General features: G+C 40.3%; 1 protein-coding gene and 1 long non-coding RNA gene across 7 annotated transcripts; both read right to left on the reverse strand.

Moving 5' to 3' along the window:
• Positions 1-4,836: 4,836 nt before the first annotated feature.
• Positions 4,837-35,432, reverse strand: LOC131232697 (uncharacterized). 6 transcript variants are annotated; one of them, XR_009164912.1, is made up of 7 exons: positions 34,293-35,432; positions 33,621-34,172; positions 32,777-33,157; positions 5,973-6,739; positions 5,377-5,537; positions 5,108-5,297; positions 4,837-5,077 (listed from the first exon to the last, which is right to left on the reverse strand). XR_009164912.1 is itself a non-coding variant. In XM_058229118.1 (3 exons), exons 1-3 carry the CDS (start codon positions 35,223-35,225, stop codon positions 33,047-33,049), a joined length of 1,596 nt encoding a protein of 531 aa, XP_058085101.1. In that variant the 5' UTR covers positions 35,226-35,432; the 3' UTR covers positions 32,515-33,046. The 6 variants fall into 6 exon arrangements, 1 of the variants encoding a protein (XP_058085101.1); XR_009164913.1 differs by having other exon boundaries at positions 5,636-6,739; XR_009164914.1 differs by lacking the exon at positions 5,973-6,739.
• Positions 35,433-46,696: 11,264 nt separating this feature from the next.
• LOC131233127 (uncharacterized) lies at positions 46,697-48,084 on the reverse strand. The gene is made up of 3 exons (XR_009165097.1): positions 47,866-48,084; positions 47,217-47,823; positions 46,697-47,089 (listed from the first exon to the last, which is right to left on the reverse strand). It is a non-coding gene; the product is annotated as an uncharacterized LOC131233127 (long non-coding RNA).
• Between the last annotated feature and the right edge of the window lie 8,447 nt (positions 48,085-56,531).

Below are 56,531 nucleotides of genomic sequence, written 5' to 3' on the forward strand. Positions count from 1 at the left end.
ACACCTAATAGGACCCGGTCTCTAACTTACCGATGTAACATTTCTGATCGAAATTATGAATAGAACGAGTAACCGAATCACTGGGTTTAAACCTTCCACACCGACCGCACCACCTCCGATCGATGACGTGTAGGTTCAAGTGACCCCCAAAGGCGAGTTTAACGTTTTTCGATCAAAATGGTCGAGTTCGACTAAGATGACCATTTCTTCTTAAGAGATAATAATCGCACTCTGAGATGTACAACTAAGTATCCAACATGTTCAAGGATACGAAAGGACATAGGTCGAGTAATTTCCTATTCAAATTGAAAACACTAACAGGAACATGACTAGCCAAACTTAAGCCATGCATCGATTGATGGCTATGGTAGTCAAAAGAATAACTGTATCAAAGCAATATAATGCTAAGAGAAGTTCAATCAGTAATGCAGTTTAGTTGCCTCCTATGCTTTCCCCGTAGCGCAACCCACCACCAATTCTAGTTTAAGAGATACGGATTGCTCCGTTACCCACTGAATTCAGACAACTAGAGCGGGATGCCAATAATTTTATTTTTGAAGTTCGAAACCGATGCTCTGCCACCTACCGAATTCAGACAAATAATTCCCTAGAAACTCTTTGTTCCATAAGGGACCAAACCAAGTAGGCCTTAATCAACCGTTGATGGCTGAACCTCGGTGAATGGATCACCACCAAATCATGCAAATGGTTTAAGCGGTTGCAAGACAAGTCGTCAGTTGCAATATTATCTCAATCTACCATAAGCCTTATCCCTAATGGATTGACCGATAACACCCATTGTCAAGAAACTACCATTCCCGTTGCGATCCAAGATTGGCAGAATGCTCCACCGCCCATCGAATTCAGGCGACCAATGCTGGAGGTCGAAAATTTTATCCATGAAGAAAGAAACTAGGATATACTTTTGGGACAGCCCTTTCATGGGAATCCACTGTATCATGAAAGACAAAACCAATTAGGACTTGAATCACATCCAATGACTGAATCACACCATTTGCATCGTGACCGAGTTATTCAAATGGTTAAGGAAGTAACAGGCCAAGTTTGTGGCCGTATTACTACCTCGGTCAACCATAAGCCTTATTTACAATGAATTGACCGACAATTTCCATTGTCATGGTCAATTTTGCCGTTTTCCAATCAGAACGGTCGAATATGCCATTTTTCAATCAAGATGGCAAAGTCAGTCGACTTTGATGTTTTCCGATCAAGATTGTCGGGTTCAACCAAGACATCCGAATTTGTTGTATCTCAATCAAGATGGCCTAGTTTGAATGAGACAGCCGAATTTACTGTTTTTCAATCACGATGGCCAAGTTTGACCAAGACAACAGAATTTGATGTTTTCTGATCAGGACAGTCGAGTTCAACTAAGATGGCCGAATTTGCCGTTTCTCAATAAAGCTAATTGAATTCAACCAAGATGATCAAATTTGTCGTTTTTCAACTAAGGTAATTAAATTTACTGTTTGTTCGACCAAGATGGCCGAGTTCAACCAAAATGACCGAACTTACTGTTTTTTGACCAAGATTGTCAAGTTTAAAGAAAACAGACAAATTTGTTGTTTTTCGACCAAGATGGCTGACTTCGGCCAAGTCGATCGACTTTAACGTTTTTCGATCAAAATGGTCGAGTTCGACTAAGATGACCAAAATTAATATTTTTACACATCTAAGCAATCACATTTATTATGTCAAATAACAAATTAACATCACATTTACCTTTTTACCAAAGGCGAAGCAATGTGAGGGGGCAATATTGTACTGTATTCCTTACCGTTCTTGGAAAATCCAATTAGAAATGATACATGTTATAACAAAGGAAAGATATTGCAAACTAAATATCTTTAAGGATGCTCAGAGTGTTTTTTACAGAATCACAGTTGATAGGATGACAAGACAATGAGCAATTAAAAGGAAATCAAAAGACAACCAAGCAGCTGATAAAGCGGCCGATGGTCATCCAAAAGGTAAACCAAGCGGCCAATATTCATCAAAGAATTCAACCGAGCGGCCGAGCGAAATGCATTCAACCCAGCAAGGAAGCCTGAAGTGATTACTAAGGTAGATGGCAAGTTTAGAAAAAAGTATTTAGAAGGCCATGTAGTACTCAAACGATTACAGCAACCATTAGAATATGGGAAGCATCCAAAAGCCCAAATAGCATTAAACAACAATCATAAGAATGTGGGAAGCATGTAAATGGTCAGATTAAGGCTATAAATAGCAAAGGAATTCAGCAAGAAGAATTCGTCTCATACCAACCCAATCAAACCCAATACGTCTTTCAATTATCTTTCAAATCACCCATCATTTACATTCCTTAGTGTAATCACTCTATATTTCAGCAAGTCAATTACATTTCTTAATGTAATCCTTTACTTTTTACCTGTTGTTTATATTTCATAGTGTAATTCGTAACATTAATCAAGTAGTTGATAATCTTAACTGTAATTTGGGTCTACACTTGTACAAGTCTACATCCAGGAAGGTGTTTCATAGCTGTTTTTCACAACCGACTATAAGATTTCATTTCTTATATTTCCTTTATCCACATCAAAAGGACCTTTCTTATGAAAAGCAGTGGTGTAACCCATTACCAGAGGATGAACCCTACATGGAAGGCAATGGTGTAACCCATTCGATCTCAGTCATATACCATATATCTGCCTATCTTAGGGCCCGGGGTCATAGTTGTCCGGTTTGAATTGAGCCGCAAATTCAATTCACCTGACTAAATTTGAAAAACAACTGCAACGCATCCAACCACCTCGATCACATTGGCCACATGAACGTGGGGACCACCATAGAAGGTGAGGCTTGGATGGTAGTTTTCTCATTTAGTAGTTGAGGATAAGATGAGATGTCCATCTACCTGTCGAGAAAGAATCCGAGAGGGAATTAATACCCACCTTCAAAGGAATGAGCACATCATCTTAAGGGTGTAAGTATATACAAGTGGTTGCAACCGTCGCCCCAACAGGCACATAAAGCATGATGTAGATTTTCATTCCCTCTTCTTACAGATATTTCTCTTCCCTGCCCCATTGAAGAGATAATATTCCATCCCCATCATACGAAAAGGAAACTCCGTCCATCCAGAAATTAAAGTGGGTTAGGTGTAAAATCGACAATGAAATTAAGGAGAATTAACAACCGCTTTCGTGGACACCGTCTCTTCGCTTTTTTTTCCTCTTTTTTTGTGTTGCCGAAAGGACGAACGGTCTACGTAGAGAGAGCTAGAATGGGCATGGGACCCACGTGCAGTATCGGCCACAAAAATGATTAACGGGCTATTACACGTAGAACACACCCATAGAAAATCAGCACAAGTGCCGTAAGGACTAGCTTACGTTGCGGGATCCTCCTCCTTTCTATTTTCCAAAATGAGCTTTTATGGACTATGGACTTAGTATGTCTAACGGCCAGGCGCGGGCTACATGTCAGACTCATAACCACACATCCCTCATGACTGTGGGCCTCCAAGATTTTCAAAAGACAGGAGGACAACACCAAGGTAAAAAGTCTTTTGAAAATGTGGAAAACGTGGGCCCGGCGCCGTTATGAACAACCAATGCAAGTTGTTTCATTTTTAAAAATGTGGGGCCCAGCTTCCATGTGCAGAATCAAGGTAGTACCCACCAAAACCATGCCCTGCTGAACTGGGTTCAGCTTTTAGACAGGTCAATACCCCTATGGAATGGAGATAGAATACAGGATAATAAATAAGAAAAAATTTGGAAGCTAGGAAGCCTTTTCTATCCTTTGAGATAATGAAAAGCATGACGGAACAGTATATGTTTAAAGGGACTCGAAGAGCTATGACGAGTCAAGTAAATGGTGCCGAGCAGAACAAAAATGTTGAATATAAAGGTTGTGTTCTTATCACTATCCATTCATTTCTTTCATTTGTTCGTGCAGTAGATGATGTGCTAAAGGAAATTGTAGTCCTGATGCATCACAATCTGAATCATGCATCCGTTCCATCCAAGCAGGACCCATTATTCAGTGACCCAGATAGTCGATGTTATGGGACCCGCCTCAAAAGGGGGAAGGCCCAACAAACTTTCAGATTGGACGATCCTGCATACTCAATCTCTTGGCCTTTTTAAACCATCTACTCGTAAGCCACTGAACGAAGGTCTAGGAACTGATAGTCTGGCAGATTATGGAATCATGGGATTCACAGTCTGGATTGCTGAACCATGGGGGGGCCCATTTGGAAAAACTGGTTCATCAGGATGCTATTCACATTCTGATTCATCAGGACACTAGAATTCCTCACTAAACTCAGCAATCATAGAAAGTATGGCCAGACAAAAGCAGAAAGGCAAACCTTAACCTTCTCTTGCCAGGTTTAGTAGTATAATGGCACCATTGATCTTGACTTGGACCCTTCTATGACCTTTGATGATTTCGAATCTATGCATCAAAAATGGAGTTTCAGTTAGCTATATTCCACAAGTCGCATGTATTATCATCCTAACAACCCTTGTTTGTTTGTATCCACACAAGAAGCGGCAACAAATTTCCCTTATTATCTTCACTATAGTCAAACACTACATATTTCTACTATAATTCTAAGGTTTCAGCTGTCTAAGATGCTGTTGCAAACAGAATCAAATGCCAACCTGAACCACTGGGCCTGTTTGGATAGTTGGAATCCATGCAAAAAGAAAACGTTATCCCTTGATGGGATATGTCCGCTGATTGGATAGCAAAAAATTCAACGAGTCCTCTTAAGTAATCTTTGGCACAACTGCACAAGATACAGGTGATCATTGTTTATTGGGATTTCCCCTTGCTAAACAAACATGAACCCTAAAAATGGAATCCATTTTTCATAAGTGCCAAATCACATACAAAGCATTTACTTTTTCCATGTCCACTTGCTTGATTCTACCTATCTAGACTGGTCAAATGAATTTTGATGTTTCAAAACATTCCAATCATAATCCTTCTAAATCTTGAGTCCTCACGAAATGAGAAGTTTTGGAGTAGGCTTCTAATGTCTCCATTTCAGGAAAGCAGTCAGAGACTCTCTCTCTCTCTCTCTCTCTCTCTCTCTCTCTCTCTCTCTGTAAACTCTACAACTGGAGCAGTGTAAAGGTAGCTCATAACTCCATTAGAACTGCCTACGTAGTGTTTACCAATTCTTCTACATGATAGCAATCACAAAGTCATAGCATGCACCAAGGTGGACACAACCTTGGGCAGGCCACTCATCTTTATAACTGTTGTCTGATCAGCCTCATTTCAAGAGTTTCAGGGCACTGCTGTCAAATTTCGAAATAAAATTTTGTCAGTCAAAAATATAATTTGTCAAAAAAAATAAAAAGTTAGTCAACTTCTTACAAGTTTCGTGCTCCTTGATTGGTGGGGAAACTCCATGTGAGACTATGGACGCTTGTTTCGCTTCAAATGTATCCAATTTGAGATGATGATAATGATGTGGAAGGTTCAAAATTTTACTGTTGAAGATGATAGAGCTAAGAGGAATGCTCACTCTCCTAATTCTGCAGTGTGTCCAACCCCACACCTAATTAGCAAAACCAAGTCTAAAAATTTCCAGAGACAAAAAGGCATTTTGCTAAGCTCTTGATGCAAAACCCACATGGTTGGCACGTGTTGCAACAGCCAAGCCATGCATCAGGTGGGCCCTCAAATGTAGATAGTCTGCCCATGCCTGTGCATTGAACATAGACTGCTTGTTGCTGCTTTAAAATCATCCTACCGTTTTCATACCCGTGGCCCACCTGATGAGTTGAAAGCCAGATTCTTCAGCTAGGTCATCTACACAGAGAGGTCCACCTGACAAGTGGACACTTGAAGAGTTGTCTGCGACCTGCATTTGGGCTTAGCAAAACTGTGACAATGTTCTGAGCATCAAGTGGAATCACTTCCAACCTTTTTTCATCACAAACCCTGGAAAGGATGGAAAGAGTTCTTACCTCCTTTCTATTGGCATTGAACTATGGGTGCTCATGCTCTGGAAGAAAACTTCTGGTCAGACAGCGTTAAGTGTTTGATAAAAGCGTCAGAGGTCCCGTCCATAATGACTTGACAGCCCAGGTCATGCTCCCAGTCCTGATCTATGAAACCGTGCTCTAGGACTTGAGGGCGCAGCCAATTCAACACCCTCTCCCCCTTAAAGACACACAGGTCTAACTTGCTCATAGAAAGGTTGTTGATGATCAATTGACTTCCGTCCATCAGGGTTCAAGACCAGTGACTAAGGGTTTACACTTGAGGGTTTCAGGTCAGTCTAGATACTAGGGAACTAGCTTTAACCAAGTCCTCGAGCATGTTCAATCAATGTTGCCTAACACATTGATGAGGTTAGAAATTTGTATGTCAAGGCAAATCTCTCGATCTTACCAACAAAACAACTAGAGAGGAAATAATAATAATAACAACAACAACAACAACAGCAACAAATAGTATTATTAACAACAACAACAACAATAATAATAATTCGATAACCAGCTTTGTGGGTCTCCAAGTTTTAGAACTGTTCAAAAATTTTGATAAGAAGGAAATCGGAGAGGAACAAAAGCTTTGTGGGCATGTCTCAGCTAAGTCATCAAATTACCTTGGGACAATGACAAACACGGGGGATCAACAACTCTTTGAAACATGTCTGTCATTGTATATCATCATATTCGATACGCTGGGAGATACAAGCTGACTGTTCATTCCTCAAGGATTTTGCTTAAACCTACAAAGGGACATTTAAGACAATAAATATAGCTGCTAGATTAATCTAACCAAGCTAGCCTATTGCAAAGATATACCATTCTTAATGTGTGAATATACCATTTCAGACAATAAATATAACTGCTAGATTAATCTAACCAAGCTAGCCTATTGCAAAGATATACCATTCTTAAAAGTGTGAATATAGAGCATTCTCCAATCTTCTAACCACGTCCTCCAGTATCGATCACCCAGTTCTTTGGTTTTTGTGCATCTATTGTTTTGTTCCTTGTGTTGTTGCCACCTTTCTGTTGGTATCTTTTAAGTGATTTTCTCTGTCAAAGACAATCTTCTATACTTTTCTTTTTTTATGAATGATCTCAACAGATTATTAAGAGACCCAAACAGGCAGAAGCAATACTACAAGGACAGCAGAAAACATCACACAATACAAAACAGCCACAACAGCCACACCCAAAAGACTACTAACTGATGCTGCCAAACAACCCTAACTTGAACCAGCGTACTGGTTATCTCCTGTCGACAAAGGAAAAAAGCAGTCCCAGCTCCTGCTTCAGCTAAGGAGCCAGCCTCGCCACTGGCTCCCCCATTAACACATGCAAAAGAGACCGATCTGTTTCTGCATCTATCCCAGACTTCTTCAATCAAGTTTGGAATCCGCCAAGGACAACTGTGCAATACTGTGCACCAAATCCCATTTCACAAGTAGCCCTCTATTATGGCCGGCAGGACATCATAAGAGAAAGCTAGTTTCACCGCCTGAAGAAACGCCGCAGCATCCGCATAAGTCAAATCTTGAATCCCAATTGTGTTCAGAAAATTCGGCAAGCACCACACCTCTGCTATCAAGAATAATCCTGCCCACACCTGCAGTGCCTGGGTTCCCATAACACCCATCTAAATTTTTATTTGTCATGAAAATCTTCTATACTTTCATTAAGTTGATAATCTAGATGAGGAACATCTTCCTCTCAATCCAACATAACAAATTCAATGTGTCAATAATAATGCCAAACTGCAGAAGTAGAAAAGTAGGTTCCAGTGTGCACGTTTACTACCTATCCATTAACCACTTTGTGGATGTGAGTTCTCCAATAAGCTGAAAACTATATTGGAATCGAACATCATCTACTTAGAGAGTTCCCCTCAATAAACAAGGGCCACTAAGTGAATAAGCTTAATTCCATTCTTCCATGCATGGTCTGGGCAGGGAAAATTCCCACATAAAAAGATCCAAGATTAGAATGTCTACTATTTTGGATTGTGGTTTTCCTCAAGATATCACATTGGATTGGAAGAATCTTTGTCATTAGTGAAGGAAGAGATGCTATGCCTGTGTCTTAAAGGAGAGTCTAAAGGCTCAGTGAGGTTCAAGAAGGATATTAGAGAAAAGAGAGGTGGCTGACAAAGGAAGTAGTGTTAAGGGGTTGAGGACTAGAGACGGATTTTTAGCATGCCGGAATTCATTATCAATTATTTTATTTTATTTTTTGAAAGATAACGATTGTATTAAGAAAAGAGAAAGAAACAAAACGGAGGGAGAGTCTGCAGAGATTGCAAACACCCTAAACTCCAATAAAACTAAGATCACTAGCCTTCCAAGAATCTATATAAGAGGCCCATTCAATTAAGAGATGCTTGGACTTAGAGATAACAACATCAACCGAGTTAGACTCGACCGAGAAGCATCTACTATTTCTTTCAAGCCACACGGACCACCAGGTAGTAAGGATAGCCATCCTCCAAAGCCTGGTTTTCTTCTTGCCAATTTTCACCCCATGCCAAGCAAATAGAAGTTGGTCCGCCGTTTCGGGAGCGCACCAGGAAATATTGAACCGAGAGCAGAATTCTGACCAGATTCTGGATATGAAAGAACAGTGCAGAAGGAGGTGGTCTACTGTTTCTTCGTACCTCATACAACAGAGGCAGATGTTAGCAAACATCATCCCCCTTTTTTTCAGATTATCTATAGTTAGAATCTTCTTCTTACTGACTAACCACCCAAAAACGACGATCTTTGGGGGAGCCGGGTATCTCCAGATATGCGAGGGCTGTTGAGATACTGTGACGAACAAGTAACTGTGAATCAGCTGGTAAAGCGATTTAATAGAAAATCTGCAAGACTTATCCAATCTCCAGATTAGCCTGTCAACGTCTGTCTGAGAGGGCCTGACCGAGTAAATGTCTTCCAGAAGGGCCGTATATTCTGAGAGCTCCTAATCTTGCAAATTCCTTCTGCAAAGAAGATTCCAAACTATGTTGTCTCCTACAACAGAATAGCAGTCAACCACGGAGCAATCTTTACGAGAGGCTAGAAGATATATGTTCTGAAATCTTTCCTTGAGAGGGGCCTCCCCCAACCAGATATCTTCCCAAAAACTGACATTAGAGCCCTTCCCAAGTTCGAAGCCGACGCCTTTGAGAACCATCTTTTTCATTTTAAGAATGTCTTTCCAAACAGCCAACGTCCTGTAGTTCGAGGAGTCATTAGTCCACCATCCTCCCTCTGATTTGCCATATTTGCTTTTGATAATAATGTTCCAAAGATTTCCGTTTTCCGTCCCTAATCTCCATATCCATTTCCCCAAGAGAGCCCGATTCATCGACTTAAGGTCTTTAACCCCTGCACCTCCTTGAATTTGGTTGCACACTTCATTCCATTTTAATAAATGAAACTTTTTCTTGTCTTCCTTGCCGTGCCAAAGGAAGTCCCGCGTAAGCTTTTCAAGAATAACCAACACCGGACCCGAGCATCTGAAAACAGACATAAAATACAACGGTAAGTTGGAAAGGGCTGCTTTAGTAAGGGTGAGTCGACCTCCCAACGATAGATAACGGGTTTTCCATTTGACAAGATAAATCTGGAACCTTGCTATGACTTTCTCCCACAGGTATATAGGAGGCGAACCAGAACAAAGGGGAAGGCCAACAAAGAAAGAGGGGAGAGTGGCTGTTGTACAGTCGAAAACTTCAGCAAAAGAATTAAGCTCCTCTGTCTGCAAATTGAACCCGTACATTTTTTATTTTGCTAAGTTGACTCGCAGACCAGATACAGCTTCGAAGTATCGAATCGTAGTATGCAGGAAGTCCACCTTATCTGAGCTTGCTTCAGAAAAAATCAGAATGTCATCCACGAACTGGATGTGAGAAATCGGGTTAGGCATACCTTTCAATCTACATCCACAAAGGAGACCTTCAGCTTGACCTTTATGCAGCAACTTGGACAGAGCTTCACCTACTATCAGGAAAAGATAAGGAGATAGGGGATCTCCTTGCCGTAAGCCCCTCGAGCTTTTGAAGAAACCGTGCAGAGATCCATTGATAAGGATCGAAAAGAAGGCCGATCCCATGCATGCTTTCATCCAACCTCTCCATTTGACCCCGAATCCCATCCGTAGCATCATGTAATGTAGGAAGCCCCAATCTACGTGATCATACGCTTTTTCGATATCCAACTTGCATATAATGTTCTTGGACCCGGACTTGAGACTAAAATCCAAGCATTCGTTTGCTATAAGAGCGCAATCCATAATTTGGCTACCTGGAATGAAGGCACTTTGATTTCCTAAAATGATCTTCCCTATCACCTTCTTAAGCCGGGATGTTAGAACTTTAACCAGAATTTTGTATGGCCCCCCTATCAAACTGATCGGTCTAAACTCTTTGAACGTAGCTGCCCCCGCAATCTTAGGAATCAGAGCTACGAAAGTAGCCCCCAAACCTGTTGACAGCCTTGATCTGCTATGAAATTCGTTACAAAAAACTAACATATCTATTTGGATAACCTCCCAAAAGTGTTGAAAAAACAAGATGGGAAATCCATCAAGGCCTGAAGCCTTTTCACTCCCTAAGGCTTCAATTGCCTTCCACACTTCTTCCGCACAGAATAGGGCTTCGAGCTGAATAGCATCTTTTGGGGATATGGTATCTATCTGCAGGTGATCCAACCGAGGCCTACACCATTCTTCTCCCTTAAGCAGCGAGGTGAAGTACGAAATGGCCTCCTCCGCAATGTTGTTTTTGTCTTCTAACCGTTCGCCATTGACCACAATGCTACTAATTTTGTTGATTCTGGCACGCATGTTAGCAATATTGTGACCACAATGCTACTGTTTTTGTCTTCCTCCTTTATCCACTTAGCTTAGGATTTTTGCTTCCAACAAATTTCCTTTTCTAAGGACCTCGTTGAGATAGATTGGATCAGCTGAATTCTTCTGGTCAACATTTCGGCGGACATTGAAGAAGTTTCAGCTTCCTCATCAATCCTTTGCAGCTCTGAAAGGAGAGTCCGTTTCCGATTCCCTTGCGCAAAATTCCTTTTGCTTCCACTGCTTCAATTTGAGCTTCAGCTATTTGAGTTTAGAAAATAATTTGTAGCCTGCAAAGCCCTGCACCTGGAAACCAGCCCACCAATCAGAGATCATGTGGTGAAAACCTTCAATTAACTGCCAAGAGGAATCGAATCTGAAGGGTTTCGGGCCCCAATTCTGCTCATCAATAGAGAGAAGAACAGGATTGTGGTCCGACGTGACTCTAGGAAGAACCGACTGAAAAATAGATGGGAAGATGTCCAGCCAATCGGGAGAAATCAAGAATCTCTCTAGACGAGATTGAATAGGAGTAGCTCTCCCATTGGTCCATGTAAATCTAGACCCAATCAAAGGAAGATCCAGTAACTCTTGATCTTCGATCCAACACGAAAAAGCAACCATCGCAGGAGTGATCTTATTCCCTCATGATTTTTCTTCAACAAATCTGGTAACGTTAAAATCTCCCACGAAACAGCAAGGGCTAGCAAAGCTCTGATAAATAGAACTCAATTCTGACCAAAATTCTTTTCTTTTGGCGTCTTGAGATGGACCGTAAACCGAAACTGTGAGAAAAAGATGACTGGAAGCTAACTCTTGCAGAGTAACTGCAACCGAACAAGAGCCAATCCGGTTGGACTGCATAGCCCACTTTGACGATTGCCAAGCCATCAAAATGCCACCAGAGCTACTTGAGGAATCCAGAACCACCCATTGGACTCCACTGGACTTCCACAGAGAACCCATCAGATTATCATCAAAGTGGGGGACTTTGGTTTCCTGGAACCAGATAATATCTGGGTTATTCCCGATACAAATTTCTTTGATAAGTCCTCTTTTCTGCTTAGACGCCACTCCCCTGACATTCCAAGAGATCATCTTCATTGGACAACTGATCTGCCCCGATTACCCATCTCCTCTGTGTTATAGCTTAGGGGATTCGACCCTTCGGGAAACGATACAAGACACTTTAGTTCTCTGTTGCTACAAGGTCTGGAGAGGCGACTTCGAGGGGATTTTGTGGCCGATAGGGGTCTTCCTCGAGACTCCATGCACTGGAATAAGGCAACGTAATCCTCAGGACAATCCCCAAAGGATAGACCTAAGGATCTACCTACATGACCGATTGCGTCCCTAATCCGCTTCTTCCTTTGGATGGTATCAATCAGCTTAGCCCTGTGAGTTTCATCTGAATAATGATAGGTGTTCCCTGACTAGAGATCCTTCGCCGTTCCGATTCGGGTTTGCAGAGGTTCGGCTTCGATAACTACCTCGGTAGGGGATCTACCTGACATAGCGTGAGGAGCCCTTGATCTGTCCAGTCTGAGAAGGACGAGATGGGAGAAGACAGAATGGAGACTGGAGAAGGGGGATTTTCTAACTACATGGAGATGTTGTCGTATTCGACGATGTCTTCACCCACCCACGATCGGGTAACAGCGTCAGTTTGGAGAGCGAGTTTCTTTTCTCCGGTCAACTGGAGCGGAATCATTGTCCCCCTCTGGAGGGGTAGGGGGATGAGACTTCGATCTGAGATTTGATCATGGTGAAGGGGTATGATGAGGTTAAGCGATTCTAAGGGAGCGCAACCCGAAGCAGCAATCGGGATTCAATATTGATAGGGACATCATGCACACACGCGCACTCACGCCATCCCCTACGCACGTACGCTAGAAGGAGGGCCCCGCCGTCGATCTGGATCGATGACGACATCCAGGAAGGGCCTCCTAGCTAGAAGACGAAGTTTTGATTCAAGAGAGTGGGCCCGTTAGTCAAGAAAAGCTCATCATGGGATCTCATGATTGTGGCCCACGAGTCAAATTGATTTCATATTTTAGGTTTTGCTTATTAACGTTATTTAGAACATCATAGACACTTCAGATTTCTTTGATTAATTTTTATTTTGGTTTACTTCATTGCCAAGTAATAGGTTGCGCACATGGCGCAAGTTTTGGGGTATATGATTTTCTTATAAATAGGCACCCCTTGTAGCTTTTTTTCATTCATTAAAGATTAATAAAAATTCTGCGTTTTCCTACTCTCTGAGTTGTGAAGCCTAATTGGATGCGAAGCCCTCCCTTCATCGAAGGGTTAACTACCGTGGTGCGAAGCCACATCTATCCCGATTCGCCCCCATCCATCGCCATCTCTACTACCCATCTTCTACCATCCCTTCTTTTCATCTCACCCCATCATCTACACTTCGAATCAATCATCTATTGCAACAATTCTCCTCCCCACAGCAGAATTTCAAAATCTAACCCTAAAGGAGGGCTGAAACTTCGGCGGAGCACCATGCACAGACCGTATATCGGATCGAGCTGAGATTTAGGGTTTTGGAGTCCATCCCTGGCCGACCAGGGCTAAGGTGGCCTTTTTCTAAATAGTGGGCCCCACACACATGCAGCCAAGATCACACGCATGTGCGTCTGGGTCATTGTTGTTGTCCACGCGTGCGGTACTTCTCTGGTTCATCTCTCTCCTCTCTGTAACTCCGCTTTCACCCAAAATTCCTAAACTTAACCCTAAATTACTCAAATCTCCAATTTTATGCCCCTTTTTTTATCCTAGGGTTCCTTGATTTGAAATTGGTGAATCCCTTGGATTAGGGACTGATTACTACGCATGTGTGGATGATTATTTCTTATCTTTAAGTATCGTTTGGTTCATAATTTTTATTAATCCAGCCCTATCATGTGTAGGCCTAAACCCACATAGATTCCCCTTAATTGAACGTTTGGACTTTCATGTGGGATATGGAATTTGTGTAATTGTTTCTGAACTAACATGATCTTAAGCCTGAAATCTCGCATATCATATTTAATTTTCATGTCCTGCATCAAATTTGGTATCAAAGCCTAGGGTTCTTGTAGGGGAATTCATTACATGTTTAGGGTTTGGTTGTTTATGTCCATTACGCATCAATTCTCATCATATATGACTATTTAGAAGTCCATAAACCCTGACATAAGCTGCTGAAATTTTTTGTTATCCCCTTATTTGAATTATTTTAGAAATTAACTTAGCTTTCTATTTCTAGGTTTAGAAACTTTCCGTTTCTGTTTTTTAGAAACTAATTTTTTTGAAACTTTCTTAATCTGTTTTTAGAAACTAATTTCCTTTCCTTTTTCTTTTTTAGAAACTAGTTTACTTTCCTTTTTCTTTTTTAGAAACTTACTTTCTATTTTTAGAAACTTTCCTTTTTCTTTTTCTTTAGAAACTAGGTTGTTTTTTTTAGAAACTTTTCTAATTTGTTTTTTTTTTTTTTTTTTTAGAAACTTTCCTAATTTGTTTTTCTTATAAACTTTCCTTTTTCGTTTTTAGAAACTAGGTCGCCTTTTTTTTAGAAACTTTCCTAACTTGTTTAAAAAAAACTTTCCTTTTTCATTTTTAGAAACTAGGTTGTTTCTTTTATAAAAACAAAAAAAAAAAAATCTTATATTTTGACAACTATATTGCTGAATTTTGGTTGGCACCCTACACTAAACATGGAACAATTGTAAAAGTCACTAAACAAGCTATCCCAGAAGTTGGAGTTTTTGATTAAGCTCTTGGAAATGGACCAATGCTTTGAACAGCTTGATGTATGCATTACCCGACTAAAGACCATCGTCAGGACAAACCCCACCATTGGGGTAGATGTCCAATCTCAGGCAGATGGCCTAGAGGATAAACCAATGAATGGAGTTGGTGAAGGAAGCAATTATTGGTGTGCACCCACCCCATGAGAGACATCAAGACCACTATTTTGAGGGGTACAACATGTGCAGCATTATGGCTGGAGAGAGTGCACCAGAGGCTAGTGTAAAGTTACCCACTGAGGCCATTCCGATAATGGATGAGTTACGTGATTTCTTTCCTGATGATCTACCGGATGAGTCTCTCCCTAGGAGGGATATAGACCACATCAGAACATGGAACACCGTAATACATACAACCAAGTTTGCGTTTAATAGTTCTGTCGATAGGTCCACAAGTCTCAGTCCTTATGAAGTCGTTACTGTTTATAAACCTGGAAAACCTATTGATCTTGTACCTATGTCACTGTCCTATACGATGTTAGAGCCTGCAGAGTCTTTTGCGCATCACATTCATTCATGGCATCAAGAAATCAGGCAGAAGATCACTACTAGTAATGAACATTACAAATTTTCTGCAAATCGACATAAACGTTTTAAAGAATTCAATATTGGGGACTTTGTGATAGTCCGCATCTGGGCCGAGTGGTACCCTCCAGGGGCAGTTTGTAAGTTACACGCGCGTAGCGCTGGACCCTTCAAATTATAAAACGAAACGGTCTGAATGCGTATGAGGTAGATCTTCCACCTTCTATGGGAATTAGTTCCACATTCAACGTGGAGGATCTAGTTACTTTTCAGGAGACTATTGATACTTTGTCCGGCCCTTCGCCTACCCGTCCTCATTCCCCATATTTATCCTTTGAACCACGGCCCCTTCCCGACTCCCGCCTCTACCTCCTATACCCACTTTTCCTGACCTTTCTTCCCAACCTCTACCTCTCATACCTACCCTTCCTAACTCATTTTCCCAACCTCTACGTCTCATACCTACCCGTCCCAACCCATTTTCCTAGCCTCTACCTCCCATAGCTACCTGTCCCGACCCATTTTTCCAGCCTCTACGTCCCATACCTACCCTTCCTAATCCATTTTCTCAGCCTCTACCTCACATCCCTACCCGTCTCGACCCATCTTCCCAGCCTCTACCTCCCATACCTATCCTTCCCGACCCATTTTCCCAACCTCTACCTCCCATACATAACCTTCACATACCCAAAAAGGAAATAAAGGATATCCTGAACCATCAAATAGTTTCAACGTCGGATGGCGGGTTTCAGAAGTACCTGGTTAAATGGAAGTCGAGCCCAGCTTCAGACAGCACGTGGCTCACTTCTGAGGAGCTTCAGAAACTTGATCCTGACATCCTGAAGCGGTTCAAGAGTTTTATTTCGCCAGTGGCGAAATCTTCGCAACCGAGGAGAATTGATGGGGACATCACGCACACTCACGCCCCCCCTACGCACGTACTCCAGAAGGAGGGCCCCGCCATCGATCTGGATCGATGACGACATCCAGAGAGGGCCTCCTATCTAGAAAACGAAGTTTTGATTCAAAAGAGTGGGCCCGTTAGTCAAGAAAAGCCCATCATGGGATCTCATGATCGTGGCCCACTAGTCAGATTGATATCATATTTTAGTTTTTACTTATTAATGTTATTTAGAATATCATAGACGCTTCAGATTTCTTTGATTAGTTTTTATTTTGGTTTAGTTCATCGCCAAGTAATAGGTTGCGCACATGGCGCGAGTTTTGAGGTATATGGTTTTCTTATAAATAGGCACCCCTTGTAGCTTTTTTTCATTCATTGAAGATTAATAAAATTCTGCGTTTTCCTACCCTCTGAGTTGTGAAGCCTAATTGGGTGCGAAGCCCTCCCTTCATCAAAGGGTTAACTACCATGGTGCGAAGCCACATCTATCCCGATTCGCCTACATCCATCGCCATCTCTACTACCCATCTTCTACCATCCCTTCTTCTCATCTCACCTCATCATCTACACTTCAAATCAATCATCTCTTGCAGCAATTCTCCTCCCCACAGCAGAATTTCAGAATCTGGCCTTACAGGAGGGCTGAAACTTCGGCGGAGCACCACGCACAAACCGTACATCGAATCGAGCTGAGATTTGAAGGTTTTGGAGTCCATCCCTGGCCAACCAGAGACAAGGTGGCCTTTTTCTGAATAGTGGGCCCCACAAACGTGCGACCAAGATCACACGCATGTGCGTCTGGGCCATTGTTGTTGTCCACGCGTGCGGTACTTCTCTGGTTCGTCTCTCTCCTCTCTTTCACTCCGCTTTCACCCAAAATCCTTAAACCTAACCCTAAATTACTCAAATCTCCAATTTTATGCCCCTTTTCTTATCCTAGAGTTCCTTGATTTGTAATTGGTGAATCCCTTGGATTAGGGACTGATTACTACACATGTGTAGATGATTATTTCTTATCTTTAAGTATTGTTTGGTTCATAATTTTTATTGATACAGCCCTATCATGTGTAGGCCTGGACCCGCATAGATTCCCCTTAATTGAATGTTTGGACTTTCATGTGGGATATGGAATTTGTGTAATTGTTTCTGAACTAACTTGATCTTAAGCCTGAAATCTCGCATATCATATTTAATTTTCATGTCCTGCATCAGATATCCTAAGGACACAAGGTCCGGAAAAGACGAAACAGAGTCGGGTTCGGGTCTTGACCGAGCAAGAGAGTGGTTCTCTGCAAGCCGTCCACGTGGCAGCAATCTATTGTCTCTAGGACTGCGCTCAGACATGTTGGAGAAGGCAAGAGCCTTGAGTTGACGTGGCGAAATCTCCTTCAAAGGAGAGGTGGTGCCGCACGTGCCGAGCGACACGCGGTTGGGGAGATTTATGGTTGCCTTTCCACGTGTATCGATCTCGTCGATGGACGACACTTGAGTCACGGGATGGATGCCACGCGTCTGGCGATGAGACTGGGCTCTGCCAGAGTCTTCGAGTGCACCAACTGGACAGAGAGGATTAGGGATCGATGCTTCTTAAGAGTGTGGAGATTGTGCTCCTTCTTCCACGGAGACAACGACCCTGGAATGAGGGAAGGGTTCCCTAAGCTTCCAAGGGTCTCCCCATCTCGGGGCAAGATCGTCCTTTGCTTCCCTCTGTAGCGGCATCTTGATCTGTTTGCCTTCCACTAGCACCTGGATGTGGGACAGGAAAGGATCTCCCTTTGTTTCTGCGAACACGGACTCTGGCCACAGCCATCTCCTCCCCATCCCTAGTTGTGGGGTCCAAATCAATAAAGGAACCTAAAACCGAAGCCACCGATATGAGAAATTCTTCGTACCAGAGGTCAAGTGGAATTCCCCATATGAGAATCCAGACATCTTCTCCCCCGAAGATAGAAAATTCTTCCCGAGATTGCACTCTAATGACTGTAACATCTTTGTGGAGAGCTCCTACCATTATCAAAGTACCCGGATTAAAATCCGAGCATACCCTAATCCACAACTCATTGTAACTGATGGGTTTGATTGTGAATTGCTCCGGACTGATTCTCCAGCAGCTATCGATCCAGTCTCTAACTTGAGAGATGGAAGCCCCCTCTCTGGTGGTGATCACTACCGAATTCTGCAGTGCCTTCTTGAAGAGGTCTAGACGATCTTGGCTGATATTTAGATCATGAGTAGGTTCGATCTCTTCAAGGATGGCTTTCTCTGATTCCTTCCTTTTTTTCTTTTTCTGATCTACTGGGCTCTTGAGGCAGAGACGCCTTCACTGAGCCAAAGGAGTTGGTGAGGGCTTCTTTAAAGGTGATAACGTTGTGGCAGGGAGGGTTAGCACGTGTGATCTTCCGTTGAATCCCCGTGGATACTGCGGAGATTCGAGATGAACTCCTCTTATGATTTCAATCTGGACCAAACCTGGCTCTTTGAACCAGCAGTGGCATTCTCCAAAGCGTTCTCCATGCAACATGAGAACGGCTCTGGAGAGTTCTTCCCCTGAGCTCATTCTAACAGGGGCAAACCCACTATATTGACCCGCTGTTTTGTCCCTTGGCATAACCATGTCCATAACTGCACCCCCTCGTCGGAAAACTCTCGAGATGTTGATTGGAAGCCATCCTGTAGGGAAACCTTTGACAAAAAAGGAGGATAGTCGATGGTAAATCTCAGTGTGGGTTCTGAAGGACCCCCTTTGTATTTTTTCTTTACAACTTCGGTCCATTCTTCTAGATCTTCCTGTCCGTGGTGTTGATCCGAGATTCCTGATCCAACTTTCTTCTTCGTTGGATCTTTCTATGTCGTCGTTGTCTTCATGTAGTCAATGTCTTCATGTAAAATCTACAGATATTTTTTAAATCTCACAATAAATGTCATGATAGTCTCGTTTAGTGTATTTTTCGATGATATTTGTCAAATTATCATTGACTAGTCTTCCAAAGAATCCAAACTGCAAGAGTAGAAAAGTAGCTTCCCATATGCACATTTATCAATTCTCCACTAAGTCGAACACTAGATGGGAATCAAACATCATCTGCTTAGAAAGTTCCCCTCAATAAACAAGGGCCATCAAGTGAGTAATATTAATTCCATTCCTCGCATGGTCTGGGCGGGGCAAATTCTCCACTTAAAAAGAAAGATACAAGATTAGAATGTCTACTATTTTGGATTGTGGATTTCTTCAAGATATTGTGACATTGGGTAGATTGGAAGAATCTTTGTCAGTAGTGATTGAAGAGAGACACTATGACTGGTTCTTAAAGAGGAGTTTAAAGGCTCAATGAGGTTCAAGAAGTATATTAAAGAAAAGAGAGACATAGTTGACGGAGGAGACTAAGAATGCTTGTTAGGTACGGAGGAAATGTTGTCAAGGGGTTGAGGGCTAGAGTCGATTTTAGCACACCAGAATACATTATCATTGTCTAGTCAAAAAAATAAAGGTCAACATAAAGGGAATGATATCCTAAGATCTACATTTGAAGATCTCTCTCTTAATCTTTATTCATCCAAAATAGATGGAATGGCTATAGAGGTGGTCCTGGAAAGAACTAGGCACAGCAGATTCTAAGATCAGTGGCTATAGAGGATAAGAGTCTAGATGGGTGCTTGACGACATTCCTTCAAGAGAATCATTGTGTTGGATCCAGTCATATGGAGATACATGAGAGAGTTTGTGAAGTACCAAAAGGATCTAATACAACTTCTATATTTTTAGCTATTCAGGTCCAAGATGCAGTGCGCAGTAAGGACTTAGGCCAATGAGCTTCTCATGCAGTGTCTATAGCCAAGATTTGTTTGTGAAGCTTTGGATGGTTTCGCAATGTATCTAATCCACTTGTGAAGGTGTATCCATCAAAGGGAGAAACTTTGGCTGGTCTTCTATTGGTAACAAATGTGCATAGTCGAGGTTAAACACTAGTGCTTTAGGAATCCGTTGCAAGTTGGTATGAGGAAGGTGTATGACCATGTGGATTGGCGTTTCCTTGACCACTTGCTTGGGAGAACTAGATTTGGGTGCAAATAAAGCATGTAGATGACAGCATGCAGAATTTCTCTATTTGGGTTAATTACACCAACAAGAACTTTAGCTCTTAAACATTGTAATGTCAAGATCTCTTCCTTTTCTTAGTCACCATCACCATAGAGGACTTCGCCGTGGTATCCCAAATTGATAACATAAAGGCTGTAACAGCCGTTACGTAAAGGTAATGGTCATAACCGTTACACGTTATAGGGCCGAAACGGTTGTAACAGCCATTACAAAAAAAAAAAAAAAAAGAGTCGTAATGGCCCCATAACAGCCTCGTAATGGTCTTGTAATGGTTCATGAACAGTTAAAAAAAGTGTCGTAACGGCTGATACGGGGGGCCGGAATGGCCACTACGGCCCGTATTGTAACAGTAACGGCGGTGGCCATTACAGCCATTATTACCATTATGAAACACCTTGAAATTCACAAAATCATCTAGAGGGTAGAGATTAGTGAGTTGTTAAAGGGGTTCTACATGGGTTATCAAGAGACTTCAGCACCTCATCTCTGGTCGGCACTCAACAAAAGCTAATCTCCTATTTTGTACATCTTGACCAAGCCAAGACCTTTAAGTGTATACTCAAGAATTTTGAAGTATTATCGGTCCTCGGAGTCAATGTTGTCAAAATCATTGTTGTATAGCAAATCGTAGTTGGGATTAAATCGTATTGAATCACAAATGCATAGTAAATCATAAGATTTTTTACAATTTTCTTGAAAAATCGAGAAAAATATATGAAATATATAAATAAATCAGAATTTTTTTTAACTCATCAAATCTTACTCTTGGCATCAATGTGCACCAAGTAATACCAAGACATGATAGTGTCAAAGCCTATTCCTCCTTTTTTTCTTCCAAGAAATTTCCCTTAAAATAAACATACAAGGCACCTTTAACAGTGTATGTTCTCATTACCTTTCTTGAATGTAGAATCACGGTGGAAAAGCAGCCTTTGATACTATTTTGATTTCTAAACATCATTCCATGATACATATAAGTCAGTATGATGGTAACCATCCATAAAAACATTACAAGTCATACATCAATTTGGTGTTTTGACCAGTTCAAAAGTAAGAAATCACAAAAAAAAAAAAAAAAAAAAAAAAAAGCTACATGATTTAACATTGAAGAGAATTTTTATCATTTAATCTCTTATAAAGAACAAATAAAATAATTTACCTTTTCTAAACAATTGTTAAAGCCCCCACCAATTTAAAAACATAAAAATTCATGGTGCCATAAAGGCCGTAAAGGCCGTTACGTAAAGGTAACGGTGGCAACCGTTACACATTACGGGGTCGTAACGGCCGTAATAGCCGTTATGGAAAAAAATGACCTGTAATTGCCGTTAACAGCACATTACATCCCTTATAAAGGTCATAATAGCCTCCTAATGGTCTATTACGAGACATATACAGGTTTTTCATACTTTTTAATCAACATTACAGGGCAGATATAGCTTTTTCGGGGGGTTTTTCAATAAATAAAAAAATAAAAAAGAGAGACTGTAACGGCCGTTATGGCAAAGGTAACAGCGGTGGCCGTTATGGCCACCGTTACCGTTATGGAACACCTTGTTAAATGAAGGCCAAGTGAAGCTTAAAATATAAGAGAACAAGTATAATTTGAATCGTAAAACGGGATTTGAATTGTAAATCCTAGGATTCAAACATAGAATCGTAGGATTCATATAAAAAGGGATTCAATGTTGGGATTTAAACAGTTTTGCTTAAGATTTGAATAAAATCGTATATCATAAATAGTTGGATTTTGACAGCACTGTTCGGAGTAAATGTAGGAAAATCCTTGGTTATGCAAGGCAGTGGAGTTGCAAAAATAGATTTCACCAATGACATATATTGGACTTTCCCATAAGAACATGATCTCTTTCAATTTACGTTAGGATTTAAGAGTGTTTTTTTTTTTTTTTTGAAAGATAACTAAATTGTATTAAAGGAAAAGAGGAGAACAAAAGAGGGGAGACTGGGCGGCTGAGATGGCTAGCTAGTTAGGCTCCTAAAAAGAGAAAATTACAATCTTGTATGGTATCTAAAGAAGAAGCCCATTCAATTAAGAGATGAGTCGCCCTAAGAAAAGTAGCCTCGGCTGATTTGGAGGAATCATTGAAGCATCTATCATTTCTTTCTTCCCAAACGGCCCACCAAACCGCTAGGATAGACATTCGCCATAGCTTAGAGCTTTGCTTCCCGCATCTAACTCCATGCTAGGCTTGGAGAAGATCGTGCACAAACTTCGGAAAGGTCCAATGAATCTTAAAACGGACTAGGAGGGCTGACTAGACTTCGGATTTAAAAGTATGTTACTCTCAATATTTCAACATTGGCAAGCATAGCCACTTTTATTCACGATCACAGGGCAACATCAATCACATTCGAAATGAATTTAGAGGAACCTATAGGAACAGTGGGAAGATCTTTGAAGACAAAAGAGTGGGGTGTCAAGGGAAGTGAACTAGAGAGAAGTGTGACTCTACTAGAAAAAGATGTTGTGAAGATTCCGTAAGGAATGGAAGCATTATGAAGTTTTCACTCAAAAACGTGTAGAGATAGGGGTTGGAAGTGATGCACGATTATGGAGAGAACATCAAAAGTCTTGAGTTTGCAGCTGCAAGGTTTAAAGGACTTTTAGTAAGGGAACTATATTTAGAATTGGGAAGTTCATGCTCAAGGTCGGAAGCTATTGGGATTTTTTTCCTGGGTTATATGGACAGCAACATGGTAAATGGTGTTGATTAGAGATTATTGAGTAGCAAAGGGTAAGTATGTGTGAAACCTAGGTTGCACGCGCACGCACACAGAGATGGGAAAGTCAACCAATTAATGGTAGGGCCCATGGTATGGTAATCCAAAACATTGATATGTTACTTTGCCAACGTGTATAGACCATTCCCCAAAATCTACTTAATGGGACAATTCTAACCAATTGATTGCGACCTGTAAATAGATGGTTTAGAATAGAAATATGGCAAGGGACCACATCCAGTTGAAAAGAGTCCCAAAATGGGTGGCTAGTATATTCCATTCTATTGTCTAATTACGATATTTTGGGGGCATAGTCTACCAAGTAGAATGCAACATGCCAAATCTCTATGTTAACATACTAGCATTTGGTGAAAGATCCTAAACTCCTTGCATAATTGGTTTTCTTACTATAATTCACCAAAATTTTAAATGATCAATTTAGAGCTAGCATTTTGTTATTAGTTTCTAATATGGCTGAAAGTCGGGCGGGTTCAACCCGACCGACCCGTGACCGACCTGACATTGGGTTGGGCTCAGGCAGGATGTATCGGGTTCGGTCTCGGGCTTGGGCTATACAAACACCAACCCGATAAAACTTGGGCCAAGCACGGGTTGAGATCTCAAGTTGCCCGACCCAACCCAAACCCGATCAATATATAAGTTACTTATAAATTATAATTGAGTGTGGATCGTCTGTGTTGAAGGCACAGGAAATTCCAGTGTTGTCAGGTCTCATTGGTCCACGTCATTTCCAATGACTCAAGCTAACAAGATACATCGGATTTCTCTCTCCCAAATAGATTGTGTGCTACACTACGATAAATAACTACATATATAATTAATAAAATCATTAAGTACAAAAAATAAGATGTGTATTTAATAACGAAAATATTAGCCTGTATCCGCCCGGCCAAACCGACCGAGCCCGCTTGGGTTGGGCTTGGGTTGAGAATTCCCAACCTGAGGTTGTATTGGGTTGGGTTAGGGTTGAGGTATAGGAACCTTGGATTGGGCTAGGGTTGAGCACTAACCCGCCTGACTCTCAGCTCTAGTTTCTAATTTTGAACATATTTTTGGGTCCAAAAAAAAAAAAAAAAAAAGGAATCATTTCTATGAAAAGTTGTACAGATGCCTGAAGTTGTGAAAACGCCAGGGTGTGCTTGCATGACGCCCTTAATTTAACATGAGTGATTTCTGCCTGCACCTGCAATGCATGTCAAAAGAAAAAAAAAATAGCTCCCAGCTCTTTTACAGATTTTTTTTTTAGTTTCTCCGCCAGCCCACACACATGTCAATGCATCGCATGTGTGCGGGATCCAAACTGTCCATTAGGTGCACTGTCGCATGACCAATACCCTCAGAAAGAAGGCCCATCCATTCTCTAGGTGGGCCATAATAGTGATGAAATCTGAACCATTGAACATTTTCCCAACACACGATGACACTTGTCATGCCTGTCAGTTAGACATGATTTGGAATGGTTTTTCCATCCAGACAGGCTCTTGAATATAGGTTGTAGCTATGCATTATATATAATACGTGCAATTGTCTGCACATCATACAGAAGTTATGTGATCCTTTTTATAGGTAAGTAGGACTTGAACCTGAGATTTCAATGTTGAAAATCATCCTGTCTACCATTGTCTATTGAACTACAGGCTAGAACACTGCAGAAGTTACATGATTGCCAGTAGTGATGGATGCATACTATATAGCATGATTGAAATTGTTTAGAGATATTAGTCAATCAAAATTATCTTTATTTTGTGACTACAATCACTACCTATCAGAGTATTCTACAGTATTATATATTACCCATGTTTGAATAGAGGCCATACACACGACTAACCAAACAGCTAAGTGTTGGCCCAACTAGTGCATAATTAGCAATGGGGCGTGTATTTATGACATCCAATCCATCCAAAAGGTTGGCCCCACCATGAAGATCTCCTAATGCAAAAAATCAGGCCATGCGTGCTTTGCATCGGATCGGCATCTGCACATTGTTTTCTACAATGTAGCCCAAACAATGTAGCACAAAAGATAAGTGAAACAGACTTAATTTTGCATCAGATGTTCTTCATGGGGGGCCCCAGCTTTTAGACAGGTTGGAAGTTGTAGGAACATAACATATTGACACTGAAGCTCTAGTTGGATGGTAACTTATCATCCAACTAGTTGCATTTGCAAATAGGGCATATCTTGTCTGGGCAAAATTTTTGAAATGATCCCTTTATTCCCATGTCTTCCAGCTACTTTATCACCTACTTTGATTTCATGTTTCTGTGAAATAACTGGAACCCCCCTTTTTCTGGATCCATCTCACATCAATAACTCGACCCCTTCCCCTTATTGGTAGTTTTAGACAAGTTTCCTTGCAGTGGATACCTGAATGCTAAGTATGGCCCGTAATTCTTCTTTAGAATATCATGTAATACTATCTAAAACTTATACATTAAGATATGAGATGTTATATAAATATGATTTGTTGGCAAATATCAATGTCATTATGCATAAGACATTAGATGGAACTTAAGCAATGTGAATATGTGATTGAGATTTTAAGTCCTTTAACCTGTCAAGGGCATTCTTACATGTTGAGGAAACTTTGATTCTTCCTCTATTGCAATCCCAAAATAAACTATAAATGATATTTTAGTGGCTTGTCATATTTAGATTGAAAATTTTATCAAGTCCACAGATTACTTCCATTGTAAAAATTACCACCAATCAGATTCGATAGCCTATTGAAAAGCCAAGATTTAATCAACAATATTTCATGATTCTACCAACACTGCAGAGTAGTTTGGATGCTTGTAAGTTTTATCAGTTGTAAAGGGTTTACAGGGACAGGAAATTTCACCTGTAAGTTTCAAGCTGTAAGTCACTTGCAGCTTTTCAGTGCATTTGAAATCTTGAGAAAAAGAAGTTATTTCACTTTAAGTGTAAACAACTTACACCAGAAATTCACTTTCAAGTGTAAATTGTTTACAACTCGAAAAGTTTTAGGCAATGTTTAAATACCGATGATATCAGGCAATATATCCCATGATATATCTTGTATCCCGCCTGTGCGATAGGAAACACACAAGTAGTGCTGATATATCCCACTTGTTCTATCCGGTGAGCATTTTGAATTTACGATCCCTTTTTTTTTTGTTGAAAGTATGCTAAATCAGTGTCAAATGGCTATAAATCCATTGGTTCTTCATGTTTTGGATGAACGGTGATGGAGTTGGAGCTTTGATTTCAATATCCATTGGTTCTTCATGTTCTCCATTTTTTTTCAAAATTTTCCTTTAACCAACTATCAATTGAGACTAATTTCGAAGTATTTAAGAGTATTTGATAAAATGATCACCAAATATACTCTAATTTCAAATTTTGAGTGTAGGTGGTCTGATCTCGGGAAAATTCAAAATTTTTCCCAATTTCTCCCACATTGCTTGCAATGTTGAACTCCAAAAATAAAATCAAGCATGTATGAGGACTGATCTACTGATTTGTTAAGTCATTGTCAATTTTCGGAAAATAAAAATCATTTTTAATTAAAAATTAATAAAACATTATTTTTTAAAAAATTTTAAAAAAAATCCCTTCAACCAGCTGTCAATTGAGACTAATTTCGAATTAGTTAGGAGTGTTTGATGAAATGAACATCACATAAACTCTAAAATTTATGCATTCAATTTGAATGTAGTTGCATTATTTCAGTCAAATAGTGCCATAGCTTAGGACCCTATATAAAGGAAACCTATTATATGCACTTCTGTTTTGAGATGTTATGATTTAAAAGTGTGTATTGAGGTATTTTTAACAATCCCTGAAGTTTCATCGAAAAATTCAACCACTTTCCCAATGTTTCCCCATGTTTCCCAAAAAGTGTGATAAATTACCTAATACAAACGATATATCTTGTGCGATAACCGATACATATTTGTATCCCAAGGATGTGACGCAATACCGATATTTTGAACATTGGTTGTAGGCACCCAAACAATCCCTAATTTAGAAATATGAAGGCCAATTCATGACTAAGCATGATCCTAACTAAACAATTTGTTGAGAAAGAATAGCAAATGTCTCTTAGAAGAATGAATTTCTCAAATAGGGGTGGGAGATAGGTGCAAGCATGTGTGGAAACAAGATGGTGAAATTGTCCCAGATCCTGCAAAACCCTCAAAAGTACCTCTTTTGAACATGGAACCACATGGTAAGGCATGGTATTAATCATCAATTTCTGATAAAGATCCGGAATTCTGGATATTGTACTAGAATGTCTAGAACTTATAAAAAGGAGGGAAGAAGTTTTTGGTATAACCTTTCAAAAAATAGGTACTTGATATAGACAGATGTTAGAGTTCTAGGGGTACATCCATGTCCCCATACTATGAAATTTGGGATTGAGAGATGACCCATACCCATACCAGGAATAGATGAACTTATCATGCAACATATCCATAAAACAAAATTATCTAGCACAGTGCTCCTAGTTGCATCATCAGACTTGGACAGTCCAATTAGTTGATCCAGATTGTCCATTAGCTTCAACTGACATTTCATAGGCTCATCATCATCCAAGCCTTATCCCAACTTATTGGGGTCAGTAACACAAATCCATTACTGCCATTCCATTCTATCAAGGGCCATAACTTCAATTGGACCATAGGTCATTAAGATTTTTCCTACTACCTCCACTCATGTCCTTTTGGGCCTTCCCCTTGCCATTTTAGAGCCTTGTCAAAATCACACTGCTCAAAGAATCCAATCCATCCATAGTTGACCTTTTTTATAGCCATCAATTCCAAACCATAGATGGGATGGTTAGGATTCTCTTATGAATGTCGTTATTTAGAACCATAAGTAACCTATGATGGGGCCTGAGCAAATGGATGGCTCGGCTTGTGAAGTTGTGAAGTTTTCCATATAGATTGGTGCTAGAATTCTAACCATATATCCATGCCATACCTTGAAATTTGGGGATAAGCCAAACACCTAGACCCATACCCATACCCAGGTATAGATGAACTTATGATGCAACATATCCATATATAGAAATGATCTAGTCCAGTGGCCCTAGTTGCATCAGGACTCTTGGACAGTCCAATAGATTGATCCGTACTGTCCATTAAGTTCACCATATATTTCAAAGGCTACTTTGTGAAAATCACACTGATTGAATGACCCAATCCATCCATGATCTGGACTTCTTTTCTATAGCCATCTATTCCAAACCATACATGAGATGGTTAGGATTCTCTTATGAATGTAATTCTGGGAAAGCATAAGCAACATATGATGTGCCTCAACAAATGAATGGCTCAAATTGTGGTTAGGCCAATTTTTTTCCACAAATGACCTTGATTGTGCACTTTATAGGACTTCGATCAAATGGTTATAATTGACCAGTCTGTGTGATTCTTAAATGGCAGTGCACGAAATGTGCAATGGACTTAAAGGACAGCCTAGATTGATTGATTGCATCATCTAGCACTATTAAGCCTATAATATATAGTGCTCCAAGAGCGTGGTATCACTGTATCAGTACCATGTGAGCATTCCGCATATGTATTTGTGAGTGTGTGTGTGTGTGTGTGAAGAGAGGGAGGGAAATAGCAATCACGTGTTGGACAAGGCTTTGATGATTAATGATATACAGACTAATGGCCACATGTAGCCTCCAATGTGTGACGTGACTCATGAGTTGGACGTCTAAATCCATTTTATATAGAATGGAAGGAATAATGATGCTGGATTTTTTTTTAGGGATGCGAGGTTTAATATCATAAGCAAGGAGGAAGCAGGAAGAGTAGAAGGTATGAAGTAGAGACGTAGAATGGAAGGAATAATGATACTGGATTTATTTTTTTTAATGAATGTGAGGTTTAATATCATTAGAAAGAGAGAAGGGGGGGAAAATAAGGTATGTATTAGAGTCTCTCTACCAGTTTCCACTAGCTGGGGATACATAAACAATATTGATGTCACCAATAATATGGTCGATAACTGGAAATACAAGGAAACATTGGGGAAACATGGGGAAAACTATGGAATTTTTCAGTGAAACTTCAAGAGATGCTAAAATACACATTTTTGCGTATTTAAGAATTTAAAAATAAAAATAATAATAAAAAACAAAAAATGCTCATACATAATAATTTTCCATTTAATGAGGGCCGAAAAGCATGTGTTGTTATAAGAAATCAGTCCAACCATCCCATCAATCTCATCTATCCATCCAACCTTTCATCCAAACATCCATCAATATTCGGAATATCGATGACACATGATATTTCGCCTAGAAATCGTCAGCAACTGGAAAGGAAATGAATGATTGTGGTCTCGAAATCACCCATGTTGCGATAACAATGAAATCGCGCTATTGTCAATATCATCGTAAACAATTTGAACACTGCGTACAACAATGCGCTCAAAAAAAATGAAATGGAAAAAAAAAATTAACAAATAAATTTTTGGTAATATTATTGAAATATCGCTGATACACTGGCGATACAAGCGACACCTGGAATTTACCCAATCGAAAATATTGGCAATATCAATACATTGGCGATACACATGACACTTGAAATTTACACGATTGAAAATATTGGCGATATCGATACACAGCTCATGCGTGGAATTTCTTATACTACCAGTGTTATCGATATTACCTCCAGTGTTATCGGTATCATCAAGCTAGAGATACGGATAATATTGGGGATATTTCGATAATATCAGGGATACTCCAAACAATGCTCTCTACCTCTATGGATATCTTAGTTGGAGTCTCACCAACCAATGTAAGGAGTCATACCTTATTCAAGAACTTTTCATTCACTTCAAATTTGAATTGAATGACACTGATGTAGGAACCACTACTTATAGACTCTATAGAACCTTCTTACATAAATGCTAGAACCCTCTTTCATAAATGCAAAGACTTGGGAAGTTTATATAATTTCAACTTCCTATGACCAACTTATAAAGGATAACTTCCAATGTCCTAGGACTTTCTAAAACTAATTAATGAAAAGCAAGTGCCCATGGTACTCTAGTTCTTATTAGCACACCCATTAATACCTTGTTGGGCTCATTTGATGGGTCGGCCATGGGCTCTCTTAGACCTACAATTGTACACTTTGAAGCCCATGGGCCCGTCTTCATCACCATTCACGAGGTGGGTCACACCTTGAAGATCACTTGGTGGGAAAATCAAGTTGGCATAGGCAGGCCACACTGATAATATCAAATGTTGTCGAATCGCATATGCAATCACATATGCCTATGCGCATATGCAATCGCACGTGATCGCATATGCGACCGCATAATTATTATTTTTTTTCTATATATATATATATATATATAAGGGAAGAAAAAAAATTTAATGTAAAAAATATAAGAAACTAAGGAGAACTTTTCCAAGTTAATAGATAACTAATTTCACATATTTAAAATACATTTGAGAGAGATAAAATCAATTAAACAATGAATTAAACATCAAGTCATCAACATTCAACAATATAGTTAACAAGAAGTAACAACAAAATCAATAAACTATTTATTTATTATTGTAGAAAATCAACAAGTTATCTTCCTTGAAACTGAAAGTGCTTGAATCTTGATATTCCAACTTCCCAGAGAGAGGGAATGTAGGGGGGAGAGAGAGAGAGAGAGACATTAAGACCACTTCTAATTAGGAAATGTAAGAGAAGAAGAGAGTGAAAGAGTTTTGGATTGAGAATATTGCAAATGGAGGAGATTTGGAAGTCTTTTTATAGGCAAAATGTTATTTTTTTGCAAATAAAAAAATAAAAAATTCAATGTGCCATGGCCAGTATGCGATCACATGCATCGCATATGCGATCGCATATTTTCGCATATGCCACATATGTGATCGCATATGTGCCATGATCGCATATGCGATATATGGATATGCACATATGCGATCGCATATGTGGTCACACATGACAACGCTTATAATATCAATGAACATCCAACAACTTGATCTAATGTACGGTTGTAGCCCACCTAACAACCAGATCGGCCTGATTTTCATGCCAAGTCATCTTCATGCTGTGGCCAACCTATTGCATGGCTTGAATGTCCAACTCTCACAACACTTCGGCATGAAAGACATGGCATAAGGACTAATCATCTTTCTCGATGCTGGTCCTCCGTGATCCAAGACAACTACATGACTGAGAAGATAGGCATCAATGATTCCAATCCCCTGAGGGGTACAAAATGAGTGTAGAAAAGTGTTCAATGGGGAAGGCTTGTAACTGTGACATTGGTGCTCCCCCGAGGGGTAGAAAATGAGCATGGAAAGGTGTTCGATGGGGAAGGCTTGTAACTGTGGCATTGGTGTAGTCCACAATGAGTAAGTCTTAACTAGGATGTTCTCAGGGAGGACTGGAGTAGGCAACTCTAATTTTGCAGAGATGATGGCCATCAAGGTTGGAATCAAGCTCTTTATCGAATCCTTTAGTTGGTCCTGAAGTAGTGGAAGGTGATTCTAGAAATGCCAAAAGTTAGGCTAAAGAAAATGGCCTGGCTCCATGGTAGCGGTCTATCAATGTCAATGAAATTCAAGAGATTCTCTCCCTTCAAAGTTACTTTTAGCCACGTTGGAGAGAAAAAAATTCGAGCATTAGCCAAAGGAGGGTATTGAGATCTTGCCCAATCACCAGAACCACATTCCATTATCTTATTGGATTGTGGTCTCCTTGTTTGTTTTTGTTCTCCCTTTTCTCCTTAACAAAATTAGTTATGACCAATCGGGAAAATTTAAGGGAAAAAAAGAAAGAAAGAAAGAAAAAGAAAAACCATAAAAGCAAAAGCCAACATGTTGACTATAGTCACATATTAGAACAAAACTAGACAACTCCTTAATGTGGAGATAACTTTCAACAACACAATAAAGTACTAGTTACCTAGTTACATAAAGAAAACTAGTAATCATTTGTTCAACTGTGTTACTTGTGCAAAGAAAGCTAAGAATTCTTGACCTTCTGTACTACTTAAAATATATTTGTGTGAGGTGTTGAGCCACTGGCATAAATTGCTCAAGGATCATTACATCACTTAAGCTCATATTCGCCTTAAGTTTCAGACCCATTGCCACAAGATCTTAAATTATTCCACTCAAGAGTCATTAGTAAACGCTTAGACAGCAATCAAAGAGTCATTGCCACTTAGGCTCATGAACATTTTAATGTGATTCATCTCCCAAAAGATGATGCCAAATGACCTGCGACAATACACATGAAACACACTGCTTTAAGCAATGACAATCCAGCCCTTTCAGGTTTTTAAGTGCCTTACAAGGGCACACCTTTTTCTGATACGAGGACAGTAGATGTATGCCGATGACAAATGCCCATGTCAGTCTATGTACCCAGTGCATCATTATAATTATGACACAGAGAACACAGACTTCAGTTTTTTTTTGTTTTTTTTTTTTTTTTTGAAAGATGCATCCTTCAGTTTTTCATTTTTTTTTAAATGATATTATAACAGTACATGCTACATGAGTTCATATGGCAGTGGAATCTCAGTTACTCATGCCTGCTTAGATCTCTCAGAGGACGTCTCAAGAATCATTCCCAATATCTGAAGTCTACAGAGAAACTATTTTCTGTCCTAATTTATTCAGAATATCATACGTAAGGTATAAAACCAAAGAGATCATCACTAAGTAAAGAACCTTGTTGAAACAATGGAAACATAGCTACAAAAATTCAAAGACCTGTGAGAACCACCACTAACATAATATGATCTTAAACAGGACAAAATTCCACTACTTTTCACTTCAAATATTAGAAGTCATCTTCATTAGCAGTCTCCAAACATCAGATGTTAGTTTATGATGGATAAATACCTTCTGAACCAAAAGCGAAGGCAAAGAATGTAATTTCCTGAGCTCAAAGTATGTGCACTCAATGTCTTTCAACTCAACTGTGTACATTAGAAACTACTTTCAGGTATCCATGATCCTTCCTTTTAGCCTTTAGATATGCGCAGAAATGGCTCATGACTTGTGGGTCCCAATCAGAGGATGAAATGAAAGAATCGAAGCATATGAAAAGAAGGCCCTTTGCAATTATGAACTTCATATTCAAGTTAAATCATGTCTTCCTTCCATCAGTAGTCACACAGAATCCACAACCGACCCAGAAATTCCCCTTTCACATTGCCTGACTGTTACTTCCAGCTGTTCATCACTTGTTTGGTTAACTCGGCAGCAGAGTCGCCTTGGCACCTGATTGAGGACATGCAAGCCAGTTTCAGAATTACTAGCGAGTTATCATAATGATGAAATACAGAACATTTTTGTTTGGCCCAGCATCTGTACAGGTGAGGCCCGCTTTTTGGTGATCCAGACAATTAATCCGGTGGGCCCGTCACTTATAGGCCATCCATAAAATCTCCACTACAGCATGATCTTAACTGTCGAATAATGGATGGTTAACCAGCAGTCTACATTCAACGAGAAAAAAGAATACCGATCATGGAAGTAATATTTCCCTGGGGAATGGTCCATTTATGGAGTGGCCACCAGATGAACCAGCCTAGATCATGGAAAGATCAGCCCAGCTGCAGAGTTGCCAGCCAAACGGGGAAAAAAATAACAATTTAGTTCAGTCAAGCAAGGTACATTTCCTAATCACTAGCTTCATCAAAGCCGAATACATATTGAAGCAGAAGAAGAAGAAGAAACCCACCAAATGCCAATTCTCGCTAAGTGGATTCCCCAACACCCGAATATCCTTTACGCCCCACAGCGGAACCGACCGCGGAAAGCAGAAAACCTTCCTCTTCAAATCGTCTCTCCCTTTCCCCCGACCATAGGAACCAACTGTCACATTCCCATCCCTCATAACATCTTTCAAGAAAAACATAATGGGCTTCTTACAAACGGATCGATAAGTATCCCTTGTATCAAAATCAAACTCATTCCTATTACTAAGCTTGTTCCAAGCTGAAAAAGTCTGCTCCGACCGCTCCAACTCCCGTGGCAGCACAATGTTCGGGAACACCTGAACGACATAACCCAACGAGACCGAGAACGTTAACCGCTGCGAGCGATCATAGCAGATGGCCCGCTGCAAGAAGCTCCTCGGATCAGCTTTCATCGCCTGCATAAAAAGCTTCAAGCTGTCGAGTGAATTCAACCCTGGGTAGAAGGGGTCCACAGCTTCAACATGGTGGATTGAGATGAAAGGGGCAATTGGGTGGGCGGATAACAGGCCATGGGGGCTTCCACGAATGTCCCACTGCAAGAAATCACCCGCAATTTAAATTCATTGTGGTAACCCCTCCATTACAGTTTAATTCAAAAAAGAAAGAAAGAAAGAAAGAAAGAAAAGGGTTTTGTAATGGGGATTGAATTATACCTGATGGAAGCCATATTCACGCGTGAGAGGGACGCCGAGCTCGGTAATGCAGGCATGGAGGCGGTCATCACTGCCATACAGCTTCGGGTAGCGCTCGAGGCACTCATCCTGTATCTTTGAGAGGGCCTCGGCGAGCGGGTAGCTGATGGCGATCCCACCGCCGCCGAATGCCATGGAGTGGCTGAAGTAGGTGTTTGCAGAATGGCTCTCGGACGGCCCTCCAATGTAGACCATCTCCCGGTAGTCGTACTTGCGGAGGACACTGACGAGGTTTTCGGTGTTGAAGATAGTGTCGTCGTCACCGAGGACGAACCATCGCACGTCGGGGAGGCCGAGGCGGAAGCACTCCGCAACGATCCTCGAGATCCGGAGGCCGGACGGGTGGCCGGTGGGATTGGTGTAGCGGAACCGGGAGATGTCCTCGGAGACGAGGATCGACGGCAGGGATCCAGCCTCGGAATCCGGGATAGGGTCAAGGAGCGTCTCCTCAAGCCAGACGTGCCCGCGCATGGCGCCGGGCTGCCACCAGAGCTTCACGAAGTTCTTGCGGCGATTCCAGAGGTGGGCGGAGCCGGCTATGCCGAAGACGATGTGCTTCAAGGAGAGTTCCTCGGCGGGGCCCACGGGTTCGGCCGGGGGTGGCGGAGAGGCGTCGGATAGGTGGGACCCGGAGGGGAATGAACGGTGGTGATGGAGGAGGGGGCTGCCCTCCCAGCCGTGGAGGCGGTGGTGCCAGCTGGCGTTGGAGAATACGAGGGAGAGCCAGGCTGACGTGGCGAGGAAGAGGGAGAGGATGGCGATGATGAGGGTGGTGATGCGGCTGTGGCGCCATCGACGGCTGCTCCGTGCGCGGGATGGGGAACGGACGTCTGTGATGGAGTTGCTATGTGTTGGGGGTGGGGACAGCATCATCGTCATCAGCAGCAAGCGCATGAGCAGCAGCAGCAGCGCTTGCAATGCTCATCTCCACACGCCTCCTCTCTCAAATCTACAAGGTGGGTGGTCTGGTTTCTCAAAAAATAATGGGTGTCTATATTTCTAAAATTTCCTATGGGTGTGTAGAGATTAGAGATTGTGATGATTGTAGTTTGAAAATATGAAGAATAGAGTGGAAGAGCGAGAGAAATTATAATCAGAAAAGAACAGCTGGGTGGGGCCACTGTGATGTTTGTTAGAAATCCAACCCGTCCATCCGTTTTTCGAGCTCATTTCAAGACATGCGACAAAAATTAAGGAGGATCCAAAACCAAAGGGGCCATGCGACATGAAACAGTGCGGAAAGGAATTCCTAGCATCGAAACCTTCCTAGGCTCCTCCTTGATGTTTATATTCCATCTAAACTATTAATAAGGCCATTTTCACTGAGGTGGACCGGAAACAAAAGAACTTAAATAATATAAAACTTTTATGGCTGTATAAATATAAATGTTTCAACAGTGGCAACTAAACCCCGATGCTTCCTCTCGTGTGACCCATTTAAGTTTGAGGGCATATCATGAAATGAGCTCGAAAAACAGATGGACAGAGCAACTTTATCACAAACATAGAACTTCCTGCCAAGGAAATCTAAGTCTTGTCTTACTTATCTCGCCCCGTAGTGGGGCCCACCTACAGGGGAGTATGTCCGATGATCATCGTAGCCGTCCATGTTTTGGACGCGCCACCACCGTAAGGAAATGACACTGAACGGAGATTGTCAAGATACGGTTCGTATTTAACTCTAAAATCTTAGGTTAGGATCCTCACTGGAGCGTGTTTATGGGATAGTGGCTTTATCTGTTAGTAGCTACGGTATGGATGGTTCAGATCATCGGATCATCTTGGCATGTGGGCCCCCGTGGATGCAAGACAGGCATTCAAGATTTTATACATGCACTTTTTAAAGTTATGGCAAGTGGGCCCGGGTTGGTAATCAGGACTATTGTCTGTTGAGTTCTACCCACTCTCTCTTGGATTTGAAGATCTAACCACGAACTTTTTTTCAACTGAAACTTTGCTGTATTTTCTCTTCCTAACCGTCTACATATAGTCCATTAATGGAGGGTTGAGATTTTCCTATCAAGTATATTTGAAAGCTGTGTAGTCCATCAAAAGTGAGACACAAGAGATTAACGGCCTTGATTATTGAATAAAGAGCTGGTTTTTGTCATAAACGAAAACTACTGTATACTGTGCAAATCTACTGGCGAAGTATATTTGCATAATTCCTCGCGACTGTGCATATGTTGGATTTTAGTCTATTTTTGAATTTTTGAAGCGATTGGGACGGAGTGGGATTCGAAGCCGTTTGAAATTTTAGAGAAAAATAGTGCGACGATTCGCGTAGGAGAAATCTAAGACAGATTCGCGACTGATAACATATTTATGTTAGATCTGGACCGTTCATTGGTTTAAGACTCATTGAAAATATATACATATGATTAAAAATAAAATGCTTTTATTTATCATATGTCCTAGAAGTTAGTTAGAAAATGGATCCTCATAAGAAGGTGGCTAAATCCGTATCCAACATACATGTTTACCCTTTCTAATGGATCGAACGATCTAACTTGGTCCAAGGCATGTAAACACGAGATATACTTGATAATTTCCAGGATATCGCAGCTTGTGACGCGAATAGCTTCTTCAATCTGTACCCGCGCGAAGCGCTTAAGAATTTATCGGGAGAGCGTTGCTTTCAGAGTTTTGGCCTATACGTTACATGCAGTACGAGGAAGTTTTATTTTATTTTTGTTTCGGAGATAAATACCAAGGCGGTTCGCCGCTTCTGCACCTCTACGTGGTGATCCAGACCGTACGTCTAGAACATTCCACCGTAGATGGGCCATTTGGGAAAAACATCTCTGAATAGACACTCCTAGAGTCCATGGAAAGGTGATTTAGATACAACGGTCCAGATTCCAGCACATGTTTGGTTCTGAAGATCTTTAATTAGCTAGAACTTTTTCAAGTTGTCCGTTCGGATTGCCGTGTATGATGTATGTTCATAGGTGAGCTGATTCCAATACGGTGTCGAACTATCATCGGGAGGGAATTGCCTGTCACCATGGGCACAGGGATATACCTGTGCCCGGGGCTGTGAGGGGTTCACAGAGCTGTCCGTGGCAAATCCACTCCGTCCATCTGTTTTTAAAAACCGTAATATTACAGTATTCGAAAATTCAGCAAGAATCAAAATTCAAGTGGACCACCCCAAACGGAAAAAGTGGGAACAGAAGCGTCCACTGTTGAAACCTTCCTGGAGATGACCATGATGTTTATATGCCATCCAAACCGTTCGCAGGGATATTTCTACTCAGATAAACTGTGGTCATAAATATCATCCTGATATAAAATTTCTGTCACCTCCAAGCGTTCAATCCCCACTGTTTAGTGTGGTATGGCCCACATAAGTTTTGGATCTTCCTAATTTTTAGATTCCTGTCTAATGTGGTCTTTAAAAACAGATGTACGGTGTGTATTTGTCATGGACATCTCTGTGGGGCCCACACAGCCCCGGGCACACGTATATTACACGTGTGCCCGGGGTCACAGGCAATCCGCTCCCATACCCATAATCCCTTCTCCAGCAAAAACGCTCGTTTTGCCTCTGTCGCGACCGTGGATCTAACTTTTGTCGCCGTCCATTGGCGGCAGCATTCCAAGTGGTTTGATGATCCGTACCATCCATGTGGTGGAATGTATGCGATGATGGCTATCAAAGGAAACTTACACTGAATGGATGATTGTAATCATCACTATATTTAGATGAATTTTTAGAACAAGAAATTTTCAATGGCTCAATTTCAACTCTAAAAATCAAAGGTTATGATTATCAAGGAAGCATGATTACGCGATAGTAGCCTAACTTATGGTTGTAATGAAAACGCGAACGGTTCAAATCAGTGTACCATCTCAAGCACGTAGGCAGTACAAGAGAAACATCAGTTGAGGATCGTTTGGACAATGAGTCCGTGTGACTGGGCTGTGATATGGATGTTTGATGGCAGCGTATCTAATTCCCTCAAATACAACTAAAGATACTCTTTTAAATGGCGAGAAACTATAAATTTTCATTTCACAAGTCTCTTTCACCCTCCGCCTTCAAAATACCGGCTGCCAAACACATCATTTTTTATTCCAATTACCAAATTGCTGGATGGAATCTAATTGCAAGCCTAAATGCAGCCTATGATTATTCGCATGAATTTAGCAACCTATGATTCCAATTATGATGAATTCCATGGTAAGTGCAGTTGTATGCAAAACAATAAATATCAAGTACACGCTCCCCAGATGACTCCTACATCCCATCTCCACCATGCGAGTGGCAAAGACGATCGAGATCAGAACCTTATAAATAAATAAAATTAAATGTTCTTGATGCTTTTAAAATCTATAAAGTTGAAGTTAAAAATCAACTCGATAAAAAGATTAAAGTCATTAAATTTGACCATGATGGTAAATACTATGGTAGATATGACAAATTAGCTCGCAATCTAAGGTCATTCGATAAATATTTATAAGATTGTGGCATTGTTGGCCAATACATCATGCTCGAAACTCTATAACAGAATGGTGTAGCAAAAGGTACAATTGCACCCTTATAAACATCGTGTGTAGCATGATGAGCAATTCAACATTTCCAAAATCTCTCTGAGATGATATGATTAAAACCGCAATTCATATTATTAACAGGATCCTAAGCAATATTGTAAGGAAAACCTTATTGAGTTATGCAATATGAGAAAATCGAGTCTCCAATACCTCCATGTTTGGGGATGTCTAATAACATATAAATATTGCATACTTATCCTCTCTATCGCATTAGTTTCCATGCATTCGAAGTGTTTAATTGATTAATTAACATCTATTTTGTATATGCAAGGCAATCCAGGAAACAAAGACGAAATCATGCCTAAGGAAAATTAAAGCTTAAGAGATTAATCTAGAGAAAACTTGAGATTTGAAAAACATTAATGAAGAATTCACATGCTAAAGATTCAAGAAAGCCAATAAAAGATGTGGAGAAAAGACTGAAAATCACGGAGTGCAAATAATAGATTGTTCGGTCCCACTTAAGGTTGGTTCAGTCCGACCGAATATGCACAAAACAATCTAGCAACAAACGGTGATTTTTGGAGATAATCCATAATCGAATGGCCTAGTTTAAGAATAAAAAGTGTTCTTGACAATTAGAATGATCTATGATTGGGTTTATAGGCTGATCTCAACGTCAATTGCATGATTGGCATTATTCCATGGTTATGATGAGGGTTGTTCATGTCGATTTAGGACCCAAAACTAAGAGAATGGTTTATCTTTGTACATGGATCGATTTGAGGTATTTAGGTACGTTATCGCATGACTCAATGATAGGTTCAGATCATGAGTTGAATAATCAAAGATGATGCAATTTTATATTGAGAAGTCCCTAGTTAATTCAAAAGGTTAGTTGATCTCAAATCGGACATGTACGCCGTATATAGAGTTGGGCATTGGACTGAGTCGGACCGGATTCGGTCCAACCCGATTCGGCCCGAAATCTACATGGCAGGATCCGAACCCGATCCGATCCGGCACCGAGTCCAGGCCATCGGAGTCGAACCGGTCCGATGCACGGTTGGCCTAACCCGAACTGAGTCCGACTCGGTCAGGGAAACCAAGTTGGATCGAATTAGGTACGATCCTGATCGGATTTTTTTAACGATGAAAATCATTATCCTCGTTGTTATTTTCGGTGTGGTCCATTTAAGCTTTAGATATGATTCATTTTTTTACCAAATGCTCCAAAATGATCATGAAAAATGAATAAACAGTATGGATATAATAAATACATCATTGTGGGGCCCATGTTGAACTCGTCTGAACCATTCATACAACGCTCAAGGCTTTAAAAGTTACAGCTGTAAACAGTTGTGAATGGCGTCAGTGTCAGTCCCGTGCGCTGGTAGTACACAGTATTAACGTCACGTTAGCAAGTTAGGTGGGTCTGATCATGGAGCATGTGTTATATCAAAATCGTCCATCCATTTGGCGAGCTTGTTTTAAGGCTTGAGATGAAAAATAAGATAAATCTAACTATTAAGTGGGCCACACTAAAAAAAGCAATAAAGATTGAACGGCTATCATTGAAACCCTTTTTGGGGTCACAGTCTGACGAAAGTTTTGGATGATTTTAAATTTGTTTTTCCTCTTAATTGAGGTTTTGTGACCTTACGAACAGATTGGAGGAAAATAAACATTATGGTGGGCCCTACAAATTGTTTAAAGGTGAAAATCATTCTCAGTTGCTATTTGTGGTGTGGTCCAGATGATCTTTGGATATGATCCATTTTTTTGGATAATGCTCTAAATTGATCTGTAAATATATATAAACGATGTAGATATAATAAATACATCACTATGGGGCCATATAAATTTGATCTCCTTTGAATTCGTAGAGGAGCATCATCTTGGCATGACACATACCTACACCGAGGTTAGCAGCCAGCTACTACATAGTTGTGTGTGGTACACCAGCAAATTATTTTACTATTGTACACAGTAAACTCTGTTGGGGCCCACCTTGAATGCATGTGATTTATCCACACTGTCCATTCGTTTTTGCATATCATTTTAATGGTTGAACCCAAAATTGATGTATATCCAAAGCTGAAGCGGACCATACCACAGGAAAAAGTAGAAGTATCAAAAGAACTATTTCGAATCGGGTAGGATCGGATCTGTTTTCAGGTCGGATCGGGTCAGATCAAGGCCAATCCGAATTCGACCCAAAAAGATTTCGGATTTGGATGGGGCTACCCGATCCGCACCGATCCAGACCGTTGGTTCGGTTCTGATCGGGTCAGATTGGGTCGGATCCACCGGATCAGGTCTATTTTACCCAGCTCTAGCCATATACCCCCAACGTTAGGCAATTAAATGGCAAGTTGTGAACAATCAAGAGATGTGCATGTTCTAGGTTATATGCATTTTCACCCGAGTTCATGCTAAGTTTGATTTACATGGTAACACCCGAGTACTGAAAAGTATGGGGTGTTACAATAACAGATCACGCAGACTACTTAGCTTGTCACAAATGCCCTATATTAACAAAGTATTCAAAATGTATGGCATGTAAAATTGTGCTCTTGAACAATCACATATTGTAAAAGTTGATAAATTCGACCAATTCCAACGTCCTAGAATGATTTGAAAAATAATCGCATGAAGGATTTTTCGTGTATGTCAGTAGTAGAAACCATCATGTATGCTCAAGTCTATACGAAACCATATATTGCTTTTCCAGTTGAAAAATGTTAGGCAAATATCTCTCTAGTCCGGGAATACAGTATTGGATAGCTACAAAGAAGGTGTTATGCTACCTACAAATGATAAATGACTTCAAACTCACATACAGAAGGTCTGACTATTTGGAATTGGTTAGATACTCAGACGTAGATTATGTTGGTAGTGTCAATACTAGAAGTCCACCTTAAGCTATGTCTTCATGATGGTTAGTGGGGTTGTGTCTTAAAAAAAAGCGTGAAATAGTTGACAACAGGGTCACCTAGCATGGAGCTAGAGCTGGGCATTGGACCGAGTCGGATCGGATTTGGTCCAACTCGACCAGGTTCGAAAATTGTAGGTCCTGACCCGAACCCGATCCGATTAGAGACCGGATCCGTGTCATTTAACTCGAACAGACCCGAACTCCTACCAACTTGAATCGATCCGAGTCCAACTCGGTCAGAAAAATCAAGTCGTATCGGATTAAGTAAGGTTTGGATAAAAACTAATGAACGGTGTGGATAAACCAAAAGAGATCCAAGATGAGCCCGCATAATTTACTTGGTATGAAAAAACTGGACAGTTAGCTTCCTGGAGAAGCTTGGTAGATAGCTTCTTGAAGAAGCTTTACACCACATCAATAGCTTCTTGAAGAAGCTTTGTATGGTTAGTGGTCGGTGTTCTGTGGGAGCCACCATGATGTATGTGTGTCATCCATGCCATCCATCTATTTTTATATATCATTTTATGATATGAGAAAAAGAATTAAATATATCTCAATCTTAAGACTACATTATAGGAAACAGTGTCGAATTAATTTTGACCATTAAAAACGTTTCGGGGGCAATAAAAGTTTTGGATCAAGCTGATATTTATTGTTTCCCTTCACATGGGTCTTTATGACCAAATCAACTAATTGGATTTCAAATAAACAGTACAATGGGCCTTTTGAGGATTTTAATGTTGAATATCCATTCATTATTGTTTTTCTGTGGTGTGGCCCACCTAAGATTTATATCCCTATAAATTTTTTTATCAAGCCCTATAATGATCTGTAAAAATGGATGAACGGAATGGATGAAACACATACATCATGGTGGGGCCCACAGAGCACCGACCATCAGCCAGGTGTCATTATTGTTGTCTTGCTGTCTGTAGCTGCAGCCTAGCACCAGCTATAGGGTACATGTCGTGCGAAGACGAGCACCGACGCTCCTCGAGCTCCGAGTTGTACGAACGGTTCAAAGGAGATCCGCATTACATGGCCACAGAGTGACGTATTTACTATATCTACACCGTTCATCTATTTTTAGATATCATTTTAGAGCATTGTTCAAAAAATGAATCATATCCAAAGATCATCTGGACCACACTATAAATAGTAGCGGAGATAATGATTTTCACCGTTAAAAAATTTGCAAGGCCCACCGTAACGTTTATTTTACATCCAATCTGTCCATAAGGTTACAAGTACCTGGAAAAAACATATTTCATAAAGTTAGAGGAAAAACAAATTTCATATTGATCCAAAACTTCTGTTACCCTAAAAAGGGTTTCAATGGTAGACGTTCAATCTCCCTCTTAGTTTTTGCAGTGTGGTCCAGTTGATGGTTAGATCTATCTTATTTTTTGTCTCAAGCTTTAAAATGAGCTCGCCAACTGGATGGACGGTTTGGATATAACACATACCTTGTGATCATACCCACAAAATATGCTAACGGTACCTGAGTCCATCCGCTTCGTACCCAATCAAAGCAGGGTCTTTCTTTCCCTCCTTCTCTGTAAATCTCTCTCCAGCAGGTAAATCCAAGCTCCAAAACCTTCTTCTCACCTTCTTCTTCAATAGTAATAGAGTAGCAGATATGGAGAGAGAATCACAAATATAGAAAGAAGGAGAGAGATAGAGCGATAGGGACGGGCCAAAGTGTTAATTGGGCGGGATTTTTTGGCGCTCGAACGTAAAGGTAAAAGTAAAAAGAAATATATATATATATACACACACACACAAAAAAATATATGCGGTCCGGATCGGGTCAGTCCCAATCAGATCCAATCGGATCGGGTTCCGGATCGGGTCGGGTCGGAACAGGGCCTATCCGGATTCGACCCGAAAATAATTCGGATTTGGATTACGCTACCCGATCCTGACCGATCCTGACCATCGGTTCTGTTCGAATCGGGTCGGATCGGGTCTGATCGGGCCGAATCCACCGGTTCGGGTATGAAATGCCCAACTCTACATGGAGCTGAGTTTATTGCTTATCATGAAACATCTAATTAGGCACTATATGATTATAACATTTATTCTCAGGTTTGCAGGTATTAGAGCATATCTCGAAATCATTGAGAATCTTTTGCGATAATTCAGTTACGGTTTCCTTCTCAAGCAACGACAAGCATTCATTAAGGTCGAAGCATATCGACATCAAGTATCTTATTATGAAAGAAAGAGTTCAGAATCATCTAGTGTATGTGGAGTTCATCAACACTAGCAGATGATTGCAGATCTCTCACTAAAAGGCTCTCCATCACACTATTTAAGGAGCATGTGACATCTATGAGAGTTATCAATGCCACAGTTGTATTCAATTAGTGAGAGCTGAGTGTGATCCATTTTGCATAGACATGTATAGAGATTTCATTTGTAAAGTCTTGATGATTCTGAAATAAAATTAATTTCTGGTTTTCCTTAAGTATGTGCAATTTGTCTTGAGTAAGCGAAAATAAAGTCTTGTCTCATTGGAGACATTTGAAACATCCATAACCTTTTAAGGATGGGCATATATGATTATATTACGTGTGTAATTTTCATACACACTTTCTTGTTCCCGATATATATTGATAAGACTGGTGGTATTCGTGACCGTACTTAGTCTCACTTCATTAAATTAAAATGTTGTGATGGCTAAAGCATTCCAATACTAGTAGTCTTGATAGACCAAATTGTAGAAGTATTACCTGTATTACTTAACAATTACATTAGTTGACCATTCAGATTTTTAAAAATAAAAAATAAAATGTGTTTACAAATTTATCCTTGACATTGATCAATGTGGCCAAAGTGGAAGAATGTAAGAATTCTATAAGGTAGGCCTATTTGATCAACGGTTTGGACTTACTTAAGAGTTGGATATCATGATCGGGCATACCGGTGGACCCCACTCAAGTTATGATTAATCTAAAATCGTGTGAGGGTGGTGCGCTATAGCTATGTTACACGCACAATGCTTTGGTTGGAATAGGAATGCTAAAATCATATAAAGCCTTAAGGGAGAGGAGTTTCAATGGGCTAAAAACTCATTCCCTCAACAACTATATAAACATGTCTAGGTCTCCGAACCTATACATGTTTTGAAGCCTATTCATCCCATCCCGTTGCTTGCATAAGGGTGTAAGGTTTTGAAGATCCCAGTGATTCATTTAGCAATATCTTTTCAAATCAGGTATGTCATTTATTCAGTTTATTTAATCTCTATACTTGATGCATAACATAATTCTTTTTAATTCTACGTTATAATTTACAAACCATCCATGCAATGGCCACAAAACCATATAAAGTAGTCCTCCAATTTTTCTAAGTGGGGTTGAGGCACTGAAATCACATTGAGTATGACTAACACTTTTATCATAACTAGTAAACTCTATTGGGCCCACTGTGAATGTATGTGGTTCATCCACATTGTCCATCCATTTTTTCAACTCATTTTAGGAGTTAAACCCAATATTGAAGTATATCCAAAACTCAAGTGGACCACACCACAAGAAACAGTGGGAATAATGATTTCCACCGCTAAAACCTTCCTAAGGCCCACAATGATTTTATTTATCATCCAACATGTTCATAAGATCATGTAGACATGGATGAAGGGAAAAACAAATATCAGCTTCATCCGAAACTTCTGTGGCCCTTAAGAAAGTTTCAATGGTAGACATTCAATTTACAATTTTTCCTGCGGTGTGGGTCACTTGAGCTTCGAACATGCTTCATTTTTTTGCCTCAAGCCCTAAAGTTATTTGTCGAAATGGATGGATGGAGTCGATAAAGTATATAAATTAGGGTGGGCTACATTGAGTTTACTCTGTACGCTTAGAGTATAACTATGTAGGCAATCCGCTTCCTTGTGATCCAATGTAGAGTCACGATGGTTACCGTACTCAAAAAACTTTTCTTTCTTTCGGTTTTTTTTTTTAAAAAGATATCAAGTAATTCCTACTTCGGCTTGCTTTTGTTTCCTGGGTGGGCCTGTTCCTATGCAAGTCCTACCAGAATGGAAGTTAATTGCGTACTCACCCTAGTCCATTTGTATAGATTATTTTAGGGCATCATGTCATAATTCAATCACATCCCAAGCCCAAGTGGACCACACTACAGAAGATGGTGGAATAGTGATGTCCAGCGTTGAAACTTTCCTAGGGCTCACAGTGATATTTATTTGTCATCCAAATCAGCCAGTAAAACAAATGAATGGCTTGGATAAAATACAAAAGTCACAATGAGCCTTGACAGGGATTGTTCAATACGCTTAGGGCATGTTTGGATTCACGTATAGTATTATATTGCGATGTAATACTATACAACGTGTATACTCTGGACATTGTATATTGTATTCATGAGTATTATCATAGATCAGTACAATGTTTGGTATGGAGTGACCTTAAATATCTATTCAGCAGATATACCCAATTCAGTGTTTGTTCAAGGAATGGACTCCCTAGTGCGAAAAGTCCGTAACACAGACCACATGTGTTAGTTGCAATGGACCATGGATTGGCTACTAAAACGTGACACCACCCAATGGATGGTGTCAAATGCTCTAGGGGGCACCAACACGATGTATGTCTTTCATCCAAACCGTCCAGGATGCAGTGCGCAATAAATCCACACCGTAGAAAACATGCTGGGGTCAACGAAACATCTGGATTAAGATGAATCTCCTATGAATCATTCATCTGGGTTGTCTCGTACGCACGAAGATCAGTGGTTGTAGCACATATGTCAGGGTGTGGGCCAAAGACAACCGACTAATTTCCTTGTGGACCACAACACATAGATAACCCAAAAACAAACAATAATAACTTGATAATAGATAACAGAAATGTAATACATGTACTTCCTTAAACTAAAAGAAAACATTAAAAAAAAAGTAGAAAAAAAAATGTTATGAACAAGTTAAACCCAAAAAGGCTTTTTTCTGAGTCCGAACGATTATGTGTTCTATGCCCCAGTCATCCAGCGAAGCAATTGTAAAACATTGTTATCATCAAAGCGATGAAACAAACCAAGATATCACTGCGTATATGAGCATCACTCCAATAATCATCTTGAAAATGGCATGCATAATCCCTCCTTCTGTATCAACCCCATTTTCTTCCGAGTTGAGCTCATAAAGAAGGTGCATCCCAACTTCATCTTCAAGTCTTGAAGGCAAACGATGAAACGAAGCAGACTCACTTTCGACTCTTCTGGTGAGGCCTTCGGTCCTGATTGCTGACGCCCAGATTGGAGTAACTGGATTGGTTGAAGATCCAACATGATGTTGAGTGGCCTACAATCATTAAAGTCGAATGTCCATCTGTTCTTTTTTTATATCATATGCTGTACAAAGCTGGTCATAGCTAGAAAAAATGTTCAATAATGAAACAGACCAATGCAGAAGAAAGAAAAATCCAAACCTTGAATTTCATCCACTCTGTCATAGCCGATGCCTACGATTTAAATGATTGGTGTCTTGACCCACTGTATCCCTCTACTTGTGCCCGAGCAAGCTCCCAAATTCTCATAAATTCCAGGCACTCTGTCGACAAATACCATATAGTATTTGCCCATTTGTACCTATAAAAAATCCAATTACCGTCAGTTTGGATGTGCAATTACTGATGAAGCTGTGTTTTTCTTGAAAGTATAGATCTAAAAACATCTCTTGAAAATTATGCAATGAATATCATAAATAGAAAGCCAAATTGAAATTCTATGTACAAAATAAACATACTCTTTCTCACATGATAGTCACCCTTCAAACCCAGACTGACATAATAATACCCATCCGATAGATGGATTCAAATCCTGGTTGTTGTGAAAAGAATATTATAAACCCTGCTCACTTGAATGAAGACTTATACAAGTTCCAATTCGATGATATGAAATCAGTCTTAAAAACCAACACTGATTAGATGCAGAAAAACAACAGATGAATTTAAGATTATATCAACCATAGCATTTGACTAATATATAAGAATGAAACATTGTAAGAACTAACATCTCCAAAATAGCAAGTAGAACCTCTGTAATAGATCCACCATCTCCAAAACAGCACCTGTAAACCTTTGTAATAGAGCTAGACAGACTTAAATGCAGGTCAGTGCTATAACCAAGCTGCATGCATTGCCTGGTATATCATATGAAGTCAACTGAACTGTAGTTACATCTATGCAAATGACAAGTCACAAATTGATATATATATATAAAACATCAAAATTACTAATGGTGCAACCATCAGCATCACCACAATACAAAATTAACAACAAACCAGAGTAATCTGTGCTCCAATGAGCACCATCCAATCCACCTTCACCACCCATCTAAACACATTCTAACATAACGGTTTTACAAAAAAAACAAAAAGTTCAGTTTCATCAACTTCCTCACTAATGTTTATCAAACACAATTTCTGTTATCAGACTGGGCCACTACGTTTGAGGAGTTTTTGTACCCACTCCTTTCTCCTCTCATGGCCCATCTTCAAAAAATATCTAGCGCTAACAAGATCCCCCTGCATCAACCAGGCAACCCGTATTTGGTCCTCGGGACTGAGACCATCAACTTCTTGAAGTATGCCCAACAGTCTCTACAGTCTAGTTATTGTTTTGCCTTGAGACATTGTGACAGTAAGGGACTTGACAGCTTTAGCCACTTCTCCCATTCTATCACCGATGACATCACTCGGCTTACTCCTTTTTTGTCGGGTATAGCCTGTTGCGGTTGAGTTAGTACTTTTTGAGCCCCTAGAGGTCTCTACAGGTACTGTTCTAACATTATGCATCCGCTGTGATCCATCGATGGCACAAAAGGCTGAACCATTATCGTGGTCATCCCCAGAATCAGAGGAAAGGCGAACTACCTCAGTCCCAATATCACCGGATTCAGAATCAGTATTGAATTCATTTCTAGATCGACGACAATCAGACAATGTTGACGAATAAGCGGTGCTCGCAAATGAGCCATGGACACAGTCACTGCCGAACATGAAAGCCAGATCGGTGAATCTTTCGATATGTTTCCCACGGACTTTTTTGGCGAATGGATGTGACTGCAAAACAACGTTAATATAATCTCGTTAGCAACTTTTCATCAATTTTCATTGATTACATATATCAGCCAAAAAGTTATAGCTATTACTTACTGTAATATACCTATCCCATACTTCGTCAGTTGCTATCACTATTTTCATCTGATTGTCCCAGCCAAACCTGGAAGTGTTGAGCATGTCTTGGACAACCCAATAAACTCTCTTTAATGAACACAAGCCATTTGAGATGTGTTTGTTCTCTAGATGAACACCACATCTAGTAGAGATTTCATTTATTGTGGCCTTGTAGGCCTCAGGTTTGAAACCCATATCATTCTTTCTTCCGAGATTCACCTATTCCACTTGTGCATCCACTAGTGCATTGTCCATATCATCCGACCATTGAACCCAACCAGATATCCTACTACCTGTATTTTTTCTAATTTTGCTCGGTGTGGCGTTTCTCTTACTTGGGCTACCAAATTGTTTACTCGGTGTTGTAGATGATTTTTTAGGGGAGTATGTATCCCGTGCAGGGGAACTCGATTGAAACGAAGATTTTTTTCCATTGTACGAACTCCGTAGGAAATTCATATTACATACGCATTAATAACAGTTAGTTAATGGGAATAGGAAAACATGATATTAAGAAACATTGCAAATATCCGTCCTGACATAATGGAGAGATGATAATAGGATATTAAAAGTACAAGTTACTAAACAGTCTAAGTACATATACCATAACATCCATGCATAACCCATCACTACCTTAACCATAAATTCAACAACTATCCCAAACCAAAACAGATGATTAACCAAAAAATTCTGCTGTTACACAAAACAACAATATACATGTCCAGAAACTTAAATTTGTCAATGTTGCTGCCGGGTCCGAGGGAGACTGTCATTTCACATCCTATCTGTAATGTCATCTCTCTTTTTCACTCAGTCTACCCTTGCTTTATCAGTCACGTGAGATAAAGCGCAATCTTCTTCGGCTGCAGTCACGTCAATAGGAGATGGTGACATTTCCTCATCACTATCTGTAATATCCTCAACTGTCGCTGAAAATCTATCATCACCACACACACGAATGAAGTTGTGTATAACACAGCAAGCTATAACAATCTTTACTTGAGTTATAAACTTGTACTGTGGTGCGACACGTAGTATAGGAAAATGGCCTTTCAAGAGACCAAAATAACGCTCTATGACATTTCGGAGCTGTGCATGACGATAATTAAAGAGTTCTTTCTTATTAGCAGGCTTTCGTCCTTTACGATACTCATTCAAATGATATTTGACACCTCGATAAGGTGCTATAAACCCAGGAGAATGCGCATATCCCACATCAACCACATAGTATTTCCCTACACAACCAAGTTATGTATATTAAGGATATGACATTTGCCATTGTCTTACTCTTTAAGGAAATAACAACAATCTGTATTTACGATGAGGAACAAGGAAACAATCTGGTCAACGGGTTAACGCATTCTGCAAAACACGAGTATTAGAGGCCGAACCATCCCAACCCGTAAGCACATATACAAATTTCATATCAAACGTACAAGTTGTCATTACATTCTGAGACAAAAAATATTTCCGATTTCGAAAGGTGGCGCTGTCTTCCTTGGCCAAATATGCAGGGATATGAGTCCCATCAAGTACCCTAATACAATCCTATAAGAAATTTATTACGAATTTTACGTTATTAATTACTGTTTAGTACACAGTCCATTTAATTTATTTATGAAATAAGAATTGTTTTACCTGAAAGTATGGGGACTACATAGGATTATCGGATATCTCTTTCGAAGTATGTAAACCTGAGAACTTTACATATTCGGGATACAGTCCAATTACAGCATCAACAACTTTATGAAAATAACAACTGACTGTTTCACCAGACCTTGAAAAACGATGACCAATGACACGATTTCGCACATTATGACCGATAGTGTGAAGAAACAATACCACATGTTCCTCTAAGCTACACCTCTTTGAATCTGAAAGTAAATTTCTATCTCTAATTAGAGAGCACAATTTGAAGAACTTATCCCGACTCATTCTTAGCTGTGCTAGGCACTCAGCATCACTTTTCTTTATGATTCCATCTATGAATCTATTCCTCTCTATATTACCACCTCTAGGCATAGCCTTTATACAATAACATCGATAATATTCGACAGCTCCCATGACACACGCAGACGCTGCAATCGCCGTTAATACAGCTACTACTTCGTTTTCATTCTATTCACTACTGGAGGACTGATCACAGCTAGATTCGCCACTATCAGACCCCGTAAGACAGAAGGGTCTGTCACCTGTTATTCTTTTCAAGATTTTCTATTTATTAGTGCAAATGACAGTATAACATAATTAATACATATTAGAATTCAGGTACACAGAAAGATGAGTTGATTTCAATGTATATGGATTCTTCAGACAAAATTAAATATGTAAATTATATTTAACAGTTCAACATATTACAGTCAAGTCTCATATATAACACATGATACATCTCCAATGAACATCTCCAAATACTACTATATCGAACAATCATCTGAGTACAGAGTTAAAATGATAAAGGTGTATTTATCAAATATAGTATACAAAATGTGATATTAGTTGTTGATCCTTTAGAGATATATCACAGGAAATGAACATCTCCAAATAATACAGTGGATACAATCAATACAGAGTTTCAGCGGAAGATGCATCCTATTAGCCATATGTGAAAACGAGATCCATGCAATTTAAATCATGTAAGAAAGAAGATGGAATATTACCTTCGACAATGAAATACCCTCTGGATGTTATAGATGCAGTTCAGAAAATTTTCAGAACTTAGTTCTCTCTTCTCTATTACATTTCGTGGAAGAATATAGAAGACAGAATTGTCTTTTATAGGCAACCAAGAAATGAAGTTAATTTCGGTCGGTGGAGTTCATCTACTCACACACTCTATGACATGCATAAGTTATGTCGAAGGTGTCAGGAGGTGAATCCATCTCCCGGATACTCTTCTGATACACAGTTTAAAAATAAAGATTTCCTTCTGAAGAATATTATCTTTCAGGTGTATTGCATACTTTCGACTCTTCCTAGGGTACAAAAGAGAACTGTCTCCACAGCCCTAATCGACTGCTCCAACAACAGAAGGTGCATGAAGAGAATGTATATCCAGAAGACATAGAATGCATGCTATCATGTAAAAACAGTGATCGGACTATAGTTGAGATACTGCAAACCATGTAAAATACATTACCTGCTCTTTCTGAGTCTGTGAGAATGATGGGTATACGGGAGAAGAATATCGATTTTTATCACGATGAAGCAGCACAACAGTTCATTGCATCTTCGTCTGGTCAAAGACGGATGGGCGTACATCCCGGCTGACGTCCCAGATTCAAACGGAGAGGCACGATTTCCTCTTTCATAGATTGACAGATAAACGGAGAAAAGAGAAGAAGATATGCACTCACGCAATGGTCTCTCAAGACACCATAGGAAAGGGGATTTTTTTTCTTCCAACCTGGTTTGCAACACAATGAAGTCGGTTGTACTGCCCGATATGAGAAGACGTAAGAGCAGTGACGCGTGCCCATCCGTTTCTGTTTAGAGACGTACTTAGGGCGGCGAGTGTATATCGGATTTCAAATTCGATTCAAACATGCGTTAATGTAATATTTTAAAATAAAACAATACTGTACATTCTAGGCCTGCGATCCAAACACGCCCTTAAGCGTACTGAGCACGCAGTCCATTTCCTACCTGAACAAGCTGTTTCTAACGAATGTTGCATGTTTACTCGATAGCATGTGTTTATGGCATGGCCCTTTCTCATGGTGGATTCGATGAGGCCATGGCCGTAGGGTTACCTTAATGTATGTGTTGTATATCCACGTTATTCATCCTTTTTCCATGTCATTCAAAAAAATGTGACCAAAATTTAAAAAGATCCAAATCTCAAGTAGACCACACTACAGTAAACAATGGTGTTTAAATGTCCAACATTAAAAAACTTCATGTAAACCACAAAAGTTTTGAATCAATTTGATATTTGTGTTTTCCTTTTATTTTTGTCCCTGGATGGAAAATAAATATTATGGTGAGCCACAGGAAGTTTTTAACGGTGGGCATTCAATTTGAACTGTTTCCTGCATACTTGATATTTGGATCTGCTTCGTTTTAGATTCGTATCATTAATGATCGGCAAAATTGATAAACAATCTGGATGTACGACATATATATCAAGGTTGACCACGACCACAGCCTCGCCGATTCCGCAATCTATCTCTTCCTATGGTGGGGCTCAGCAAAGGATCTGGCAAGCTTTATTTTTGGGCATCGATTCATCAGATGGACTCGTGTAATGCACGAATAGGATGGCGTATATAAAATAAGGTGGCCCCAACTATAGAAAACAATGGCATCGAAAAACGTTCGAAAACACGTGGGCACCTTCATAATGGTTGGATGGCATGATTTTTGAGACGTCCAACTCTTAAGGTGGGGGCAATCCCACTAGACAGGTTGGATGACATACATACCTCCCGGTCTGATCATCGAACCATCCATCTGCTGTGGGTTACCTGGATGGGACCTGCACGCTGAATGGATGATCCCACAGAAAAATTGGACATTTTGCCATTGGATGAGAACCGTATTTTACTTTCAACCATTCGTTCCAATGCCGATGGTGATGATCAGGATCATCAAGTTATCATGACTTTTGAATGTGGCCCATCCATCATGGTAGCGCCCAGCAGATGGACGATTCTGATCAGCTGATCATCACAGCAAGTTGTGCCATCTCGCAGAAAAATGAAAGATGGGCTCTATACTCACTCAGCCATCCTGCACGTGCGAAAAGAGTCTGTACACCACTGGCCCACCTGGTGATTGAAACACCCAGGCTTTTGTACCTGTAGATACACGGCATGCCGTGGAGCTTCAGATGAACGGCTGGATCTCACACACGTATGCCACGTTTGCACATGTTATGGCAGGAGGATCATTCAACGTATTCCACCAACTTTGAGAAGGAGCTTTCACGCTGGTAGTGGTAGGCATCTTGTCCCATTGCCTCTCCATTTTACACGTGGATTCACCAGAGGGTTTTGATGGCGATGGCAAGTGGGCCCCACTTGATGATTTCCAAAACACCCACGTATGTTGCCCTTGTGATGACTGCGTCCAATCAGCTGTCTCATCAAGAGATTGGACGGTGATTTGAGCCGTATCATCTTTCATAATGTCAAAGCAAGCGGGACCCACTTCAACTTCCCCTGCGTTGATAACAGGTGGATAAGATCCACCCAGTTTTGTGATGACTCACGACGTGTACTTTAAAGGACCAGATCCTTTTTCCCACGAGAAAAGGTGTGTCCTATCACCCTTCAGATGTTTGGTGACACGTATCAATACCTTACATGGTTTGAGACGGATAGGATCATCTGATGTAACATGGGCCCACCATCATAGATAATGTCAACCACCGAATATGGACCGTCCCACGTACCTGTCATGGACCAGCCAAGGACTGGAAAGGCCTGATTTGTGGGCCAAGCACACCCACTGTTGTATGCAAGTACCTGTGGCCCACAAAGTACAAAAAGATTAACAACTGACAGCCCACATTTAATGCACCCATCTGGCCCACCTAATGAACGGATCTGATCTCGATAGGGCTCATCGAATGTATGGAAGCACGAGGAAAGCACTGGGCAGACGATCTATGCTGTTGATGGTGTGAAAACACTTCCGCATGTTGAATTCCAAAAAGTCGAGAGAGATTCCCCACTCTTCTTTGATGCGCCTTATAGCCGAGTAGCAGCCTCGACCTAATAAGTGAAAGTGCGATGTATCTGGAAATTTGGGATCCAGCCATAATAAAAATTCTGGATATAGCTGACCTGGCGACTTAAAAATCTGTCCTATAGACAAGGCCCAGTCTGTTGACAGCGGTAGGCAGACATGGAAATCGTGTTCAGATAGGCTTTCAATGGCCGTGATTTTGATGTTGGAGCCAAATAAAGCCAATCTAGTATCTTACGGCTAAGATCAGGTCATTACAGTAAATGGGTCTGGAATATGGACTCTAGTTTCGATGAGACTGGTGTCACATATAACCAAGCGCAGCTGAGCTGGCGGAGCCAATTGACAGCACAAAATCAAAGATTCAGTTCATGGTCCATCGTGGATTTCAATATATGCGGTAATCTTTTACAGAATGAGGTCACCGGTAGAGGAAAATTGTATGAATGGTCAATAGCAATAAAAGGTCATTGGTAACCTATATGATAGAGCATGTGGGGTTCAAACCATGCAAGACCCAATTACTTTTAAAGGATTACATTTTTAGAACGTTTACTAAACAAGCCAAGTATTCTAGCCCAAACCCAACGGGATGAGCATTCCAGCCCAGAGCTGGTTGCGACCCATTATCTTTTCCCCAACTAGAGCCTCCGCAGCTTGTTTATACTTAGTTTTTGGTGCACTTACGTGGACTAATGAGATGCCATTGTGTATTGGCACTATGTGCTTAATGATAGATGAAATCTTACTTGTGGATCAAGAGCATTATTTATACATGATCTGTCATACCCAAAACAAATGATTTGGGAGACTCCACATGATAGCCATGCCACTTACGTCGTAGATGACTTCGAAAAGTAGTTAGAGATACACATTTGAGGAAGTTTAATGTCAGAGATCTATCAAAAGTATTCTATGTAAAAAGCAAAAGTCTTATCAGAGTAAATATCTCTATCTCCAAGTATTAAATGTTAAAATCTTATTAAAGAAAATATCTATCAAGCATTAAATGCTAGAACTTTGTCAAAAGTAACTCTCTAAGATGCTACAACCAAATGACATAACACTCCATCAACTTTTTACTATGAAAGTCCATAGGTGCGAAGATTCCGGCTAACACACTGTCGGCTAACACACTATACAGAGCAAGAGTCTCTCTTGTACGCATGGTCATACGTGATAAACTACCCCGACGTGGAAGAATCAATGAGATTTGTACAGTCGAACGTCCACATCTCTCATAATGTTGGAGACCACGCAAGACCACTACCTTTTATAAGCCTAGAAAAGTACCAATCGAAGAATAGCTCGAGGCACCATGCCAATACAGGCAAACAACTCTTATTTTATCCGTCCACCTAGACATTTATATTTCTATTTTATTTTAAGTTTATTTTCAACCCAATTGTTGCTTGTAATATGAGGCTGTTAGTTTTTAGTTCTTGGCATCTCTCCACCCTTTATCCACAACATTCTGCTAAATCGTAAGGAAGATCGCTCAGTTTCAAATAGAATGTTATGGGGCTTTCTTGCTACATGTTAAGTAATTCCACCGGCCATTTTGCTACAAGTCTGGTCCACACCAGACAACGAACAAATAGTCAATTCATGACCATCTTGTCACGTGCTTGGTTCCGAACAATACGAATAGGATATCACCTCACTGGCCATCTTACCATAGAGGCTAACTCCGTTCGAGTAACGAATAAATGGTCAAAGATCTGTCCTCCATCAATCATCTTGCTACAAGGCCCGGTTCCAACCGAAAAACGAACAAACGATCATCATGCACATCATGACCATCCCACTACGAAGCTTAGTCCTGATTAGGCAATGGATGGATCGTCATCCCTTAAGCCAATCATGAGCGCTATTATTA

Source organism: Magnolia sinica, chromosome 18, assembly GCF_029962835.1.
Source record: "Magnolia sinica isolate HGM2019 chromosome 18, MsV1, whole genome shotgun sequence".
In the NCBI taxonomy this organism is placed as follows: Eukaryota; Viridiplantae; Streptophyta; class Magnoliopsida; order Magnoliales; family Magnoliaceae; genus Magnolia; species Magnolia sinica.

Bases quoted from the DNA above. Each gene is read 5' to 3' on its own strand.
- LOC131232697 (XM_058229118.1), bottom strand. From the start codon at position 35,225: ATGCGCTTGCTGCTGATGACGATGATGCTGTCCCCACCCCCAACACAT. The intron at 34,173-34,292 runs GTATAATTCAAT...GATTTCTTGCAG, and splicing joins GTGAATATGGCTTCCATCAG to TGGGACATTCGTGGAAGCCC. The intron at 33,158-33,620 runs GTGGGTTTCTTC...GTCCTCAATCAG, and splicing joins TTAGCGAGAATTGGCATTTG to GTGCCAAGGCGACTCTGCTG.